This window comes from Paralichthys olivaceus, chromosome 11, assembly GCF_024713975.1.
Source record: "Paralichthys olivaceus isolate ysfri-2021 chromosome 11, ASM2471397v2, whole genome shotgun sequence".
Classification (NCBI taxonomy): domain Eukaryota; kingdom Metazoa; phylum Chordata; class Actinopteri; order Pleuronectiformes; family Paralichthyidae; genus Paralichthys; species Paralichthys olivaceus.
The window spans coordinates 16,128,571-16,200,659 of NC_091103.1; the positions used below are offsets into that span (position 1 = coordinate 16,128,571).

The window sequence follows — 72,089 nt, forward strand, 5'->3', positions numbered from 1 at the left end:
AAACCTTCAGGTGATGCTCTGATGTCTTTAGATACATCACCTGAGACATTAAATGGGGGAGAAAGCCAGTGTGCCATCAACCCCCTTGATCTAGTTTCAGCCGTCTTTATGTCTGCCAACACCTTCCTTCAGCAGGAGATGACTGAGCACATGGTTCAGTGCCAGTTTGCAGTGCCCCTGGTCCTTCCAAGTATAGATCCAGAAGAAGCTAGCCACTTCCTTCTATGGCCTTTGAGAGGTGTTGTGAGCCAATGGACATCTCAATTTCTGGAAAAAAATGGGAAGGTCCAAGAGGGGAATTTGGCAAGTACATATATGCCAATTGTTTCTTGCGTGAAACTTGGTCAATGTAACGTCTCCAAGTCAAAGGTGCTCAACCACATTATAAGTGGACCCAAATCTTGCAATGACACATTTCTACACAGGGGAATGGATGGAGGTCAGCTGCCTCGAAGACTCTCCAATGGCCTGGTAGAGGTTGGATGGTATCTACCCACAGGGGACACTGCTAGAGATGGTTTCCCTGTCCCTGTGGCCATCTCTAACCTACGAGGTGATGCCAGCAATCATGAGAAATGCCTCACCCTGCTATGTCAAGCTTCTTCTGCTACGATTGTTTTCTGTGGGAATCTTAGAGAGAAAGAAAGACAACTTCTTGCTTCCTGCAAAGATATGGCAAGCAAGCTCATACTGATTGACGTTTCAGACACTGAGAAAAATGAGCACAGTGTTGTGGGGTTTGTTGGAGTTAATCTTGAACAAGCCATGGGGCTACCTGAAGGTTCAGTGCTGCAAGGGGAAGGTTTGAGTGAGGAGGAACTGGCTAATAGGCTCAATGACACCTTGAAAGATCTGTTACCAGATAAACTGAAACTTGTTACACTAGAGGCAGCAGCAAATTTAGCTGTGGAGCTAGGCCTTAATGTGGACGAAGGGACAGTCTGTAAAAAGGCAATGGCCAAAGTGGAGAAAGTATTGAGAGGTTTGGATGAAGGAGCTGCTCAATTCAGGGAGAAACAGCTTCCCTTACAGGGGCCTTGGTGGAGTAAACTGGCAGAAATTGAAAAGAAGGAGAGTAAACAAAGAAAAGAAGGAAAACAAAATGACCCCCAACTACAAAAAGAAAAGAGAGACATCTTGGCTGAGTTGAGAAGCTACAAAATGACCCCAGCAATGAGGACATTCACTAATGCACTTTTCACAACAGATAAAGTGGAGCGGACTTATTTCTTAAATTGGATGAAACTGAGGCTTCAGTCAAAGCAAACGGAAAAGCAAAACATTCAACAAGATCCATCCACAAAACTACAGCCAGATCAGAAAAATGGCATCCTTGAATATTCTGATTACCTCACACAGGGAGCCAATGGCGATGTAGAGGACAGCGACAGTTTCGATACAGATTCAACATTTGAAGAGGACAGGGAAGAGCAGCTGGTAAATGTTGAACTGCAAGTTTCTGACCAACCATGTGACAATGGGAAAGACTTGTCTTCATATGAAGATATAGAACCACACTCAGAGTCCAGACATCAGCCAGTCATAGAGGAGCAGTTATATTTGATGTCAAATGGGAAAGAAATTCAAGGTGGAGAAATACTCTCAATGTCACATAGTTTTGATGAACAACTTCATTTGGAGTCTCAAGAAAATGGAACCTTAAATGGCCTTGGGTCACCACAATATGAACCAGAATCGACACTACCAACACCAGATTCAAATTCTTCTACCAAACAAGAAATGTTCCCAGATGTTTCCGCTGAACCTCAGGTAGCCTGGTGTTTACAGACTTTGGAACCTGATCCATTCTCGTTGGGGCTTGAGCACTTTTTGCGTGAGATGGGCCTAATTTTTGAGCTAACACACATTAGCCCCAGCAATAGGAGCCAGAAAGTGTCGCGTCTTCCTAGCTTAGCTGTAGACCTGCTTTTTTATGGCATTCCACTTGAACTAATGGATGGAGATGCTTCAAACATTCCTATCCGCTGGCTGGGCAGTGTCTTTGCAGAGCTCAAACGACGCCTCCCTCAAAAACAATGTAAGACCCGAGTGCTGACTAATCTGGGAGTACATCATGCAAAGAATGCTGAGGTTCTTTCTGCATTATTTGGGGTGAAATTCCCTGACGGAGGCAAAAAATCAACGAGAGGGGTGTACATGGGTGCTCTTTATCTCCCTGATACCCTTAGAATGGAGATGGGGTGTGATTTTCTTTTGTTAATTGATGTAGAGGGTCTCTGCCCAGTCTCTCAAGACAACACAACAAAGATCCATGACAATGAAATGGCCACTGTTGCCATTGGATTGAGCAATGTTTTAATCCAAAATATTGCTTCAGATGCAAGTTCTGAGTTGGAAACAGACATTGCTTTCATTGTCAATGCCCTTCTACGCATAAAAGAATGTGGCTCCATGCCCAATTGCCAACTCCTAGTCCAAAATGAAAGAATAAACACACTATTACAGGCATCACAGTTAAAGCGTGTTTCTGAGATGCTTCAGACTGAGACTGGTTACAGAGGAACTAACAATGCTGAACAGCCAAATACAAAGACCATAAGCAGTATCACCTATGTCAAAGGGCCATGGTCCAATGTGTCTCTCTCTGAACCAGTCAATGCACAGTACAGTGAGGCTGTGTTAACACTTAAGAAAAACCTCTTTGGGGCATTGATGAAATCTTCCACCACAGGTCTGTCAGAATTCATGCTTCATTTGTCTGCAATCTGGGATGCGGTAAAAGAAGAATCGTTCACCATCGGTTTGCAAAATACTGAAATAGCTTTAGCATTCTCTATATTGTGCACAGAGCTTTCCCAGTGGGAGACTAGTTTACTGGAGCACATGGAAAGCTGGTTTATGGGGGCGGGAAAGAAAATCTTTGCCACAAAAGAAAATGCTCTAGATGCTGAAATCCAAAATGACCTTCTGAATGAGTTGAAGGATGAAGGCAGAGAGGAGGTCAAATCAGAAGTGGACAAACTCAGGTCAAAAGTTGAGGCTTATTTGATGAAAGATGATGTTTTGAAAGAGAGAGCTGAAACGTTCAGGCCGATCCTAATGAGCAATATGGGTGACCTCCAGGATAAAGTAACTGAAGACATAACACAAAGGTTGGCGACGGTCGGTGAGAGCCATTGCTCTTCCATACAGGTGAAGAAATTTGAGACCTTGCTGGAAAAAGAACAAGAGTCCAAGGTACATGCACTGGTAGAGAACAGCATTTCAACCAAACTCCTCCTTCAAGATGAAAAACTAGAAGAGGAGTTTGAGGGTGTGTGGAGTAATTTACTGTCTAGCTTTGACTTCAGGCCTTCAGAGACAGATGATATAACTGCTAGAGTGACAGAGATTCTAAGACTGAATCTGATCAGCCAGGGTCTCCTGAAACACATTAAAAAAATTGAAGTCATTGGCCAGAACAAGACAGCCAGCTTCCAAGTTTGTGATGAGCACTTTGGATACCGCAGCAGATTAAAGCACATGTTTGAGGACAACAACAGACAACAGAGGTTAAAAGCTCAACAGGTAGCAAGCAGTGTGATAGAAGAATACAATCACTTTGTAGCAGAAAAATCTCTCTTACCAGCAGACTTTTCTGACAGATACATCACAGAAATGTTAGGGAATGTTGAAAAATCTTTGAAGGAAAAATCGATGGAAATCAAATCAGCCTTTGAAGTGGATCTGAAAGTGTATCTCTGTAGTTTAGCATGCCAAGACTTCCAGAAAGTGCACGACCGCTTTGCAAAAGACACAGAGCTTTTGACATTTATCACTGCGACAAAGAGTTCATACCTTTCAAAGTTTATCTACCGCTTCAGGAAGAGAGATCAGTGTCAGAGGGTGGCCGAAGCATTCACCTCCATGGTCCTCAAACCCACAGTATTGGACTATATCTACAGACCACTGGGGATGCGCACTGTAGAAGAAATTCAAGCCAAAGAACAGCAGTATCAGTCCTCATGTGCGTTCAGCCAACACTTGCTGGAAGAGCTGATAAATAAAGACCACTTTGAAAGCTTTCTGGAGTACCTGCTTTCCTATGACAGCTTCAGACTGAGCAAGATCCAGGAGACAGTGGTGGCTCATCTCTCTGAATCACCCAACTTGGATAAATGGAGGCAAAAGAGACTTGGAGACATTGTGGGAAAGATTGCAGCAGCAGTGAGCGAAACAGCAGAAGGTACAAATGGAGTCCTGAGTGATACAAAGCCACTGCTGGAGAGAGTGTGCCTCATTTTAGAGAGTGACGGAAATGTGGATGTCACCAGGGCCTCTCTGGATGGACCCCTCTTCAGTATTACCACAGAATGGGATCGTTTTGTCACATGTTTAATGGAGTTACTGGCTGCGATGCGGTTGGAACTTGCCCAGGAGTTCTCCCAAACTGTGGATGTCACCCAACTTCTTAATTGCCTTCCTATTCAGCCACATTACTCTCTGTTGGACAGAGTGAGAGGCTGTGGAAAGCAATGTCCTTTCTGCAGAGCCCCCTGCGAGGTGCAGGGAAAGGGACATGAGGTTCACAGTGCTCTGCTCCACAGACCTAAAGAATTGCTACCTTATGACTTGTGCTCTGTGTCTTGTTGTCCTGAAAGCATGATTCTGAGTAACCTAGGCCAGAACAAGGACACACAGAATCCATCTGTGGCATGCAAGGACCTCCTCTCCCTCCGTCCAGACTGGAACAACTACCCTGAGGACCCAGACAGTCAGATGCCCTCTGCTTACTGGAGGTACTATGTGTTTTTGTTTTTTTAGACATCATTATAATTATTGTAAATACTGTAGTAAATTATCTCACATCATCCTTATTTTATATACCAGTATATATGTGTCAGATAAGCTAAATATGCTTTCATTTGCAGGTATGTGTTGGTGAGGTACAAAGACAAGTTTGCAAAGGAATATGAGAGGGAGCCAGCAAATATCCCTGAGGAGTGGATGAAGATCACTAAGGAGGAAGCTTTAGACAGTCTGAAGGAAGCATTCCTCACTAAACAGAACTGATATGCGACCTGCCTTCTGTTTTGTGCCATATTGACTCTAAGATGACATTTTGTCGATTAAGTTCAGATTTGATCTTTGTTTAGGAGTCTTTCAGTTGTCAGAGATGTTAATGGTGGTGGTGATGGACAAAAAATCTATCACATGAACCATTTTTTCACTTGTTTGTCGTTTAACTTTTTCATTGTATTAAGAACACAGTACTGTTTCTGTAAAGATCCTTATAAAATGTATTCTGAAAGTTGATGCATTATTATCTCACTCTACTTCCTCATGATCGGACAGTAGGACAATTTAAATATTAAAATTGTTTAAACCTTTATTTAAAAAGAAATATGAAGTTATGATGCTATATCTTCACCCTGATGATTTTTTTATAGTATTAAAATGTCAACAGAAACAAATGACTATTTGCAGCATTTTTTTTTCTGTCTTTGCTTCATTGAAATACAATGCCAACACAAGTAATGTCTACTAAAATTAGCCCCACAGTTCATACCACATTGGGTTGTAATAGAATTTAATTTTCCTGCAGATTACCATTTTAAATATTATATTCTGTATTTAAAATCCAGATTTCTTGCCTACAAAGCTGAGATCATTATAGCATTAGAGGATAAACCAGGAGTGCACAATGTGGGATAATGTGCATCCCACAGATTCACAGAGAGTTTCATCCACCAAATGTTCTTGAAATATTTCATCTTATTTAGTTGTGGCATACAATGTTTTACAAATGTTATATCTCTGCATCACATTATAACATTAACACACTGTGATGTCTGCTATCCACCATGGAACTGTGCAATGAAAACTCTAAAGAGTGAAATCCACAAGAGGGCAATGAAGGATGGAGAAATTTCCGAAATGTAATAGCAGGGATCATTGGTTTGTATCTGCATGCTGAACCTTACTTGTTATCCCTAACTATGATTTATTAATCCTTCCATGCATTCATTCATTTATCTGTCCATCCATACTTGCAGATGGCTTTTGTTTAATACAATGACTGGCTGCTTTTAAAGCTATGCATCACCAAGCCATCATGCATCATCATCATTTAATTCATAGCACAGTTAGCCTTCATTGTTGTATTTGTGGTTATGCACAAAATATTACAGATATTTATATTATCCATGTAATTATTTACATATTTAAATGCTAATTAAATAAATATCTATTATTCTCTTTGGCAGATATTTACATTAAAGATACTGACAGTGACTCATCAGCTCGACTGACAGATCTCTTCAGACAGGTCTGTCTGACAGCTGAGGTCACCTCTGGTTTTTAGCTTTGATTTTGTGCGACCATGTGACCACAATGATCTCAGGCTATGTGTGAAGGCTACTTATCCCAAGTTAACTCTCCTCCACACTGTATCACATGCAAGAGAATGTCCTTATTGCACTCTGTCTCAACACAACACATGTTTGAATAAATTACAAGATATATATTTTTTATATTTTGTGTTGCAAAGTGAAATAACATAAGTGCCTTTTATCTCTATCTTTCTCTCTGCAGTTCTTTTACAACGCATCATTTATCCCTGTGTGAATGACATGAATACAATCACAAACAATATTTATTTGAATTCCTGCTAACAAATCCTAATTTCTAAGTTTTTTTTCTTTTTGTTTTTTAATATTCTGTCTGCTGGAGACACCTATGAATGTAGAGTTACACTTTATTCATTTTAAAATTAGCTTTGTTGACAGGACATCACTGCATTTAAGGCCCAGTTTGCAAGATTTAGGTGAAAGGGATCTATTGGCACAAATTGAATAATGATGTTTTCACTAGTGTGTTTCACCTAAATTGTATGAATTGTAGTTTCTTTACCCTAGAATGGGCCCTTTGTATTTCAATACTTTATGCTCTCTCTCTAGGGAGGCAGACATGTTTTTTACAGTAGCCCAGACTGCACAAACTAAACACCTTTTGAGTTTTTATGACAACTGAAGGCTGCCACAGCTTCTCTGTCATGTTTGGAAGGGGAGGGTGAGTGGAGGGATATTCAGCTGCAACATGCAGTTTCACCACTAGATATCACTAAATTCTACACACTGTACCTTTAAGACATAATTTATTACACTGAAAAACACAAGTCTGTGAAACACTCTCTCTTATGCACACACACACACAAATATCCCAATGCTGACCTCCAATTGGACTTTAAATTAACCAACAATGATTGGAATATATTGGCAACAGTGGAAATATACACCAGGGTACCAAAGGTTAATACACAGCACAGCAGCAAACCATGAGCCGCAGGTTTACAGACCAGCATGACAACAGGTTTATTCTATCACACCGGGAAAAATCGATTAAGCAGACGGCTCTGCGTGTTGCCTGGACAAATCCAGAAAAGGCCAAAATCAATAAGAAGTCGGGGGTGTCGAGGTGGTGGTGATTCCAGGTTGAAACCAGAAGGGAGAGTTGCAGTCTTACGCTCTTCTCTGTGCATCTATAAAAGCAGCCACCCACACAAAACTCCATATAGACTGTGTCTGCCCCCCCATGACCCATAATAATTAAATAAAAAGTAAACACAAAAGGGATTCAGTTTCAGAGTAGGTCACTATAACTGAATCAAATAGTTGGAAAATTAAATCTCTATTAAGGGATTTTATAGTTAATCACCATCATTCTATATTTTACTGAAACCTGAGTACCTGCCAAGGAGTAGGGGTCAAAGTGATTTTCGATAATCTTATTAATCAACCATTGACAAAAACTAAGATACAACTTTTGTAAAGGCCCTATTCTCTATTTGTCACACTCAAGCTGAATAGTTCACAAATTAGTTCTACTGCTTATTGTCTATCCATCTGTTCCTTACACTTAATTTTGATTGAATTTTCAACTTTTTATCTGAGTTTGTGCTCAGCACAGATTTATTACAGTAATTACTGTGGGTGACTTAACTCAATTGACTTCTTTCAACATTTAAATGAACCCACTCAAATCAAACTTTTTTTTATCTTGTTTTGAAATATGACATTTTATCCCTTTCCTCTCAGCACCTTCAGGACAAGTATCAGCTCCCTAAAACTGTATATCTATAAAATGCTACAAAAGACTTTTCACTTTGAATTACTTATTTTTTAACCAAAAAGGATGTCATTTACCAATACAACATGGCAAAATGGTTCAATATGATATTGAACAGTTAAAAATCTAATTTTGAAGCCAGTACCTCAAAGTGGAAGCATATAATGGTGTTTTCAAGGTTGTAATGGCTGTGGGATGAAAAAAATTCCGTTTTAAATGGCTTCACAGTGTATTATAGATATATTATACAAAAAATACACACCCTTGGCAAATTCTACGCCGTATGCATTAACACAAACAAAATGATCCCAAAATAAATTATTGCGAAAGCCAAAATGTCCCCACGTTGGCATGAAATACTGAATGAAAAAAATACTGGGTTACGAATATTCTGGGGTAAAAAAATCCATTACAGTCAATCTTTAGCAGGTAATGTTTACAAAATGAAAGTGAAGTAAAAGTTGTTGTATTGTGAAAGACACTAGATACTCTTATACAGTGAATCACAGGTGGTTCACACAGTGGTACAATTCACATACATACTTTATATGTCTGTATAAGTGTCAGCTTCACATTTCAGGTAAAACAGTTTTAGAAGTCATCAATAATGAGGCTTATATCTGCTTAAGGAAAGGTCAAACCTGCAGGCAAATTAAGGGGCCTAGCAACAGCTCGCATAAACTGTGTGTGTCTGTCCATACTGAACATGGTTTTATGTACTGAATCAAAGATTAAACTTGATTATTGCACACATCTTTCACAGTTAAGTGGTGAAGTCTGGCCTTCAAATACTGTTATTACAGTAATCTAAGATGATCTAATTTTTGGCTGCAGTAGTTCATTTCTGTTTTCAGCTTCAAGCTAAAATGTCAGTTTTACTGGTCAAATATGAGGCAAAAGGCTTTTTAGAGTAAGTGGAACAAATGTGAGAGAAAAAAATCTGCAAACAAAAACTACACAAGCAAGAGGAAAACTAAATCTTCAACAGATTGAGTAGATGAAATAGCACTTATTCAGCCTCCAAGAAAAAGGTTTGAAAATTCATTGAAAACTGCTTCAATTTAAAACTCACATGTAGCCAATGTTCTTTGCCAGAAAAGTTATTAAATGTTATTTCTCCAAAGCTAGTTAACTTCTAAGGTGACTTGCTTTGGTTAATCTAGTGCAATAACACAACAATACGAAGAATTTATGTCAATATAGTTATGTTTTGGAAGTATTTTGTCATAAATCAACAACTGACCTGATGGTGGCGATAGCTGAGGAGTCAGTGAATTACCCAAAAAACTTCATGGGGTGAATGTGAGAACCAATTGCAATGGCAGTTCAACCAATATAAAGATAAAGAACAACTTTGACTTTCTTGTGGCACTAGAGGAAAAGTTAGAAGACCCCTATGATGATTTCAAACCACAAGTCAAAGCCAAATTGCAGGGTATTTCACAGACTGAACAACCAACTGCAGTGAGAAATGTAAAATTTAATATTGACTATATATTTACTGGTAAGTGCTAGTTTTTAGAGCACAATTCCACCACCAACATCAAGTGTCCATCAAGCTTTATTCTTTAAAAGTCACTTGAATTTCAAAAACATCCTCTTCTGTTTCGAGGCAGCCTGTCATCAACAGCAGTGACATTGAAAGCAGCAAAGATTTGCAGGACAAGATCTTTTCATTTTACTCTTTTTTTATTTTAAATCAGTTGTCACTTTTCATTTTGCAGTCTGCAATATGTTTCAGCCACCATTGTCTTCAGTTAAAGTTAGTCATCCAGTAAATACTGCTGTTTATACATCACTGGCAGCTCAGAGTATACTATAGACCACAGAGCAACTTATCTCTATCTAATCTATAACTCTCAGGTACTGTAGTCCATCACTCTGACACCTCAAATTAGTTCAAAAGTAACATCAATATCAGCACATGTTTTTCAAAAGGTATATATAGCCGTAACAGACTTGTCACTCCTGACTCTTCGCAAGCAGCCAGCCAGACAGCTGCTGTGATAAATGGCTTCAACCTTTTTGGTCTGGTGAGTGGGAGTGGACAAAAATGATTACATAACAGCTTTTGCCAACCTGAGGATACAGCTGCAAGTTTTAAGTACCTGCCCGTTGATTCTCATAGCAAGTGAAACGAGTGGACAATAACAGCTGCCTTGAAAGTGGAAATTACTCATTCCACAACAGGTTTTGTGGAAAGTTCTCAGCAGAAATGTAAAGTGGTGAGTTTATTTTGGAAATGGGACACAAATTCAACCAGGTGTAAGTGCAGTGAAGGTTTAATTGAATATACAGGCCCACAGTGAGTGGCAGTTTTGCCAGATGTATGATAATTAGCGTATTTGTATAGCATTTGCCCATCTGGCAGCACAGATGATTCGGCTGGATAAAATGGCATGAATCCAAGAAAGCAGGCAGAAAAGAAATACATCAATAAATCCAGACTCTGACAACCTGTACGCAGACAATAAAACTCAGGAACATAAACTAAACATAAACTAGGGAACAAGAACAGGACTGAACCGAATCTAAACTGACCAGATAAACTGAAAGGCAGAACTGGAAGCACAGAGATTAAATACACAAGATAAGAGGTAATTCAATATACTGTAGGTAACAAACATTAGAGTGAGACAGGCAGATAATCACAGCAGCAGGAAACAGGACAAAGACAGAGATTACAAAAGAAGAAGAAACACAGAAGGACGGATCTGATGTAAAACAAGTCCAAAACATATAGTGCATAAAGATGGATTACACATCTGCACTATTACCAGTGATGTCATTTGGAGCCAAAAACTGCACATTAGTGATCAGGGGATGGAGTTTAGTTTGAGGTTTAGTTTAGTAGTTCGAAGCAGAGGTTGAGAGGAGGCAGGGTTTATGACCAAAACTGTAGACAGCCATTAAGGGGCATTCATGATGCTTTGGCTTTACTTTATAAACAGTCTTTGGTCCAAACTAAAAGGTCCCTATGAAATCTAAACAAGTACTAAAAGATACAAATCTTTATGTGGTTTGTTTAGTAAAGGGGCAAAATTTACATAAACACACGGTTCTTGTGGTTCAATCCCTTTAAAAAGCAAAATCAATGTACACATATTGTGTTGTTGAACATTGTCGGACATGGGCTCTTTCCATAAGTTCTAGCATTAAGACACACATTTTAAATGTCAGGACAATACTAAAACGTCTGCAATGTCTGCAATGTCACATGATTATAAAAGTTGGAAAATGACAGAAACATGTGGTGCCTGCCCATGGCATGGGAAGTAACAGCTCCATTCAACATGGCCTATGTGATAAGATTTCTTTGTTGGGTCCATGTGTCTGGTAAATGAGAGATGCCCCAGCCTGCCATTGTTATACCAGGCAAGAATAACATCAGCAAATAGTGCCTCATCTAACACAAACATGTGAAACCATTTTAGGTCTCAAACACAATCTAACTATGTCCTGCTTACTTTGGTGGGAAGTCAACACTCATCAGTCATCAGTTGGCTCCAGCACTGACTCCAGCCTTCTGTGAAAACTGTACAATCATTTTCTGTCATTGGTGGAAGTGCTTGTTTTACTCTGTCTGCCTATTGAAATATTTACCCACATACAGACGTTGCGGATGTGCCACCTACTGGGCACCTGGAATCCGCAAGCTATTTTACTCTTAGTGGAAGTACTTAGCGTGTCTATTATCTGGACTGAAAATATAATTTATGTTGAAAACTCGACTCGACTCAGAGAACTCCACCAAGGCAAAACTACATTTAAATTCACAAAATCTGTCCACAACATACACAAGTATAATAATAAAGTGCCCTTTCATGTAATATTGGTTTATGTCATTTGTAAATCCACCCATAAAAATACATAGCCATAAACAGCCATTAAATAAAAATATATTTTTGCAACTCAAGCATTTCCTACTCACTAAAAATAGCAACATTTATTAAAACATGCTTTGGAAGTTTGTGTGTGCTGCTGACAGTAAGAGAAGGAAATGGATCATCTAGGCTGAAAATGGATTTCAGCACTTTGTGATTGACAAATACATTTACTGGGGACACAACAGTGAACCGCCTTAAGCAGCACTCTGTATCTCCACTCAGATTTCCATGGCTGTGTGATTCAAACGAAGGTCAAACAAAAGCTCTTTAAGTTTAACTTTCCTTTTAAAACCACACAAAATCTGAATAAAGTGAGGTTTCATATCAGTATATGTATGTATGTGTAGGCATACAGCTGTTTTAGCTTGTTTATTTTGTATGTACATGGCTGCAGGTATTCATTTATTAGACTTTGTTCTGAGCAGGGAAAATACTGATCTGCACTGCCAGTCACTCAAACTCCATGTTAAGATGATATCAGCATTTGCAACTGGGCCTCTAGAGCAGTTTTGCCTTTCTTCTTTGTGAATGCACCCGGTGAGAGTTGCCCACATTTTAGGGATGAAATAAAATGAGCTGCCATTTATAGATGTGTTTTGCTGTGGCTCTATGAAAAGCTCCAGCACTGTAATTGCCTATCGCCTGTTATGTAGTGAGTGAGTACAATCTTTTGAATCTAAAAAATATATGTGTAGTTGCTTTTAGGGTTGCACAGTGTGACATTTACATTGCACGTGCTACAAAAATAACTGTCTGTGCAATGAACAAATTTACCACTGTAGCACCCCTGCAATACAGTTGTGTGTGTGTGTGCATGTTTTTGAAACACAGCTGCTTGTGTCTGTGGATTGAGATACTGGGGTTTGTGTGAGATATAATTATCTCTTGCTATTCCACTTGGTAGTTGTAGTTTATTGTGCAAACAAGAACCATGTCTCAGTCTGTCCCGAGTCAAACACCAAATCCCAAAATTAGAAGAAGCACTGAGCAGGGTAGCTAGCTCAGACGGACTTTGCAAGCAGAATTTTCATTGTTTATATCAAAACCCCACAACAACCTAGTCTGCAAGGTTGGTCTCCTTTCAGAGTGCAAGTAGGGGATGCATGAACACACACACGCTGTCAAAAAAATCCAAAATGTCTTTACTGTCCTGGGTAGGCAGAACATGGTATATGAGTAGTTTCTGTGTGTGTTCCTGTGATGGGTAAACTGTTACCGGTGGACAGGCAGACCTCAGCATAACATCTGCCCTGACTGTGTACCTGTCATGCACATGGGAGCATACGGCTCAGAATTGGGCTCTGTGGTATTGAATCTCAGTATTACTTCTCTTTTTTCTTCACCCAAATTTAAAGGTTCAGTGTGTAGGAATTATTGAAATCTAGTGGTGAAGTTGCATGTTGCAGCTGAATACTCCTCACACCACCCCTTCCAAACATGAAAGAGAATGCGTGGTAAACTTCAGTTGTCATAAAAACTCAAAATTTGTTTTAGTTTGTCCAGTCTGGGATAAAGTAAAAAAAACTTGCCGACCTTCGTAGAGAGGACCTTCTCCAGATGTAAATATAAAGTATTAAATTATAAAGGTTCCGTTCTAGGGTGAAGAATTTCTGCTTATAGATCCTTTTCACGTAAAACTTACACACTGGACCATTAACCTCTGGACCCAGACATGCATTGCAGAACAACATCCCATTATTCTCAGCCTTGCATGTCTGTTGGATCAGTTTAAATCTCAGGTCAAATCATCATTATTTCAGAAGCTCGTACAAGCTTTTCCTTTGTGTTCTACATTCTCTCACATATCTGTGGTCATTACAAAGATTTCCTTATTGCACTGATGCATTCATAGTAAAGAATTTATGATAGATTACTTTTAATGGTAACGCAGGTTATAGATGGAGAAACGTTGTCTCCTGTTTTCCTTTTTTCAGCTCTTAACCTTATTTACTCTGTGATTCATTACTGGCTGTGGCTTTTATTTTCTCAAAGTACATAACAAGGCACAGTAGCATTTGCTTACTCACTGTATTCAGGCCCTGGCTATTGCTGCAGGCCAAAATACATCAGAACATCTCTTTACAAACAAAACCTATGTACCACTGATGGACTTAGGTAGAGATGATGATTTACAATAGAAAGCATACAGTAGCCCTAAAGCTTTGGTGGCCAAGAGGGTGGCTACTCCGAGGTGCAGCCCAGGGCTCCAGATGTTCCTTTTCCACTAGTAGCACTGGTGCTCCTTACTGAAGATTTTAGGCGCACCACTTGCAACAACATGCAGTGCAAAACATTCATATTTCTTTTCCCATCTTAACTGTTTTACAATAGATGTTTGGTAATAAATAGACAATTTTCAAAATAGAGTAATGTGCTGTTTTATTTTAAAGTCCCAAAATGAAATAATGCTTTAAGAGGTGCTTTTTAAAAAATTAAACTAAATAAGAAAATGATTAATGTAAACATTAGGTATGTGGTTAGCTTATTACTGTCATTACAGCACAACAAGTAAACATGAGTATGCCTCTCCTTCCCCTCTCTTCAGAGCACTCTTCTGAGGACGACCATGAGAGCTACAAATAGCCAAATAGCAAGCCTGGCAGGCGTCCAGGACCCTCATCCCCACCCATAGTGGGTCAAAGACATTACCACCTCTGGGGTATTTGGCTGGGGGGAGGTCATAGCTGAGCAGCCTGTCAGTCCCAGAAACTAATTTCTGTCTCTGTCTGAGCTGAGAGCTCCAGGGGAAGAGTTTTTATCACAATTGTGATTATAGCTGATTCCCTTTACAGTTCAGATTTAATTCTTTAATATACAAATGATGATCCATTGGTCTTTGTCTAATGTTGTAGGATGAGCAGAAGGCAGAGGATAAGCTTGCAAAGAAAAGAGCAGTCTTCTGGCTGAAGCAGCAGAAAAGGGAGGTTTGACTCTGTAAACTAGAAGCACAATCTGGGCTGAAACAAGATGAAGCAAGGTAACTCTTACCAACATTAACATCAGTGTTCAAATGTTGTTCTACCGAAAAGATGCTGACGAGCAGGTGTTTGATTTCTACACCAGAAGGAAGGCCGAGGAGGAAGAAGAAGAGGAGACGAGGTGGGAGCTGATAAAGCTGGAGTATCTGTGGAGAAAACAGCAGGAGCTGGGACTTGAGAAGCTGAAAACACTGTAACGGAAGCAAAAACAGAATCTGTGTTCAGAGAGGAATCCTCCAGCGACAAGTGCTCTTCCTAATGTCAGACACAACACATAATCAGTTTGACATTTAGCTGAAGCTCCATTTTTCTGTTGTACACATGACCAACTTGGCTGCAATGATTTTCTATTTTACTTCAACAATACACACATTTCCCACTCTTTGGATTAAATAGTGGATTTAAATAATAGGTTTAAATATTGAATTCAGGGTTCTCTGAAGAATTTTATAGTGAAGGTGGGTTGTATCATGTGAAACACAGACTGCAACTGGCTTCAACACTAAAACTGATACTCTTTTATTGAATAAAAAATAAATTTCAGAGGATAAAAGATACTTTACACAGTACTTTGACTAAACAATGTACACAAATTAACACGTTCTTCACATCCATTTTATTTGTTTAGATTATTTAGATAATTCCTATTGAATCTTCACTTTAAACATTTACATTTAGCTCCACCGCATCTCCCATTACTTCCATGGCTGAATATACTGGAACACACACAGATTATCAGATGATATCACATATGTTACCGTTACAGCAGACCCCTGATGGTGTTTTTTCAGTTAGCCATCGATCAGTGATGAAAAGACCATATGTCACCTTCATTGTTTTACTTGCTGTATTTTTCAGAACACAATAAACAGAAAGCAATAACCTGCCAAAAGGATTGATGTGTGATGTTACAGTTAATTCTAATAATTATATGACTGTGTTATGTGTCATATAATAATTTTGGTGGTGCCATTCCTCCTCCAAGTCCCAAACTGTTAAAGGAGCCCAGAGCCAGGTCAAACAGTCCAGTATTTCCTCGTCATTCCTGCCAATACTGTGTCAGTGAGCGTGGACGCCTGGTTCAGGTGATGATTCTCTGAAGGGTCATGACTTTAAGAAAACCCTTTCACTTTGTCACAACATTTCTTCATCATCTTCACATATTGTTATTATAAACATATTGATTACAGATGTAGTAGTAATATATCCGAACACTTCCTCCACCTCTGTACGATGGGTGTAGCAGTGGTTGATAGCTGCTGATCATATACAACATCGTTGCGACCTGAGAGGTGGATGTGTGTCTCAGGAAAGACACTTGATGCCCTAGTGAGTCAAAATCAATATGAGGATTTAAGTTCACTGTAATACACACACACACACACACACAGTCATTTGCATGCATATACAGACTCAAGCAAGTCAAAAAATTAATTACAGTGATAACGGTGACACACCAATAACAAGGTTTAATAAATGTGTACTGAGCTTCAGTGACTGACCGACTGACTAAAAGCTGATGCATGCATCAATAACTGTAATTATGATTCAGTCCAGGAGAACAGTCATTATTTTAGAACATAGTGTATAAATATACACACATATCAAATATCTGACATTAAGATGTTGGGAAAAAAACAAGGACAAAACATTTGACCATTATATGCTTATGACACAACCAAACCTGCATTTATGTCCTCTGCCTAAGACCTGCCGCTGAAAATCTCTTAAACCCTTCTGCCTTTTCAACTCCCTTTTGTTTACAAGCCTTTCACACCAGCCAGAGACACCAATCAACATTCGGTTTTCTCACAGGCTCTTACAAAAAAAGATTTGCCGCATAGAATTGCTCTGGCACTCCATGCTTTCCAGTATCAGCCTTTCATGGGCTCATCACAGTTGTGCATCCGATTTAGTGGTCCTTCTTGTAGACTATTCAACTGGTCACCCCCACCAACTGATGTGGTGTGAAAAGAGTTGTGGAGCAAATGTCTGTGCTGTGGGCAGAGAGAGTGACGAAGGAGATGATAGAAGGACAACAACTGGGGGATAATCAAAATCTTTTCACACTGCTGACTGACATATCTCTCGAGGGTTTTTGTAAAATCAGGGTCATTATCATTATGAGATAATTAAACTGGTATTCATTGTTCAATTATGGAGTGGAAGTAAGTGTATTTACTGTCTTCCTCAGTTTAACCCATTTCGGTGGGCATCTGCAATTTTTTTTTTTTTACTGTGCTATACTGGAACGTTTGAGAGTTTCTTTGGACCCCAGCGCAGAGACAGATTCACAAGGCAATAGTCTGAGTGAAGGTTAAACCGGAGTTTATTTGCATGACAACAAGAAGACACGAGGATGTGATAAGGTGAAGAGCGAATGGTTGTTACTGCAGGTAACTGCTGGTCTGTCCTCCTCGACCCACCTCCCAGAACGCAGCTGCCATGACACATGAAGGCTGGAGGATGGGCTCAGGCAGCTTGCTGGGGGACTTGGGGGCCTTTTGATGGGAAAGGGCGTTGGGTTTCAGATTGCAGGAACCGAGTCTGTAGGTTAGAGTGAAGTTAAAGAAAAGAGCCCACCTTGCTTGTCGAGGGTTTAACCTTTTTGCAAACTGGCGATAAGCCAGGTTATTATGATCCATCCACACGATGAAAGGAAACTCCGCCCCCTCCAACCAGTGCTGCCACTCCTCTATAGCCAACACCACCGCCAGGAGCTCACGGTTACCAACATCGTAATTACGCTCAGCCTGTGAGAGACGATGGGGAAAAAAAAAAAAGGTACCAGGGTGTAATTTCTTATCCTCTGGAGAATGCTAGGTGAAGATACCCCCACGCAGTGCCCATGAGGTGAACTGGCACCTCTCCAGTTGCCAGTCCACCTTAAATACTTTTTTAGTCCATGCTGGACTTGAACTGGCCACCCTCTGGTTCCCAAGCCAAATCTCTATGGACTGAGCTAATGCTGCCCCAGACGAAATGGCGGGAGAAGTTGGCAAAGCCGAAGAAGCTGTAGTTGTTTCCTGGTCTCGGGGACAGGCCACTCACTCACAGCCTGTACCTTGGCGGGATCTGCCCTGATACGTCCGTTCTCAACAATGTAGCCCAGGAAGGAAACAGACTGAGTGTGGAAACTGCATTTTTCTGCCTTCACAAAGAGTTTTTTCTCCAAAAGTCTCTGAAGGACTAATCTCACATGCTGCTGGTGTTCTTGCAGACATCCGGAGAAGATTAGGATGTCGTCCAGGTACACAAACACAATGCGATTCAGCATATCCCTGAGTACGTCATTAACCAGATTCTGAAACACAGCGGGGGGCATTGGTGAGGCCGAACAGCATCACCCAGCACTTGAAGTGTCCTAAGGGGGTGTTAAAAGCAGCCTTCCACTCATTGCCTTCTTTAATAAGGACCAAGTGATTACTGAGGGCTAGTTTTGAGAATATGGAGGCTTGATGGAGAGGACTAAAATCTGAATCAATAAGGGGTAGAGGATACTTATTTTTTACAGTGATGTAATTAAGGGAACGGAAATCAATGCAGGGTCTCAGGGAACCATCCTTTTTTTAAACAAAAAGAAACCTGCACCTACCAGGGAAGATGATGGTCTTATGAGCCCTCCAGTCAGGGCTTCCTGGATGTATTGGCCCATCGTTTCTCTTTCGGGTTTGGACATATTGTACAGCCTGTTGGAGGGAAGTGTGGCATCGGTGAGGAGTTTTATGGCACAATTTAAAGGTCGTGTAAGGGCATTGTCCTTGCTCAATACCTCTGCCAGGTCATGGTAGGCTAGGGGAACTTGGGACAGGACAGGGGGGTCCGCAAAGGAAGAATGATGGGGACCAACAACCGGACAGGCCGACCTCAGGCAGTTGGAGTGGCAGTAAATGCTCCAGCTAGTAACACTGCTCCGCCTCCAGTCGAAGTGGGGGTTGTGCAGTTATAGCCAAGGCTGACCCAGAACTAAGGGTGAGTGAGGTGAGGGGATGACTAGAAATTGAATTCTCTCACTGTGATTGCCAGATGTAATAAGGGTATTGGGGACGCTTTGGTGGGTGACTAGTGCCAGGCTGTCCCCTCTGCCTGATGAGCCTTATCTTTTGGCCGGCTGGTGCACTGGGCGAGGGTGTGGCAAGGCTGGCCGCAGACAGAGCCTCTCTCTAAACCTTCGTTGTCGCTCTGCTGCAGAGTTTCTTTGGACCCCATTGCAGGAATCAAGACACGGGAAAGTGACTCTAAACACACTATCTAGAGCAGCCACGAATGAGATACTACCACAGTGGTATCGTGGACGGACTAGCGAAGACTGGGAGCACGGCCCGGGTAGATATCCTGTTGCTGATCAGAGGATGAGCTACAGTTGCGGTGGTGCAGTGTCCCTTGCACGCCTTGCCAAGTCATCAGAGGAATGGCAAACACCTGCTGAGGGAAGAAAAACACTGGAAGGCACAGAGAGGCTGTGACACATTATCTGGATATTCTCATCCACCTCTTCTTCTCCCAGGAGACAAAACAGTAGATATGAGTCGGGCCCCTTTTCACTGGTTTCTCATTTTCTCTGTCATTCCTTGGAGAATCTTCAGGCAAACAAGGATTTCTTACAGCAAAAAAAAACATGTCCTCTCTCTAGAGGGCAGGTAATAGATTGTCGCACAAGGTACACGCATGCAAAATTGTGTTTTTGTGTATATGTGAAGTGTGAAAGTGTGTGGATGCAAAATATACTAAATAAAGGGAGAATAGGTAGGAGGAGGCACAGCTTGTGAGTATTTGCCGTGGTTATGTGGGTCCCTCTTCTTTCTCCCTCCCTCTGTCACTCTGACTCTCAGAGCTGAGTGAGACAACACTGTGCCTGCCTGACTCCTCAAATCACTGTGGCGCTGTAAAAGCTGCAAGGAAGCATGTCTAACTAGAAATTTAAGATCTGCAACTAGAAAGAAACAGGGTGAAGAAACGGAGAAGAAAAACAACTCATATTGCTGAACTGCAGAAACGCCACACAGGGATTTTCTCAGTGTCTCCGTTCTTGAACATCTGCACAGGTAAGATACAATTCACTGCATGCATTGACAATAATGATTTAGGATTTTTATTTAAATAAGGACACACACAAAATAACATAGCACCATCATTCTTCCACACATGTTCAATTGTTTGTCCAATAATTTTGATTGCATTGTTTGTGATTTGCATTATTATCTAATTAGATTTTAGATTTTTAGTATTGTCTTTTAAAAAGCTGTATTGTATAATCAATATGTTATTTGTTTTGAGGCTGGACAAAATAATGAAGTGCCTAATGGAAATTGACTTCAATCTCAAAGTTACTTACGATCACTGCCAAACAAAAACTATCCCAGATTCATTCATTTCAAAGGTTTAATCGTCACCACTTGTGTCTGAGCTTTCAGAGCATTAGCACGACAGCAGAGCACCAAAGCATCTTTCTTCAAACAGCAGGTGCAGACAGGAGGTACGATCACTCCTAATAGCCACAGATTTAATACTATTTATAGGAATTACAGTTATAATATGCAAGATATAGCACAATTGAGTTTTTGTGCTCAATACAATATGATTACAGGAACTTTCATTTAAACTATATGCAACATGTTTTATGTTTATGTTTCTGTAGCCAGTAGGGTAGTTGAGTAATTTGCAACATATCCATGTGCATGCGTGGGGGATGTATATACATATACATATACATATATACATACATACATTAGAAATATGAAGCATTTAAGCAATATTCATGCAAAGCAACAAACATTTTTTGACTGCAAATCATATAGTTGCACATTGTATTCATGTGAATAAATTGATACATATTCATATTTAATATTTAAATGGTATAAAAAATTCATTCTTGACCAATGGGCAACACTTCATTCTTCTAGCCGGCATTCAGCCCAACACAACTAATCTTAAACCCTCAATGCTATTTTTGATTCCCAGAACTTTTAGAAATGTGTGTATATGTATATATATATATATATATATATATATATGTTTGGTCATCTTACATTATATCTTTAGTTGTTCCTTGGCAGATGTTAATTATAGAGGTTTTGACCTCTCCTAATGAGAGGGTCAGCAGCAGATAATAACATTCGGCCAGCAGTTGATCACTCTCACTGCATTGTAAAACTTCAGTGTGACTGTAAAACACCTAAAACTGTCCAGTATCTGGTTCAGACTTTCATAACAATGCAATTCAAACACAACATTTCATTTATGAAGATTGACTGATAGAAATGAGATATCTTTATTTGTAGCACAAACTATTTTTAACTGTAGTATTTGCACTGAAACACATTTTGTGTGGCTATAATGAACAGGAGCAGACCTCCTGCGTTTCTAAGTTAAATATCGAACCATTAACCATTACCTCATCAGAATTGCGTATCATCAACCTAATTTGGCCCCTAACTCTTTGATGTCTCTGCACTCCCACAATGATGGAAGTGCAAGATTGATAGAAAGTGCTCAGGTTGGGAAATGTCAGTGGAGGTGGAGAGAGTGAAAATGTAAGGATAGAGCAGAGGAGAGAGAGCAGGCTGAACAGAGTGAGAGTCACCATGAGCCGTCCTTCCTGTTTTGCATGTTGAGGGTTCTCAATTCTCCTCACGTCTCATAAATTAGCTGCCTTCAGTTCCTACAAAGGCCGCAGTAACAACGTTACTAGGCAAGGGTGGGTTTCTTCCAGGCATTGAGATGAAGTGGCAGCTTGGAACCAGATGGGATCAGAAAACCTATTCCTGCTGTTGATTGTGGACACGTGCAGAGCAAATTAGAAATTTAAGTCTCAATAACATCTGCATCTGACAGGAGCTAGATCCGACATGAAGAGAGCTGCTCGGCAAAAAATGTCGACTGCCTGGATTAAAATTGGACATGGAACATTTCCAATATGCCCTTCAAGCTTATTGCATGGATGTGTGAAACAAATTGAATATCTGCAGTGGAACCACCTGTTAAAGATTTTATCAACTATTTGAGTCATTCGTTCAAACAGTGATGGAATTGAAAATCTCAGCTGTGCTGTAACCACCTTTATTGAAAAAGCTTGTTTGCAGCAGCTGCTCAGTGGGCTTTAAAGGTCCAGTGTGTAAGATTTAGGTGAAAGGGATCTATTGGCAGAAATTTAATGAAGAATAATCCTCATGACGTTTTCACTAGTTCGTTTCATCTAAATTGTATGAATTGTAGTTTTCTTTACCCCAGAACAGAGCCTTTATATTTAAATAATCACATCAAACCACTCAGTGACACATCCTGCACTTCAATTATCTGCATTAAGGTTCTATCACTTAGATTGATCAGGCCTCTAATCGTCCTCAATGCATCTAGGGTGTTCACATGTCGCACTTTTGATCTGATCGTGAGATGATCACCAGATCAAATGAGATTCATGGATCATAGTGAAATGTCTCAATATGATTTGATGGATTCGATCCAATGGACACCCGCTATCATGCTAAACCAAGATGGTGAATGCTGTATTTTATCATTGCTATCATGCTAACATAAGCATTGAGCTTAAAGTACCACTGTACCCAAATAAGCAGAATGATCTGTAGACTCTGATGTTTTTGTTTGTATTTCTTCTGTTGTTTGCACAAATTTTACCACTCTGGCATTTGTATGAATTCAGCTCCCAGAAAACATACGAAGCAGATTCACGAAGCCACAGGATGAGTCATTATTTTTGTTCAAGCTGAGCCATTCCCATCTTAAAATCATTTTTTTGATGCCCCAGGCAAATTTGAACCCTCCACAATTTTATCAACAAATCAAACATTAGGAAGAAGATCTCAAGAGATCAGTTTAACAAATAATTTCAGCAGCATTTTCTACCTCTGTCCTGTCTAATATCAGTCATACCACTTCTCTAAACACATTGCCTCACTTTGAAATATAACTGTAAGTGTTCTTCAATGGACAACCACAAGTGTCAAAACCATAATTGAAACTATTAAATTTATTTATAAATGTTGATAAATGAATGTATCAATTATGAATCAATAAAGCTTGTTACATCCCCTGGCTAATTTGCATAGTTTGACCTTGTTTTACCAGCTCAAGCCCAAAGTGTCATGGAGAGACGAACGAATTAATTCAAAACTGAGGAAAACGGAAATGCAAATGTGAAGGGACTTTTAAATGACAATGTTAACAATCTGCCACTGCAAGTATTACTGCATTTTAAGTAGATATTTACATTCCATTATATTGTATTTTTAATGGTGTTTTTGTAAAACCCTCATAATTTGAACTATTTCTTAATGCATTAGTATTTCATCTGTAAAGTATTTATTCATGCTATGCCTCTTTCTATTGGCTATTAAAATATCAAAAACAGGTCACAACAGAGGGTTTGGGGTAGCAGGTTGTTCATGTGCTGCTGGAAAACAACAGCATGTAACAGCAGAGAGTCAGCTTCAAAACAGCTCGGAGTTTATTTGTGAACAAGAAAGTCTCTTTGAATTCACAGAACCAGATTTCGCAATTTTGATGGACTTCTCAATCAATATGTACTTTAACAAGAGACAAATCTAACCCACTAACAGAATAAATTGTATAATGGAAAAAATAAACCGTAGGGTTATACACATTTTTTCATTTTCAAAAGAAAGGTACATTGACGGACGTCAAAAATCATTGTAAGTGCAGGCAGGGATTTAGCAGGAGCTGAGGTAGTTTGTTTTTTTCAGTATTGACCAGTAAAGTTAATAATCTAGTGGGTGAAATTATAGAGCAAGATGTTTTTTTATTTGTTTTTTGTTACTGAGAAAAAGTTAGGATTTCATATTCTTACAAACCAAAGCAGTGGAGGTTTTACAGTTGAGCATGATAGTTTTTTTTATAAATGTGAGTTGCTGAAGTGGCCAGAAATGAGATTTAACAGCTATTTGAAGAATGTGCATAATGTTCTATGGTATGATAAATCACAAGGTATTTGCCTGCCTTCAAATCCTTCATCCATTATGTTAGATTGCTCTCTGGAAAAATGAGTGAATCTCTGTAGCATTCCTCATGAGGGGTCATTTACGTAATCTCAAAATTCAACACATTTTTATTCTCACACAGTCTGCTGCAGGTTTAATGTCATTAAAAAACAAAGGTACAGATAAGTTTCAGTATCTTGAAACAAATCAGTGAAATCATCTCTGAACAAAGCATTACAATATGAAATAAGAAATATGATTCTATGAAATGCTTGTGAGGATTAGGGGAACACACACATTCTCCCTCATTCATGTAAATTCATATCATAATCCTGTACTGTCAGAGATTCATTATCACACAACACTTTACACAATAAGATTGAAAGATACGATATTGTAGAGAAACCCAACAGATCCCACCACAGCAAACATTTGGTGAATTGAGAAGAAAAAACCTCAAGCAGAAGCAGACTGGGTGTAGGCAGCCATCTGTCACGAACTAGCTGGTGTGAGAGGAGAGAAATAAGGGAGTGAAAGAGGAGAGGTCGGAAAATAAGAGAGAGAAGAGAGAGACATGGTTTTTATAATAAAAATAATCAAAGTAATATTTACAGATGTAATGATATAACTCTGGAGAGAGAGAGAGAGAGATATATGCACTTGGGTACAGTGCGAACAAGCTAATTTGTCATATTTTGAAATGAGACAGTGTGCAAAAATATAGTATATAATAAAGTATAAGTTGAAAATTAATGAATTTATTAAATTGCTGCATGGCAACATTAAACTGCCTTTTGGTATAAAGAGATTGAACTCCCCTTTTCTTGCGCAAATCCCACAGTTTCAGCCACATGCACTGTCACTTATTTTTCCAGAGACCCTTTAAAATGCCAGTTATTTACATCTTGTGAAATACCCGCCAACAGGTCCTGAAACATCAGTCGTTTGCTGTGAATGATTTTTATTATGCATTTTATGTGTCATCAAAAAACTCTAGGTAAGAAACACATTCTCAGTTTTTCAATTGAACAAGTTAATCACATCCCTGTGTCAAATGATGCAGTGAACGTTTTTATTTTCTGGATTAGAAACAGTCAATTATTTTTCTCTGTCACTCACATCCACAGTGATCTCTGTAACCCTGTGATTAAGATAATTCCCTAAGAACGTGTGCAGGCATGTACTGATTATACATGCTCTGCCAGTAAAATCCCTAATATGAGGTTAATCAATTACTTAGTGTATGTTGGTTTATTATTGATGATGCTATCTTTCTATCTTTTGGTCAGTCTGCAGAGACATGGATATTTTCATGGATTTTAGTGTAACACGTAACACCAGCCATGAAACAGGACAAGAAGGCACTAAAGGCCAAGGACTCAACCACAGCGACCCCCTGGACATGTTCGTGGGCATGGAGGTTCTTCTGCGTTTCAAACCCCTCTTCTTACCTCTCTACTGCCTCGTAGTGGCCGTGGCCGGGGTGGGAAACTCCATCCTGTTGGCCTGCATCTTAGCTGACAAGAAACTCCACAATGCCACCAACTTTTTCATCGGGAACTTGGCAGCGGGAGACCTGCTGATGTGTTTGAGCTGCGTTCCATTGACTGTGTCTTACGCCTTCGACAGCCATGGCTGGGCATTTGGGAGGCCCCTGTGCCACCTGGTCCCCTTGCTGCAATGTGCCACGGTGTTCGCCTCAGTGCTTTCACTCACTGCCATCGCGGTTGACCGCTATGTTGTTGTAGGTAAGATCAATGGAAGTAATTAAGTACATTTACATTTACCACCATAAACACTTTTTAAGGAAGTTTACTTGACCTTTTTTCATTGTATGCTACTTTATCTGTCCCATGCATGTCAAAGGGAAATATCAATCTCAACACTTCACTACATTCATTTGACAGCCTCAGTTACAAATTACTTTTACGCAATAGAGTATATATCAAACAATATTCATCAAGTTGTGAACTTTCCCCTTCAAAACGGTCATGTGGTTTTCATTTCAGTGAATGTTTAAATGAAAATGATTTGTTTCCTTTCTGCATCAGCTCACCCGATTCGGAGGAGGATTTCTGTGTGGGGTTGTGGTGCAGTGACTCTGGGTGTATGGCTCTTATCTCTGGCTCTGGCTGCACCTCCTTCTCTTTATACACGCTATGTGGACCTGCGGCCGAGTGGTATCGACTTGGTGGTGTGTGAAGAATTCTGGCCAAATAGTGGCAATCTGCGGCTACTCTATTCCTGCTTCATCCTCATAGCCTCCTATATGATCCCCCTGCTGTCCGTCAGTATGTCCTACTGTGCCATCACTGTTAGCCTGAAACGCTATTCAATACCCGGGGAGCTATCCAACAGTCAGCAGCGCTGGAGCCAAAGGAGGAAGAAGACCTTCTCTCTTCTGGTGGCCTCAGTTTTGGCCTTTGCCCTGTGTTGGCTACCACTGCAGGTGAGTCTACGACCATCTTAGCTGGACTATCCTCCTTTTTTACTCCTTATATGAAATGTTCAGTTTAGCAGATTTTAAGCATGATCTTGATTTGGCAGAGGCTTAGGCAAGTTCAAAAGTATCTGCTTAGAAATAATAGACTCAACAGCAGTGGAGTGATAAAAAAGGGGTGAAGCTTTCAATGTGGAGGAGATGATTAGATTTGACACATCACTGAGCACAGAAGCTCATCACCAGGTAATTGTGTCCACAAAACAAATGCAGCATCCACAATGAGCCTTGCAAAACACAAACAGATTAGGATCACTTAATGGAAGAAGAAGGCAGTGTTTATATTGTGGTGTTCTTGCACAGACCTAGGGCCTGTTTCACAAGTGTTTTGAAGACACTGCTGATAAATGGTTCACAAATTATTGCAGCTTCATGTTCTAAAAGTCTCTGCCCATGAATTGTTTGCAAGTAAGTGGTGAAATGTGCCGAAATGAGGGAGAGTAATGTTCAGATGTAAATTTGTTACGAAGTGGGCTCTTGGAATATCAGGTCTTATGATATGATGCTTTTTCAGTTTTTCTTTCCTCTAGTGTGCTATATAGGTTTTTTTGTGAACGTAAATGTCTGTAAAGTTAAAAAGCTCAAAGTCTGTGGTAAAGGGACTTCATCATACTGCAGAAAGATAAAATAAGATGGGAATGATAAAAAAATACTTTATTAATCCATGTGCTGGCTTGCTCCAAGATGACAGTAACTGCACAATATAAAAAAGAATAGAATACAGTGAAAACAAAAATAACAAATTATGTCTAAACTTTTAAGTGAAAGAATAGAAGTTTAATGTGAATGAAATATAAAAATAAAGTGTATATCGAGTAATGCAGAACCAGTGCATAATATCAGTAGAATTCAAAATAAAATAGGCTTAAACTAAGTAATTAACATGAGACAGGGACGAATAACTATACAAAGCGGCAGAAAGTAGAAATGATAGGAGGGAGTAATATCAGTAATCTGACTGATACTTCCTCACCATTATGATGTTGATGATTTGCAAAATAGCTCGCCTACCACGTGAAGCGAGAGCGAAGGGCGACATTTCCCTCACATGGTGGAAGTGGTTGACCAATCACAATACAGAGAGCCAGCTGGTCAATCAGAGCAGACTGGGTGTTGTCTTAAAAAGACTAAAGTGTTTCAGACAGATGCTGTAAAGAGGAGCTGCAGCAGTGGACAGTATGAGGCCTGTGGTGTGTTTTATCAATATTAGAGCATGTAAACATTTTCAAGCAATAACCCAAATTAAGATTATGAACCTGAAAACAAGCATGGTGTGTCTCCTTTAAAGCCTAAGTTTGCCAGTTGGTTAAATTAACCAGTATCAGCATTCTACCTAGCACACCAATACTGTATGCATGATTATCTAACCACTGTCCCTTTATTGTTGCACTAATATCCAGGGGCAGCCAAGTCATTTTCACAAACTTACAGTTGGTGTATTTTTAAGAATTCCCTACAGTCTCAATCATAAGTGTTGCCCTCTCACTGTGTAGGTCCTGAACCTGTTGCTGGACCTGGACCCAGACTTCCACTTCATAGGGAAGCGCTACATAAACGTCCTACAGGTCTGCTGCCATTTAGTAGCTATGAGCTCTGCGTGCTACAATCCGTTCATCTACGCTTCACTGCACAGCAAGGTCCGCATGCACCTGAAAGGCTACCTCTGTCCTTGCCGCAAGCGTCAGAGGGCAGTGGTGGAGAGGGTGACGTCAAGGAGCTGATTTCAGCTTGTGTCTGCTGCTACTGCTGCTGCTAATACTACTGCTGCTGCTGCTGCTAATACTAGTGCTGCTGCTGCTGCTGCTAATACTACTAGTACTACTCACAAGCTAACACCTGCAGCTATAAATGGATGTAAATGAAATATGAAGCTTCTCCACATGCATATATTAAATCATTTTTCTCCATGCATGACTTTACTTCATCTTGTGACTTCAAGACGTTTAGTCCTCTCTTGTAAAGTGTTCCGAGAGATCATTCTAAATAAGGTTACTTATTACAACCAGGAAAAACATTATTATAATAAAGATTAAGTTATCCATTCGGATCCCTGTTTTTTTATTGGACGGCTGAGCTGCTGGTGTCAACATTAGATGCTGCAGCAGCGGCATAAACATACTCTTTGGCTCTGACTTGTGCCGGATGCTGAGACCAGAAGTGGTTACTGAGGTCACAGAGGCTGGTTTTATTTGAACAGTAAACGCTTGACTTCAGGGGAGATGACCGATGACTGATGAACTAGTAGCTCTTCAGACATGGATTTGGAACGGGAAGATGATAAGTGCTAAAGACAAAATCAGATTTATTTTGTCCATGGTACTAAATGTCTGTGCTCATCAACTTACTCTTATATCCTATTTCATTAGTCCAATCATTTTATACATTATGTCTAACATAATATTACATATCATCTACATTATATTAGATTTGTTGTATCAAAACACGAATGTTTTACCTGCTATTTTACTTTTATTATGTTGTATTTATTCACTGCTATTTGGCTCCAATGTCCGAGTTTGAGTGTCATCTGTGTTCATAGATAAATAGCTGTTTGCATGTATATAGCTGTACAGTTGTGTGGATCTATAGGCCTGTATGCAACAGTATATGAAGCTGAAATCTTAAAAGCCTTGTTTGTGAAATGTAATCAGTTCTAAATTTATAATGGCTGAATGGCAGTGAGGCTGATTAAACAGAGTCTCATTGCTTTGGCTCTGTCTGGAAAACAAGATTTACACAATGATCAATTCAATATTCAGACCATGAACAATAAACCAACCATCAGTGTCTGTGTTCTGACGCCACTCCTGTTGCGCTTCCATCAACTATGATTAAGCATTTTTTGTTTATCAAAGTCTGGCAATCAAGTCAATTTCAAAACATATCTCCTGTGAAAAAGGTTCACCATGAGAAGTGACTATTTTGATCTAAATCACATTTAGGCCTCATTGATTCTTAGTTAGAGAGCTACAGTTTCCACTATTATTAGTTTTATTCCTTTTTCAATAATTAAATGAAAGGTTGCACATTGTCTACAAACCTGATCAACCCTTTCAAAAATACCACAACACTGTTTGTTCCATCAGGGGTGTCACAGGAAGCTTTAACCAAAATAACCAAAATCAATTGGTCAGCCTACTGACAGGAACCAAATGATCCAATGTAGCCTTAGCTGAAGCTTAAAAGACCCAGTTTCAAGCCAATGCACCCGAGGCCAACTGTTACCTTTTAACAATCACATTACTTTGTTGCTCAGCAGACGAGTTTCCCTGGCCCTTCACTCTAAGTGAACACTGAGACTGCAGTCAACTCCACTCAGTCTGATTCTTTCCCTGGTGGTGATTCTGAGAGGGACTGCAGGAGTTACTACTCCGTTCTTCAGAGGGGAGGTTTCTCAACTGCCCTCATACCAGGCACAGTGTCCGTTGCTTGGCTATCATCTATCTACTATCTATCTAGTAACACTCGGATCATTTGCTGAGTGTCATTTGTGGTCACATTTTGTTGCTGGGTGCTGCATTTTTCCAGCTGAGTCCCACTCATTTCAAACTAGGGCCACTTAATGAGGAAAAAATCTGATATTTCTAGAATAAAAATGTGTAATTTTAGGTTACTTGCCATTTTAACTTGATCAGTTATGATGATGATGCTATGATGTAGAAAAATTCCAATCAAACAACAGGATAAAAAATATTTAGGATGCATTGTTGATATTTTGTCCTTTTTAATGATAGAGATCAAATTCTGACTTTCTGTTGCCACTGTTGTTTTGATAGGACTGAGAGCTGCACCAGTTTATTCCATTCATGTGATTGATTTTCATGAATATACAAACTTTTATGTTTAACCTGACAAAAGGTTGAGTGGATTCTGGCTGGTATAAACAAACTAAGCTCCCTAACGAGAGGAATTACAATGACTTTCCCCATATATTGTGGTTATGTTTGTTTTACATAAACATGCGCGAGTGTTCAAGCACAGTGATGCATTTAAAAAGAGATAAAAGTGATCAGTAGGCTTTAAATTTAACCAGGTGTAAAAATATGTTGTACTTGCTGGTTCATTCATTTGTCTGTAAATTAAAAATGTGGGAAAATATTCTGTGTCTCTTTTTTGTAACTTTGTAATTCAACTTATTACACATCTGAAATTACTTTATGTTCCTGAGAGGACAACAATCGAATTATATTGTATTTGATTTTGGTTGTTTCCAGGTGGGCAGTGTGAATATGTTTTGAACTCCTTGGCTCCTTTATCAGATGCACTGGTACAGAATTGTGTAATCAAGCGCAACAGCTCTGACACGTAAATCATGTTTATTGGTATGTTTGACACGTTTAGGTAAAACCCTATATGTTACACAAAGGTGCTAATTACCCCCTGTGTTGTTTTGATGTTTGTTTGTTTTAACAATGCAAGAAATTCACAGATTTCCTCAGGAATAATTCATAGAAAAAAATAGACATAGAGGGGACTCTTTTATGAGTGTGTTTACTTTGGTGCATATCCTGACCTAGTGGATTTAAATGTGGTAAGAAGGATTTTTTCAGCTGCCAGACTGTAAAAAACAGAAAAGGAGCTTGAAAAACATGTATCTATAACCAATGTGTAGAAAACATCATGTGGATTCAGTGGGGAATAGACAGTTTATGTGAATCTTTAATAGTTGGTCCAAACAAACATGATGGAGTGTTGGGCCTCGATAGATTGTAAATGCTCTTTATCGGTGTAGAGTGTACCATTCTAGTTATGTCTATTACTAAGGTCGTATTTAGTGGCTGTATTATATTGCAATGTGTTTCTAATATTTCCCCCTCATGTTTGGGGTTGGTTACTTAATTAGAAACACCTAGCAGTATAATGTTACAGTTCATCACCTCAGCAAACATAACCTCAATAGAAATAAAGAATGACCTATCTGACAGTCAAAACTGAATGTTATTGTCTTCATAAAGGGAGAATCTATATGTGTATGGAATTGGATTAGATTTTACAAGTGTATCTGATGTTTGGTGCTGTGCAGGAGGTGTGTGCTGATGTGTTATCAAATGTTTATAACAGCGACTGGCTGCTGTTGGCAGCGAGGATGATGAGTGCTGAGTTTGAAAACTGGAAAACCAAACAACCTTTAAAAAGAACACCATTTTTTTAGAGCTCAAAGAAAACTGCACGTAGAGGTGGTATTGACTATTGCATATTGAACCCTACAGAAGTCGTAAACACACGAGAACCACTCTGATCAGCCACTCTGGGAAATGAATTGCCATCTGCTCATTCAATATTGTAATTTTTTTATATTATTATTATAAATCTGATGAATCTTTTACTATACCCTTACCAACAGAAACACAAACTCAGTGTGTTGCATTGTGAAAATTGAATATCCTGCCTATTGTGTTCCAAAGGAAATCTCTAATCTAACTAATCTGTGTTTGAGGTTGTGAAATGTGTTTTGTCTTGGTAAAATGGAGTTTGATTATAATGGCATGCTGTTTCATTAAAGACACAATAACAGTGTGAATCAGGAGAGTGGCGTTTCATAGAGGTTTTAACTGATTAGCAGTGATTGCTTATTACTTACAGCGGAGGAGATGAAACATTACTTTTTCTATTGGTTTGTATGTGACACAGCACTCAGCACTAATGTAACATTGTCTAAAAATAGCTTGTGTATATGATGCATTTAAACCAAGTCTGCATTATGAGGTTATGAGTCAGAGCAGCTAATCTATGAAACTATTGATTTCCCAGGGAGTCTGGCTACAGCCTGACTTTGCTCATTAAAAGCTCAGGCAAGAGAAAATGGATGTGTATTAACTTGGGTCTAATGCCACCAGATGATGGAGTGCAGCCTCATGAAATGTTTTTAAATGGCACTACACTTTAACATCTGCAAATATGGCATCAAGTCGCTCTTGCAAGAAGCGCTTCCTCCTAATGGAGCATACCCTGTGAGCTAGTTCAGGCAGCCAACTCGAGCTGCGCTGCTCCAATCATGTGACACACATCATGTGACATACCTCATTCTCCACAATCATCTATTATACACACCCACCTTATTAGGCAGCCTATTTAAGCAGAGAGACATTTCCCATGAACCCCTTTGCTCACACTGCTGCTGCAGTATCGCTACCAGTCCCTTCAGCCCCTCCACCACCCCAGCAACCACCTGTAGCCAACGTGAGTTGTTTGACTGAATTATGTTAATGCTTGACTGGTTAGAGTACTGAGGTCAAATAATAGAGTGAGAGGTCAAATAATAGAGTGAGGCCTACGTCTCACTTTCTTTAACAGTGAGACATTTTTTCAGCCTTTTCGGCCTTTTTTCAGCCCAAGCCAACAAGTCCGACTTTCAATACTTTCCATCTCAAAGCCATTTGCTCCAAATGAAGATATCATCATCATTTTGATCTTTTAAGGATTAGTTCAGGGACCATTTTCACCCAGTGACTAACATTTACAATGCTCTAGCGAGTATTTCTGGCAGCAGGTGCTTTACATGGGACTGGCTTCTGAAAAAATAGAATGGAACTCAGGAAGGCCATACCTCTGCCAAGACACAGCAGGGGCGGATCCGGGGTCACTGTGCCCTAGCTGGAATCTGATTGGTCCTTGGAGCGCCCCTGGTCACTTACTAAAAATACCAACAATAAATCTGACAGCTTGTGGAGAAATTCTTTCTAAGCCTTCTTTGAATTACTCAATGTGCTTGAAGTAACAACTTTCAAAATATAATCAATGATGTGTGGAATATAAATGGCCCCTTATGGACCCTGATTTAGAAAAATCCTGGATCCACCACTGCCCAAGATTTCTCTTAATTTCAATCAAGCCAATTCATTCAGTATAATTAAATATAATTAAATTTTTTCATCAAGGTCAGTGATTATTTTCTTGGAAACTGCAATGAAGTGAAAAAATGTTAAATTAAAAAAAATCCTGGAGCTGCTCTTTTGTCCAGCTCCGTGCCAGAATTGAAGGGGTGTCTCCTGGCCCATTGTCCATCCTTCCACAGCTTTCGCATAATCCTTCTGACAAACAAACCAAACAAACAAACAAATGGACATAGTTGAAAACATAACCTACTCTACAGAGGTATAACTACAGAGTCACATAAACTCTATCAGGCTTTTGCTCCACAGCTAATACTTGTTAGTTTTAGATCACTGCTTTTGATCTTTTCATGAGACTTGTTGATGATAAGACAAACAGAATAATAAACCAGGAGACAGGGCTGCTGTGCACCATCTAAACAAGAGGTTGGCTTTGTAGGCTTCAAGAGAATCCTACACAGCATCAGGGTTCATACTGTTCATACTGTTCAAAGGTTTGCACATTTAGGACTTTGCATTGACTTTCATACATCGTGGACAGCCTAACTACAACCTTATCAATAACACTAACCTACCCTAACCTAACCTGACCTAACCTGACCTACCCTACAGTATCCCTAATCCTAAACCCTAACTTACCCTAACCTAAACAAGTACACATGCACACACTCGACATGTTAATTTATTACAGACAACATAAGAAAATTAATTTTGTATTTCTGGCTTGTTGTTGGTATTTTCATCACCCATGCACCAGCTTGGCTCTCATCTGATCTTTCCTGAGCCCTTCACTCCCTGTTGAGATGTTTAAAATGTCAACTGCAACTCTGATCATCTCATAGTGTCTGCATGAACCAAACACAACCTAAAACCAGAGTACCTGATCAAACCACTGGTTTATTTGAGTTCACATTTAACACGTTTCAATGACAGACAGTCATGCTAATAAGTGCTTATTTTTATGGCATGCATCACAGTTAATGCATTATTTATACCAGGTTCTCACAATCACAGTGTCAACCTCCTTGTATAGATTGTAGGAAAAACACAAGGGCTCTTCAACTGCAGTCGTGTCCATCCGCCAACACAGAAGTGGCCGTCGCTGGAGAACTCTTGGGAGAGCAGAACCTGGGGCTACAATCCAATTACAGAGCTCTGAGATGCATGTTATTCAACCTCTGCGCAGGATATGAAGGAGGAAAAAAACAAATGTGGCAATGCGGTTCTATCAGTGGATATCTGATTGCACACAAAGGTTGATTGAAGATAATCCATCAATCCTTACAAGCTAAAACATGCGATACAGACATGACAAACAAACAGCTACAGTATTATGCATAATCATATACATGCTTAAACACAAACACATGTGCAAACTAATGCGCAGACGTACTTTTCCACTCATGTGCAGCTAATGTTTCATATTAAATTATTTGACCTTCCTCTGGTGTATGAAGATAAAGTACAACCCTCTGTCCGTGTCCTTCTGTGCCTCCTACAGCACAGTCTCACCTCCTCTCGAATCCCGTTACTGACCAGCGCGTACAGCACAGGGTCCACCACGCAGTTCAGACTGGACAGCGCCAGCATGCACGAGAAGAAGAAGTGCATGTCTTGCTCAAAATTGCAGTAGCTTCGTGTGTCGCTGTAAAAATAGACTAGCGACCGTGTGAGCAGGAGAATGTGATATGGAGCAAAGCAAATTGAGAAGATCCCGATCACCCCGAAGGACAGCATGCGGACCTTCCTCTTGGCCTGGGCACTCATGCCGGGACTCTGGCCCACAGTGGCCAGCACCTTCCAGTAGCTGACTGCCAGCACCAGCAGGGGCAGCAGGAAGCCAATGGCCACTCTGATCAGGTTGAACCAAGCAATGTTCTTCTCCATGGGGTAAGTCTCATAACAACGGTCATTGCCTTTCACATCATCGTGGGCATCTTTGAGGTTGTCATGGATCAGCACCATGATGTGCATCACCACCACTACAACATAAACAGTGACGCACATCACCCAGGCATAGCGCGATGTACGTTGGGTCTTGGAGCGGAGTGGATACGTGACAACAATGCAACGATCCACAGAGATACAGCAGAGCAGGAAGATGCTTATGTACATGTTGGAGTAGTAGAAGAAGCCTGCTATGCTGCAAGACACAACGCCCAGCTCCCAGTGGTGGTCTTGGTGGTAATAATTGATCCACAGGGGCATAGTGAAGATGAAAAGTAGGTCAGAGAGGGACAGGTTGAGCAGGAAGATGCCCAAAATGTTTTGCTGCCGAACTTGTTGCCAGATGGGGCTCAAAGTCAGCACGTTGAAGACCAAACCAAAAATAAAAACCAGGATGTAAACGGACATTAGGAGGTCACTGATGGGGCTCTTTTTGATATCAACACACACATTATCGGTTGTATTCTGTGTTGTATTCTGCGTTGTATTCTGCGGCATGACTGAGACATTCATTGCCCTTTGAGTCTTCTGTCTCGTTCCTGGTTAGAAATTCACCTGCAAGCATCAGAAAAAATAAAAACAAGTTTGAATGAGTAGAAGTGACATATAGGCAACATAAGCTTATTCTTACAATATCTAAAAATTCATACACCAGCTTGGACATTTTCTTTCCCCGCCATCCAATTTCATGGTTGAGAGAGAACGTCCTCTGATGTTTCTCAAAGTGACTTGCTTTGGCACTACAGTGTACGGTGTGTGAGCAAAAAGTTGAAGTTTCCTCCACGAGAAGATGCAGGCTTAGTCACGCTCGCTGATGATAAACAGTTTGCACCCACGGTTGTAAGAGAAAATGAGATTGCCAAGATCAACTCTTTATTGCCTCAAGTGCTCTGTATGGAGAAAGTATGTTGTGCATTTCCTGTTTTTTATGGGGACTGAGAGCATTAAGGAGTAAATGCTGTGTATCAGATGAGTTGGATGTTGAAACTCTGCTCCCAACTCCCTGAGCTGATCACTCTTCATTTTATGTAAATGTTGCTTCTTATGACAGGATGTCTGAATTGTTGTTGGTCTGACTCTGAGCAGCAGGCAGGGGCAGTGGCGACTGCACTGGCAAAGTAACCATTTGCATTTTACTGTAATCAGTACTTGATATGACTCAACTCCAGTCAGCCTCATCCATCCATCCATTCATACCTCCATTCTGCTGATCCTTTGATGGCTGTTGAGGGAGCTGGTGCCAATCCCTGCTGACAATGGGTGGGAGGCGGGGTAACATACAAAGACAAACAACCATTCACACTCACACTAACGACACCTTCAGTCAATTAAGAGTCTGCAATCAACCAAACTCCAATATGCATGTGTTTGGACTGTGTGAGGAAGCTGGAGAAAAATGCACACAGACACAGAGAGAACATGAAAACTCCACACAGAAAGACACCACCTGACAAGGAACTTTCCTACTTTGACAGTGCAAACCACTGTATCACCATGCAGCATCAGACTCAACCAGTCAATCTAAATGTATCCACATAGAGACCAACTGATGGTCCAGGTTAACGGACAGTACTCCCCACTATGCCGATAAAGGGATGGGTGAAGGGATTAAGTCCACAAAACACTTTTGTAGTTTCAGGTGTAAACAGTGTTGCAGCCAAATCCAATACAATTGAAATAAATGGCGACCACTTCTTCAAACCTAAAAAAAAAAAAAACTGAAAAAAACTGAAAATGCCTCCATACTGCTCCTGTGGTGTCATCCAAGTTTCCGACGACATTTCAATTCAACTCAAAACCATGTTTTTAGTATAAATGTCAGTCAAACACAGTTTTACTCCTGAAACTCCAAAAGCATTTTGAAGAGTCAAACATATCACCCACCCCTCCATTGGCATAGTGGTGAGTGGATAATGAGTTCATTTTCATTTTGGGGTGAACTGTCCATTTAATGCCTGATGAAACCATCAGCAATGAGTGGCCGAAGCGTCTCTCCCAGACAAAGGGGATTAAAATGTTTACTGTGGCTTGAAGGATGAGGAACTTCATCCATTACGTGGATTAAATAATTAATTCCTATCCAGATTTATGCTGCAGGCGCAGTCTGTCCCTGGTCCATTACAGAGCTGTGATCCCTACCTGTTCGGCAGACATGTCGCTTCCTGTTCAAAATGTTCTGGTGCTGAAATTGCACAGAAAGGCCAAAAAAAAAAAACACTGCCCACACAGATAAATGTCAACAGAAAATGGAAAACAATATAGTCACTGATTTCTCCTTAATGTAAATTCCTATATTTCCTATATTTCTGAAACGACCTAAAGTGGCCTCACGGACTCCAAGACCTTGTGCACGTTGGGCGAATACAGGACAATGCTCTTAAAGATGAGAAGCTGGACACAGTGGAGAAAACATTCAGGTGCTCATAGACTGCTGAAGGACACACTGGGTGAGCATAAATTTGCCATCAGAGTAAAAAATCCATCATTTTCCTGAACGTTATGCCTGCAGTGGTACAGTGGTCTTTGAGGAGTTGCATGTTCTCCCCGTAGGTGTGAATGTGCAAGTGGTGTTCCCCGCCTCTCGCCCAATGTTGGCCTGGGTTGGACCGGATAAGCCGATGGATGGATTTCATAATACTGCAAATGTATTATTATATCCAGGTTTGATGAGGAAATAACCACTTACTTACTGATGGGACTACTTTGTTATTCAGTTTTTCAAGTTGTTTTTTCTGTTCTTTCTCTATTATAATATGACTTTGATGTCATTGCACTGTTTCCTGTGTAAATGACTTTTTTCATACATCTCCCTTGTTCTTGAAGAACATTTTCTTTAAAAATTTTGATTTTATCCTGTTCTTTTTCTCCGTTTCTCTCTGTGAGATTAAACATTATCAAATTCAACATTTGCTCTGTATCTCTGTGGCATTTGGTCCGGACGCAGGCTCGGCATGGGTGTGTTTATAGGCTCTGGGAGCCTCTAATGTCATTAATGTCTTCACAGGGATAGGCTGTTCGGTCCAAATTCAATGAATGAGAAGACATTTCGACTCCACCATCTTATCAAATGATAATGCACGCCTGCATGTGTGGGGGGTTTTTGTTTGTGTGTGTGCATGTGGAAACGGTTTTGATGTAATGGATTATTCATAAAATTTTTAATCAAAGTGGTTTCGGAAAATACCATGGTTTTAGTTACGGAAAGTTTTAGTCATAAATATACCTTTGATAAAACTATTCCTCTGCTGCTGTTTAATCATCAGTCTGACTTTATGACTCACAAACTGTCTTTCGTACCATCAATCGGCCTCTAACTGTTTCTGGGCTTGTGTCATGCATTTGGTTTTGTTTTCTCACTTCTTTCTTTTTTCTCTTCTTCACATAGAAGTTTAAATCTGTCATGTATTTACCCATGAAAAGCATACGTGACCTTATACAGGCCTACTTCTGGTCCAAGCTTCAGCCCGTCCTTTTGTCCATCTGAGCCAGTATTTGTTAATATTATGAACTGAACAAAGCCTAGTTGTTATTACACAGCCTGTCACCAGTGAGGCTTTAAAAGAGCAAAACTTCAGCCGTTTCTTTTCAAGAGGAGAATGTGCTGTGTATCAAACCACCTTTTAAAGAAGAACTGGAAATGTGCTTTTCATTTAACGCTCTAAAGCTCCCTTGTCTGTATTTCAGAAGTGTCATAATCCAGCTGTACAGTAGATCCTCATGAATTTCAACTATTTCTTCTTGTCAAGCAGTTCCCTGATGCAATCTCCAGACTGTTGAGCTAACCACCACCCGAGAACCAACGTTTCTAATTATTTTGTGCAATATATGACAGAGCCTGAAGCATGTCATCTGCGAGTGAAATATCAAAGTAAATGAAATACTTTTAGCACCTTGCTAGAAAAGAATAAAAACAATAATGAGTCACGTTTTAACCTCTTTCTGTCACTGCTTTTTTAAAGTTTAGAATTCCCAGACACCTTACATCCAGAGCTGTAGAATCAAGAATGACCTCACCTGTTGTTTCTGGTAAGAGGTGTGTCTCCACTGTAAAAAATACGTCCAACCAGCTGAAAAGTTTCAGACAGATTCCACAGCTGTGTCAGGTTGGCAGAGTTAAGTCCAGGAGGGTCAAAGGACGAGCGTCAAGAGACTCTTCACAGCTGCTGACACGCAGCCAAGCCACAGCAGTAACACATGACGCCCTCAGATGATCACCACAGCATAACAGGAAATCATCAGCCAGTCTCTCTAACTATTTCGTTTTTGCTCTGTTGAGATGATTAGCTGTGGACAGGCACAGTTGAAATGTCAGCAAGTGGTGTGGAGAAGGGGTGAGAGGAAGTACAAAAAGGGAAAGACACATGTGGGAGGGAGGATTGGTTTATTGCACACGTGAACAACAGAGGAAGTGGGCTAAAGGGGTGGGGAGTAACAGTGATAAAATCTGATGGAACAGACCTACAGATGTTAAAGCAACTGAGAGATATTTGAAATTTTATTTTACTTTTTTATTTTGCTTACTTTTCACATAATAGCCAGTATTAATGTAAATCATGATGAGCCCATACTGACTTATTTGAAAATGCTCTTTGTTCATCATATTTCTGTTTTATAGCATTGAGTCTTTATGCTGATCAGCCTCAGCCTGACTCAGTGTATAAAAAAGTGCAAAACACTAAAAGAGGTCTTGAAGTGAGCTGAGACATGATTTGCAGGTTACAAGCTCTGTGCAAGGCACGGATAGGAACAATATGTTTTCTCAGACACATCATTTCATGTAGAACAACCCTGGATCAGCGCAGTATCCAAGACTCTTTCTTTGTTTATGACAGAAGAATCTGAGATGGGAGTCTGCAACCTCTCTGCTAAATGTGTTGGATAAATATTTAAAGCAGCTGTGGATGATTTGTATTTTCCATTCAGCATTGATGCATATCGGAGGTCAGCAGCACAAATAACAGCAAGAGGGAAAGAACATTTTTTATTTTTTAAGTCTCATAGAAGGATAATTTAAAAAGAGGCTTCTATCATCCATCTTTTTTTCTCTCTCTCATAATAGAGGCTAGGTGAGTGTTTTAGAGTCTGGCTCTGCAGCAGTAGATCATATTTGTGGTGACTGATGTAAAAAATGCAGAAAGAAGGATGTCGTAAAATTGGTTATTGTGGGTACCTGTCCTACTTGTGCTGATGGTTAAATTTAGCAGATGCAAAAAGATGAGAGTAAAGCATTGGTGACAGTGTTTTTATCATTTCCAAATGATTTCTGCAGTCTTCAGAAGCCAGACACTTTTGTTTTCTACATCAGCGTGTGAATCAAAGGGCTGAGCATTTTTTGCTCTTTAATGACAGTTTGATTGCCTCTGGCAGAAGCCCGAGGGCCAAACAAACATCATATAATGTATAGTTAGATTGACTGTTGAAGCCGTTTACACTGCAAAAAATGACAAAGTTAGAAAACTCAAAAATTCAACTGCAATAGATTTGAACTGATTCATTTAAGACAAAAATATGTTTTGAGTTTTCAAGAAAAGTTTTGCCAACTAATTATCTTTGATCAATTATCTTTTATTATGAAAGAAACTTCTTGTTTCAGTTCAACATACAAAGATTTCCAAATAGCAGGCTTTTTCAAAGGCTGTATTTTATATGGTGCTTTTCTATTCAATCAATCGAAGAACTTTTACAGTACTAACGTTCCAGTTGGAGGACGGCCTTGCTCAACCTCCTGGGCCAGTCGCCCACTATTTGAAATTCATTCTAAAAGGATTCATTACTTTGGTGGACTGAAAAGTCACATAACACTGTCTCCATGAAAAGTCTGATCACGTCAGAAAGCCTCAACAATTTCCAAAAAGTCAACTTTAGATTCCAGACAAATATTTTTTTCCCTTTCATCAAAAATCATTTAGAGTGAGCCATTTCAAGTGTTTGCTTTTACAGTGTATGCCCAGCTGAACTTTGAAACCAATGACCCCAGAGATAATATCAGGTTTCACAGTTTAACACACTCACACCTGAAGAGAGAAGTGTTTTACTGCAGATGACAACATAGGTGTGAACAGAACAGGAAGCAGCAGCACTGATGATGATCGATAAACCGTGCGGTGTTATGTTTAGAGTAAAGTCAGTTCAGTTTTCACAGCTACTTTGACAACCATAAAACATGATGCTTTCACTCTCATACTGAGTCTGTCCTTGGTTAATGTGTGTGGTCCTTTCGATCTGAAAATCCCCTTACAGGAAATTTTAAAACTTGCATATTTAAATTTTGTCAAGTTCAAGGAATGTGAAGTGTGGTGACATTTTCAAAATGACGTAGCGTTGTAAAACTTACCACTCCTCTTCATTTTTCTTTCCTTGACTTTCAGATGGTAAAATCTGTCATGTTTTTCTCTGTTGATCCATTGAAAGCTGTATCTGTTGAGTCACTAAAGCCCCTTTTCCACTGGTCTAAAAACCCACTAACATCTGGCTTTTGTCTGCAGTGTAAATGGATACCATCTGCATTCACTCCCGGGTCAAATGCAGTAGACACAGCTTTTAATTGGCTTCAGTCGGCAGTGATGAAAACGTGACACGTGGGTGAACACATTCATTTACTAAGACAGTGAGAGAGCCATACTGGCAATGGCAAATATGTCAATCAGCTTTTTGGGCAGAATTACCCACATAAAAAAAAAAAAACCTGCGTGAACCTGTTCATTTTGGTGTAAAAGACATTTATTTCAACTGAAGGCCGAATGTTCAAAAACCAAAAACAACCTGCTGACATATTTCTACAAAGTGACCTCTTGACGTCATTGTCTCTGTGAAACCACAGGGTGCTCGAGAAAATGACCAGTTAGCAAAAGGTCCAAACATCCATATAGCTGTGATAAAACAAGTCCATCATCTATACTGCTTATCCTTTTAAACGTTGCGGGGGGAGCTGGAGCCAATCCCAACTGACATTTGACGAGAGGCGGGGTACACCCTGGGCAGGTCTTCAGCGTATCGCAGGGCCAACATAGAGACAAAGGTTATTTTAGAGTCTCTGATGAACATGAACTCAATCTGCATGTGTTTTGACTGTTGCAGGAAGCAAGAGAAAACCCGTGCGCACACAGGCTGAACATTCAAACTCCACACAGAAAGACACCTGGTCGAACCAGGATTCGCTATGGGAACCATCTTGCTATGAGACAACAGTAATAATCTTATGATGTTATAATCTTTTTAACATTTAATCATCTTTAATAATAAACAACAAAACGCAAAGTTAAAAATGGCAAAGCCTCATTGCAAATATCATTTTATATAGAAAAAGACAAATATAATGATATGATGATGGGATTGGTAAATGTTGTATTTAATTTGGCTAACCTTTTACTGACTGACATTTTATTATGTCTTTTAATACAGATTTCATTAGTAATGCTACAAATAGATTTTAACAACCTGCTGAGTCTTTATTTTATAAATTTGGCAGGAAAGATATTTGTATGAGGGACGTAATAATTTATTCTTTACTTTATACAAAATAAACTTGCTTTTGTTATCAGCTATTATTAAAAGTATTTCAACCAACAGTATTTTATTTTGCAAAAAACACGTTCTGAGTGAGCCTTTAGCTTTTGCCTCGGTCAGACATCGGACTGTTCAGCATTTTTTTATAATTTGCTAATTGTTTCCCACTTTTGTGTTCATTTCTCTATAAAAAATGCATTTGGCATTCTGAGTTCGCCCTCACACTCTGAGGGCGAACTCAGCAGCTGGCGGAGCCTTTTAATGCACTTGATGGATAAAACGCAGGTCATTGCCTCTGCACAGTTACAGCAGCTAATGAGGAAAGTGCATTCATAATTTGTGATCATGTTACACAATTAGAGATTTCAGCGGTCCCTGCAACAAAACAACAGAATCATTTAGTGAGCAGATCGTAGAGATTATTATTCACGACACAATTTTCCTCAACAAGTTCAGAAGCATATACGGCCCTCTTTATGCTGTTTAGCTGTATGATGAGAACATCTGGGTAATAACCCTTTGAGCACACAACTAATTGGATTTTGATGAAAAGATTTTGAAGTTATAAATACTGATAAATTCTCAACAAGCACAAGACAAAACTCATTTTCTCTTGCAGGCTGTAATAAATTAACAAATCGTGTGTGTGTGTGTTTCTTCTTATCCGAAGCAAAGCTACAAATCCAAACACTAGACTCCATGGAAGCTGTGACGAAATGAGCACTGGGAGGTCTCAGAGGTTTAAGATGACAAAACACAGACTGAAAACACTCGGTGACAAAAGTAATCAGGAGTTCTTTCTGTCTGGAATAAAACAGATGAATTAGTTTATTGTTTTGGTCTCACAGGATCTCCTGGTGATCTTATAGATTTTTGTTATTTTCTTCATTATATAAAGACAATTGGACTTTACAGTTCTTCAAGAAGTTGAACTTCTGAGACTGGGCATTTAGGTGCAGATCCAATGAAATCTGGATCTGCAGAGTTTGGATATCATACGGGGACTGTTGGGCCTGTGTTATTTTACAGGTTTATGTGGAAACTAATGAAGAGTTTTTTATGGAGGGGTGGAAGAAAATTCTGGTGCAGATAATGGTGTGGATCCTGATCGTGGACTATGATTATTTCAAGACAGTTTGACACACAAAACACCTACTCGCTACGCCACCATTACTGACAATAACTCCTTAATTCATGATTCAGTCAGAATCAGAAATTTTCTTATGCACAAATACTTTGACACACTTCTCCATTATTCCATCTCCGTTAAAAACTGTTTCTTCAAATGAATGTAGTAAATACTGTTATTTTGTTGATGTTCTCAGTTACACGTGACATCTATACTTCCGTTCATCCTGGGGGAGGGATCCTCACATGAGGTTTCGACATGTTAAAACATTTTTTTGGGCAGTTTTTCTTTACCCTTATTGAGGGTTGAGGGCAGAGGATGTTGCACCTTGTTGAGTCCTATGAGACAAATTGTGATATGCGAATATGGGTTATACAAATCAAATTTAATTGATTGATTGATTGATTGATTGATTGAGATGCTGATCAGGAGGGATTTCTTAGGGAATTATTCATGGCTCTTGATGGAAAAACTATTGGGCCTTGATGGCGTTATATGCCATGGTGTTACGCACGATACCAGTAGCTATGGTAGTGTGGGTACAGTTAATTTCAAATTTAGGAGTGCCTTTTTTTTCCTGAGGTTATCACTCAAATCAGGCAGGATGCATTGCACTGTGGTGAACTCCAATTCAGCAAGTCATCCTCCTCCCCCAGCCAATAAGATCAACGCTTCTTTTTTTTGGAGCTGTTCAGAAGCTAACTGGTGGTGCCAGGCCAGACAGTCGTCTGCAGACGTGTAGATGACAAACCTGCATCCACACAGACAAAGAGAGAGAAAAAGAACATATCTGACAGTGTTTGGTAACGATGATGGGTGCAGTGTAGGCGGGACAAGGGTGCACTTTCCCAAGAGGAGCTGGCTGAAGTGCACTCATCACAGAATAGAAAGAACAAAAATCACTCTCTTGGCCTCCATAGCCAAAGGGTTCTCTTAAGTGCTACTTACCCGGTGAGCTGTAATGTAGAAATGTATTTCTCTTCTGACAGCTGTGTTTCTATATGTATGAACTTGACTGTCTGCATGAATCCATCGTATATTAAGCCCCTGTTGCATGCCCCCATTTGAGAACATGCTTGTTTGCATATTGCATTGCTTATGCATAGTAGCCCCAAATTACAAATATCAGACTGCCAGACTGTGAGTAGAGAAGTAAATTATTCCTGCAGTACAAGTGCTACTTATTCTTTTGTTATTCAAAGCATATCTTTTCTTTTGTAAGAGAGTGACGGTAATGGTCCTTACTACTTAAATATATCACGGACGAAAGCAGATTGTCTGTATTAGAGCCTGACCCACATCATCAGGTACCTTTCACAGATGTGCATTTATGTTTAAATGTTATATTCTCTTCAAGTTGAAAATATTTAGCTGTGTTTGCTATTAGATTTTAGTTATATTTCAAAAAGGTTTTTAGTTCAACTGTAAGATTGCAGCCCTCATAACATTTCTTTGTCATAAGGGTTTGATAATGACATCCTTTTTATATATATATATATATATATATATATATATATATATATATATATATATATATATCAGCTGATATATTGGTGTCAGATATTTCTATTCCCTACCATCACCCCACCACCACATATCCCAGTTCTGTGTGTGTTTTATCTTGAGACTGCTGAACATTACAATAAATAAAACCTCTGAGACGAATATTAAAATATTGTTCAATGTTTGTATTATGTGATACAAAGGGCTAGAATCATTCAAACATGTTAAACACAGTCTACACATATTTGACAACTACATCAAGTTCAGGTTACAAATGCGTATAATAGACCATCATAACTACAGTATGTTTTAAATTGTATCTTAATAACTCTACTTCACAGAAACATGCAACGTGACAGGGAATTGAACTACATAAAATCTTCTCTTCATGGACACTATATGTGAATCTTATGTACAGGCAACTTTAAGGATGTGTTGTTCACCACTGAAATACACAACTTCTTGACTTCAGAGATGGAGTGAAAGTGGGTGACTCAACACACGGGAAGCGGGTTTTACCTTTCAGGAGCCAGTGAGGCAAATTCTGTACAATATGTCAGCTGCAGATCAAAACATTTTATGTGACTTTCAGAAGCTGTCGAGTCATGGCAGGTAACAAACAGCCCCGATGCTTGAGTTCATTTAAACCCACAATGCCGGCTTTACCCACGTACATTTTCTTTTAGTCAATTGTGGTTCAAAACATAAAAGTGCTAATTACTGGAGGATTTGCCATCGTCGGATCAATACTTCCAGTTTTCATTACAGCACATGAATTTATGGTAAATGCATTTGTGAGTAAGGATGGGTTTGACACCACACCATCACATTAGTGATTATACCAGCACAGAGGAAGTCTTTTGTCACTTTAAAGTGCTCCGCCGCTGAAAATCGAATGAACCCATGTTTAATTAAGACATAAGAGGAAGTGAGATTCCAGTCAGTCTAATTGAATGATGCTAAAAACAAATGCAACTTCTTTTAGGCAGTTTCGTTGTTAATATAAACTCATATTCGTTTATAAAAATACCTTAAAAGAAACCCACACCAGATTCTTCTCTTGATCGCTCGTGGAAAGTGTTTTCTGCTTTACTACGAAATAAGCATTTTTCTGAGTGAATAAAAGAGCAGGTAGATTTTTGTTTTGAATTTGTGTGGCAAATCAGGATTTAACGATTTGACATGGATTTCATCTGCAAAGACTCCCCTGGTCATTGTGTTATAGAGTTGAGCAGTTTTCAATATGAAAGAGTCCAACATTTCAGAAGATTAAAGTGAACCAATCACAGCAGAGGTAACTGGTCAGAGGGAAGTTTAGGTGAACTCAGTCTGGAGGTGAGAAATTGGATTCATTGCTGTAAACTTGCTGGCACAGACTAAACAGCTGGAACCACATGTTTCTTTGCATTTTGATGTCTTAAGGTTGAGCATCTCCTTCTCCCTCTTCCTTCCTAAATGATCTTGAGTCGTCTGTGTCTCTTGTCAGAGGATGCTGACCCTCTCTGTGAGGCCTTGCACATCTGCATCCTCTCCGCCCTCCTCATCGTCAGAACCCGGCTCAGGAGGAGGGGGAACGAGGTGAGCCGGGTACGGCAGAGTGTGCTCATGGGCAAACATCTGCCAGCGGCTGTCATCGCTCTCGTGGGTGATGTAACGCTCGCCAAGTTTAGTCTCCAGTTCCCGCAGGTCCAGCCACGCCTGATAGTCCTGAGGAATGAGAGACAGGAATAAACACGGGGATGGAGTTTCAGTTTTCAGGAGCCTTGAAATTAGATCAAAGTGAAAGAGGTTTTTATGTGTTTATAGTGCAACAGTAATCTGTGTGTGTGTGGGGGGGGGGGGGCAAAACTGGTCTGAGACAATTAAAAACGTTTGGAAAGTTTTGATCTGCTCTCTGGGTATTAATGTCACATTGTAGAAAAAATATTTTGAGAATAAAGTCTCAAATATATGAGAGTAAAGTTGTAATTTTGTGAACAGTCATTTCACAAGGGAAATATTAGAAGATGATCCTAGCGCCTAAGTTACACTTTAGTTTAGTATAAGTTTTACAAATAACAAAAATAAGTTGTGGCACATCAGCACCACATTATCATAACAATCAGGACTTTAAAAAGATTGTGCAAGAAATAATGTTATGACTTTTTTTTTGTTAAATTACAACTTTATTCTTATTATATTACAACTTTATACTGGTACTATTACAACATTATTCTAGATATCAAAGATTTGTTTTCCCTTTAATATTGCCCTAATACTCTGTTGTAGTCAGGAAATTGTGAAAGAAACAAGTAAAAACTAAAATAAACAAATACCACATGAAAATATGGTTCGGATGTTCTCCCAAGAGCAGAGTCCACATTACACTTAAGAACAGATGCCTCTTCTGGAAACACATTATAGTGTCTTCATCCTCCATCTCCTGTGTCTGTCCTAAAACTGACCTAAATCCAGTGATAATAAGGTTTATTTATTCTGCAGCCATCTTTCTGCTCAGTTATGAGTGCAGACTCCTCTTCCTCATAGTTGTCATTTCTTGCTATGCACACACATTTGAAGGGGATCTGCAGTACTTAAAAAGCAAAAGGTGAATTTCTGTCTGTTGCTATGAGTAGCAACAGACAGTGTCTGGCAAGCTCTCAACCAAGTGTTTGAGTGTAGTAGTTTCATATGTTGTGTGGAATGTACCTGTAAGTATACATGACTGAGACTCTTGTCCACACTGTAGCGTTTCCTCATCTTAACCTGCAGCAGATTGTTGATCAGGTCGATTGCTGAGAACACAAAGATATGAACATCCATGAAGACAAACTGTCACATTACAGGAACAAGAGCATGATGATATAAATATCAAGGTTTAACATCTGAAATCTTCTCTGCCTGTAAATAGTTGAGGTATAAATACAATGCAATGATCATAATGATCATAATGGTTACCCTGTGTTGCAGTGTTTTCTCACAGATTAAGAACATTGACACAAAAAATCTTATATTTTTATCAAACTTGTAATGACATGTCCTGATGATTTGAGAAAAACCTTCCTCATAAGTTGCCACTTTATCAAGTACACCTAGCTAAAACTAATGCAGTCTACACCCTCCAAAATAAATGGAAGCCAAAGCAACACCTCTCTAAAGCAACCAGAAATACTGCCTTTTACTCTATATACATAGTTTTTTCAATTTGTATCTTTGACCACTGAAATCTGTGAGTCAAAGTGAACACATGTGCAAAATTTTAAAGGATTCTCTTGAGGTGGTCCTAAGACAATGGTCTTTTTGCCCAAAAATCTCCAAAATCAAATAATGTATTCTTTAAATCCAATGGAACGTTTGTACCAAATTTAAAGAAATCCATCGAGGCATTCTTGGATATTGTGTTTGCAAGAATGGGACGAACCGATGGAAAACATTATGCCTCCGGTCACTGGCTGTTTGAGGCATAAAAAACTATGTACCTATGTGAGTAGATTCATTGCAGGGTTGTTGCATATAGTGCATTTATCTTAATAAGCTACAGACTGAGCTTATATCCACATCCTTCTCTATGTGTGTCCAACAACCACCCTCCCCTCTCATCCCTCCCTCTGTTTACCATCACTAGAGATCTGCTTCCAGGGGTTGGGTGGATACATGAAGGCTGCGTTGTGGATCTGGTCTTTGATTTCTTCATCCTCATTAAACGGGAATGTTCCGCTCAGGCTGACATACATAATGACACCCACTGACCACATGTCCAGTGAGCGGTTGTAGCCCTGGTTCAGCAGCACCTCAGGGGCCAGGTATGCCGGGGTGCCAACCACTGAGCGACGAAAAGACTTCTCACCGATAATGCGGGCAAAGCCAAAGTCACAAAGCTTCACCTAAAAGACAATGGCGAGTGATAGAGAGCAGGAGGGGGTTTTCAGGCTTTGACTTTTCAGCATGCAGAAATCACTGAGCTTTGAGTGTGGGTTTGTTTGCGTGTGTACCTGGGGGAAGGGATCAGCAGAGGCAAGTAGCACATTCTCTGGTTTCAGATCACAGTGAACGATGTTTTTAAAGTGCAGATGTCTCAGAGCTGCGAGAATCTACAGTTACGACCACAAACACAGGATGATCACTTCAACAGTGTGCCCAAACATCAGACGACATGTTCACACAAATTGTGCAAGTAGGTCAATGCAGCATACAGCAGCATTTTCAGTATTTTCACTCTATAATTCAACACTAGTGGTAGTGCACAACTGTAATTCTACACACAACAAATCCCCTCTTTGCTGTGACTTCCACACCTGTGTGATGAGAAACTTGGTGAGCCTCTCAGGCAGTCTGCCCTTCTCACTGGAGAGGATCATCTCCAGCATGTCACCGTGGAGCTTCTCCATCACCACAAACACTTTCTCTGGGGTCTCGAACATGCACTCCAGGTTCACGATGCCAAGGTGACGTAAACTCTGAGGGATGTGAGAGGAGGAAATAAGAAGGTGATGAAAACAGGGTGTATTTTGGAAGGAAAAAGGATCAAAGGGGGGTTGTAATAGCGAGCAAAAGAGGGCTGAGCAGTGGATGAGAAGTGACAGAAGTACGAACTGAAAGGAAAAAAAAGTGAGCTAGACACACCACAGACAGATTTCAGCACACGACAGAAAACCACAGAGGAATGTGACTCACAGACAAAGGGGAACAGAAAACTGGTTGGTTTATGCTAAATCCCAACTGTCATCATTACTCAGAAGGGCATCATTTCACTGGTGTATTTCACTGGAATCCTGCGTTTTTTAATCTGAAAAAATAAATAACCATGGAGGTGAAGGGGCAGTAAAGAGACAGATGGCTCTGCGTGTGTCTCCATCTGCTGGTGAACAACCTACTCTACATGAGCAGAAACCAGAGAAACCCAACCGACAGGGCAAGGAAGTGTAACTGAATTTCATGAAGTTCATCTCAAGTCATGTTGACTTTCCGTCATCTTAACAACTGAGATCAGTATCTAAACTTTAGAGCCTATATTTGATTGAACAGTGTGCTATTTGTTTGTTTGTTGTGTCACTAAAAAATTAAATATAAATATCAAACAAAAATAAATTACAAAAGTCTATGGAAAATCGAAAATGATTTCTTGAAGCATAGGACGCAACTGCAGAGGCAGTTATCAGATAACTCTGTCCTTTGGGATATTGGTAGATGGGAATCTGGCAAAAATCCCAGGCTAATGTGTCGAAACTGAATGTCTTCCTGCATTGATAATATTGTGTTTTTCAAACACTCACATGTACTGTGAGTGTGGGGGGACGTTTCCTTGTAACCACAGAACCACTTTTTTCAGTTCATTTAATTTCTGTTGGTTACATAAATGACTGAGAGTCACAGCCCAGTGACGTCAATAAAGCCTTATCTTTGTCTCTATGAACAGTACAGTAGTAAATAACAGCATCTTTCACATGCATGTGCACAACCTAATTTACATAACTAATTTCCTATATACAGCGAAGATTTCAGGACATGTTCCAGTTGAGACTGTGTATTAAAAAAAAGAATTGATGCCAAACAGCTCAAATAACTCTGGGGAAGATGCAAATAGGTTTTTGGACAAAGACCTTGACTGTGTTGGCATTAGTATGTGTGTACAAAAACCTGGGTGCGTTTACCTGCAGTATGGCCACCTCATTCCTCAGCTGGCTCTCCTGCTTGGTGGGAAAGCGAAGTTTGTCGATGACTTTAACCGCTACGTCCCGCCCCGTCTTCCTATGTTTTCCTGATGATGACAGAAAGGGTTGGTAAAACGTTATGAACTGATCCTCACATGTAGACATGAATTGGGCTAAGTTATACACAGTTTGGGATGTACTTAAAATTGTTTTCATGTACTGTGACACTGTAGGACTCATTATAGAGTAAATGGATCAAATCAAAATTGATATTTTTATCAATGTCAAAACCTGGTGCCTGCATTACCTATAATACAACTCCACTTCCATTAGTTCAGTCAGAAATTCAGAAGTGTGAAGTGAAGATTAGAGCAGATCTGACAGTCTCCATACCTCCATACACTACTCCAAATTGCCCAGATCCCAGCACCTCATCAGCAAAAATCTGGTACACTGTTCCAATATCCTGTAGGAATATGTTGAGTTCAGTCATTATCATTCTCTGTGTGTAAATGTATTTCAAGATTAAAGGAAATTGATAACAATGCAAAAAATAAAGTCATACCACATTTTCTTGGATTTGACTGTTGGACACTGATATGCTGATAGAGGCTTGTCCTATAAAAAACAGGGACAAAGCAGAGGTTATACAGTTTTATGACGATTCATTAATTAAGTAGCGCTCCTACTACTACTTAATACTTCAAATATACTGATGCAAATCAAGTTTTTTACATTTGGCAATTTGTTGATTAAGAGTGCCATAGTTACATAGCAAAATTACACTCATGTTTTAGAATATTTAATAGTAAATAAACCCCTAGACCGATTTCTTTCAATTGTATTTCCTGTATTAAACCAATGCTTACAGGTATTTAGATGTGTTGTTGATTGATTCAAGTCCAAATCTTGACATTTTAGTGCAAATAGTTGAAATGTACAATGTACAATGTGTTTGTCTTCTAAATATGTATTGCAACTGCCCTCTACTGGTTGAAACCCAGCTATTGCAATTGTATTTTGCTATTGGCTGATCTGGAGGCAATTAAAGAAATACTTCATGTCAGATGAATTAATAAAGTAAATAACAGCTTCCTCCATGATTTAGCGTTTCCTGAGGAACACATTTTGAGATCTGTGCAGAGGCTTTTACAAGGAACAGTGTCTCTCTCCTGATGACTGAATTACCTATGATCAGCAGTCAACACAGAAACTGCACAAAGAACTGTAAAGGCATTTTTTAACACATAGGTTATTGGCCAACACTTAGGGGTGAGCTGACATACCCACATATACCTATCTAAAATATACCACCTACATTCGGCTCAACTTACTATGAGGTGTGTTCCCCTCAGCTGGCGGCGCATCCTGAAAGATGACAGGCATGAGGGCCTGGCGAATGGCGCTCTCCCACGCCTTGGCCACCTCAAGACCAATGCCGCTATTGGGCGCCACCTGGCTAGGTGAGGGAGGGGTTTCGGGAAGAGTCTGGGGAGTGCTGGGTGTCACGGAGGGGAGGGTGTTGGGGTCCTCCCCTACGAAGTAGCACATAGTGCCTGTGATGAGCTCAAAGCAGTGGGGATTCGTGCCTTGGGGCACAAGGGTGAAGTTACCAGCAGGACGAACCTCCAGGATCTCAGACAGAGGAATCTCCTGCAAGAGGATGGACAAAAGATGGAGTCATAAAAAAATGCCCACTTCATATCAATGATTAGTGTGTAGTAAACTCTACTTACCTTGTAGTATTTGTTGGAAGTGTTGTTCTGGAACAGTATGACGCACTTACAGTCCAGACGCCAGTAGTGCCTCTTTCTCTGTTGGAGGTTGGAGGAGGGTGGGATGAGATTGGAGAACAAAGACAAGACATTGAAGAAAGAGTGGGACAGGGAGAGGATGGAGGGTGAGGGGTGGGGCATCGATCAGGGGTCAAGGTTCGCGGGTCAACATGGATGCATTTCAAGTTTGGAGGTGATGTCCAGAGGAAGAAAAGAGAGGCCAGAAGCGAAGAAGGATGAGCAGGACGGTGAGCTGCGAGACGAGAAGGTGGAAACAAAGAGAAAGACAGAAAGAGACAAAAGTGAAAGAAAGGAAAGAGAGAGCAAGTTCATGAAAAGTCTACAGAGGAAGAGAATTTTCTTTGAGGTCAAATAAATAGTGTTATTCTACATAAATGCATTCTCACAAACAAGCACGGATAGAAAAGGAAAAGGAAGTAATAAAGTCCATAAAGGCATATGATTAGAGGGGAAATGATTGCCACAGAAAAGAGTGAACAGAGAAAACAGACCAACAACAAAACTTTCTTTTACCAGTGTGTCCTTATTGCTGTAGTGAACCATCCATCCTTCTTTGATCGCTGTACTGGATCGACGGGTCGTCTGTCTCACTGACTGTACCACCCTCATTAACGGGATGTAAACACTAGGAGAGGCAAAGTGTGAGTTTGAGTTTCTGGCATTCCTCTAAGAACTTGAAGATTTTCTTTAAACGTCAGCATTTTCTTTATACCTCTGATCGCCACTGGTTCCGTCCTGGTTGTTCTCAGGAGAAAAGGACCCCGGGATGCTGCAGGACTCATCTGAGTCATCCATTGATGACTTGTCCGAGGTGTCGTAGTCACTGGTGTAGTCCATGGGCACCTCAGGATCGGCACTGGGACTCAACATATCTGAGGCAGAGAAAAAAAAAGAGAGAGGAGGTTGAAAGGAACTTCATTCAAAGTTACAGTGTGCTAAAAATGCTATTAGTAAGCAGAGTACTGGCTGCATGAGTACAGAGCAGGAATGATACTCACCGCAGTTACTTCTGTTGTCTGAGAAGATAAAAACATCAGTGCCAGTGAGTTTCGGTCTTGTTAGGTTTGATATATCTCATACAGTTATTTAAGTTCTCACAATGGAATCGTGCAGATGAGTAGTCAATGCTTTCATCAAATCAGTGCAAGGTTAAAAGAGTCATAAACAAACTTGACGGATTGATATCTTTCCTCACCTCCGATAGTTTCTCCGAGGCAGTCATTTGGAACCTTGTATGCGCAACGTTTATGGCAGTTGAACTTGCAGTCTGAGAAAAATAAAACACAAATCATTCTGATCAGATTCCATGTAATCTGATGAGTTTTAGCTCATATTCTGCATCACACTGGACATCCTCAAATGGGATTCTGTTGCCTGTGCTCACCTTTGCACTGTAAGCCCTGCCTGAACAGTCCTCGGAGAAGCCTCTTGCAGTACTGGCACACGGTCGGACGTGTGTAGGAGTGGACGGCAAACGTGTGGGGAACCTTCACCTTGCTCATTAGGATCTTGTCCAGGTGAACAGGCCGGCCCGTGTAGAAGCGTCGGGCTTCGCTAGGAGTCCGTGGCTGAGCATAATGGAGAGGAAATAAGGTTAAACATGAAACAGATTGTCTGAGAAAATAAATAAAACACACTTTGGTAAATAACAAATTATACTCGGCCAAAGGGGTTATGTTTTCCCAGCTGTTGGTTATTTTGTTTGTTTGTAAACAAGATTACACAAAATCAACTGAATGTATTTTCACAAAACTTGGTGGAGGGAATATCTATTTTGTTCTGGTCTGTTTTAGAGAGCAGCATGAAAAAGCACCATGAAACGATGCTGTCAAATAAATGTTGCCCAGGTGAGTGTCTTTTTCACTTTACTGGTCTAAAACTGACAGGAGCAGTGTGCATGAGTCCTCTCGTACCATCTGTGTGTGTGAGCGGATGAGAGTGACGTCCTCTGTGCAGGTGGAGGCCGTCCCCACACTGTACACAGACTCTGTGGTTGAGAGCCGCAGGGACTGGCTGCTGCTCAGGGAGGTGGTGGAGAGACGGCGTTTGCGAGCTCCGCTGCAGTTGTTTGGGATGCTGAAGGCACAGCGTTTGTGGTAGTTCAGTCCACATCCTGCAGGGGACAGCGTGCATCACAGAACCAGCAGAGCGGGGCGCAGGAGAAGATGGAGTGTATTAGGTGAGTGTCACAATTCATTTCTCAGAAAAAAATGATGGACAGTGTTAAAGGCCTCACCGTCACATTTGAGCCCTTGTCTGACCAGACCGAACAGCATCTCTCCACAGTGATCGCAGAAGGCCGGGGCCCGGTAAGAGTGCACATTGAGCGCGTGGGGCCGAATTTGGAAATCTTCAAATGTGGCTGCCGCTGAAAAAGATAACAGAGATAGAGTGTGGTCACAGTGGGGTTCAAGATACGATCACATTACAGTAACTGAGCAGGATAAAATTTGATTAGATGGAAACAGGATGGAAAAAAAGATGCACAATCTTCTTTACAGTTTGAAACAATGAAGTAAAATAATCTGATAAGAACTGATTTCAGTGTAGAGGAGAGGAGAGGGGAGGACAAGAGAGGAGAGGAGAGGGCAGGAGATTACAGGAGAGGACAGGAGAGGACAGGAGACGACAGGAGACGTCAGGAGAGGACAGGAGACGACAGGACAGGACAGGACAGGGCAGGACAGGACAGGACAGGAAGAGGTTATTTACCAGAGAGCACCACCTCCACCAGATCTCCCTCCTGAATGTCACCAGCAGCTTTAACCATTTGCAGGATGTTGTTGGTGGTTGTATCATGTTTGAACAGCAAGATCTTGTCGTAAATGCCATAGAATCCACATTCTGGGAACTAGAGCATAGAAAGAAAACATGACAGACATGGATGTTAGTAAAACAGACAGAATTTTGATCAATATTATCATTTACTGTTATTATTATCAGTTATCATTTGGGGTTTTGTATCAGCAAAAAACAACAAAATCTGATTTATGAATGTAGTTCACATTAAAACTAAAAGGGAAGGAACCATCCAGCGGAAGTGGCAGAAAACAAACCATCGGATGAAACAGAACAGATTCAACATTCACAAAACATTTAAGGATAGAACATGACTCAAGATGTTTTGCTTTTCACCCTGTCAATTCAAACATTCATTCAAAAGTTCACTAACTTTTAATTTTTTATGTTATTTTTCTAAAAATATTTTTTAATTGATTTGTCAAAGTTGATAGTTTACAGTTAACATTTCTCCTTAAATAACTTAAAATTAGGCTCATCGGCAGAGGAACTTCTCAAACTTTTATATTTATATTTTATATTTATGAAATGAAATATAAACTTAAATATAAATTGCAAAAGAATTGCAAGAGAAGGGGAAATATATAAATGTACAAACACAACACAGGAATGTCTGTATGTCCTGAACTTATTCTATCATACATTGCTTTGCAAGGCACCTTAAATTACTAGCAGACAGCGCTCACACACACAAACACGCACACATTGCAACCGTTGATAAATAAGTGACAAAGGGGGAATTTCTCAAATTAACTTGGTCAATGTGGAAACTTAGACAAAGGGGGAAACATTATCCTATCTTCCCATCGGCCATAAACTACTTAGACTGACAAACACAGAAACACACACACGCTCTTCCAGGAATATGAGAGATGGAAGTGTCAGTCAGAAGCCAGCAGAGCGAGGGGAAACCCTGCTCTCCTAAATAGTTAATAATGTCGGGTTCACTTCAGTGGCCACAGGAAACAATATATACACAGCTTTAAAATTAATTTTGTTTAGTGGGAACATATGAGACAACAGATGCACACGTGCACACAATCCTCCTCCTCTCTCTTGTTGTTGTACCAGAGTAGAGATATACTATTTATCTTCTAACTTACAGGAAGGGGAACCCTGGTCTTCACTTTGGAATGACACAATGACACACACACACACACACACACACACACACACACACACACACACACACACACACACACACACACACACACACACACACACACACACACACACACACACACACCCCTCCTCACTTACCAACAGACACACCCTCCTTAGGAGGAGCATCACACCCCCGTTTCCCATCTATTCTAGTAAACACACACACACACACCCACACACACACACACCCCTCTCAGTTTCCCAACAGGCACTCCACATCACCACATCTAAAATCCCAGCCTGGCTTGTACAGCTGCCAAACTACACAGTGAGTCCACCACGCCCCATCAGTCGGCCACTGCTACTGACCACACAATCAACAGCAAGACACAAAAAGCCCACAGTTTTTTTCACAAAAATATGTACAAAATCCTCAAGGTACAGAGTTTGACATCAATTTACAATAAAGACACAGGACTTTAGCACATGAAGGAGGAATACAAACTCTTTGGGAAAGAGGTATGTAAGATGTATAAGCATCTATGATAAAAAGCCAACCAAATATGACAAAGTACAGAACAAAACAAAGATGAGAATATTGACCTTAATTATAATGGAAAGGAAATATACCTTCTCTTACAGTACTAAACAAACATTAAACTTCCAAAAACTGGGGGTTAGTTTTAGTATTAGACTAACCACAGAAATCTGACTACTATTAAAGTTGATGCAGTAAGTTGTGAGCAAGCATGTAGCCTCTTAATACATCAGCAAGTACAGCACAACAATGACAATTGTTCGGGTTTTTGACCACTAGACAAACTTAAGCCAGAATGTTTTTGGCTGTCTTACCACTTAACTCCTGAGGAAAAAATTCTGGCTCTTTCGCTAATAATTCTTCACTATATTCTTTAGCTATAGTTTGATCTTATGTTTTGGGCTGGACTATAGACTGTAAATAAAGATGGACGACCTGACTGCTACTGAAAAGTGAAGCCAAAGCGTCTTGCTACGGTATAGGTCACTGAAGTCTAATACATTTGATGCTATAAAACTGAGGCAAAAAATCATGACTGACAGCTGAGCCTGGCTGCGTGGACTCTGAATTAATTAATTAACAGGGTAAGAAGGCTAGCTATAACAAATCATTTATTTGTGATGTCCATTCAAATTACATATATTTTTTCTTCCTATGGTCAAAAAAGAGAAACTAGCAACTCAAGTTGAGCTGCCTGAACTGGCTCACAGCCTACACTTCATTAGCGGTTGTCACAGAATCTTAAGAATTCAGCAAATTCACGTCCAAAAATCCATTACTCTGAATCATTCATAAAACAAACTATCAACAGTCTGTTTCTCTTGTAGCACCTCCTGTGAATCTAGTTCAGCCGAGGCCTCTGGATTATTCAGAATAAGCCCAATTTAAGATTCTGCGTCGAATACGCAGTCCAGCGTAGCCTACGTCTAGACATGTACTCTACACAGACCCCTGCGTTGTACCCTGATGTGCACCTCCCAAAAAATCTTACTACGCGTCGAGGCAACTCAGACCTCAGGAGCTATGATTGGACTCTTTGGTAGCATTTCATATCCAGCAGACAGTATATCTGGAATCTCCTGCTTTTGCCTCACTTGGGAAGTCTTTCTTTTCTTCGTTGCAGTTCTTCAAAAAACGTTTTTGTGCTTCAATATCTATCAGCTCCAACACGATAACACTCGCCATTGTTCTGAGATCAACACAGACCCCAGAGACTTTGTAAAAATAATGTGAAACTGGAAACCGGAGGAAACTCAACACAGTAGCCTAGAAACTCTACTGCCACTAGCAATTCACCGGTATAATTGCAGAGCGATGCACACACACCTACACACAACTATGAATGCTCAAGACGGCGTCGGCCCAGTTGGTATGCAGTGTATCTGCATGGAGAGGGATGCTCATGTTGAATTTTTGCAATTTCTTTCTGTGCTGTGAGCAACACAAAAGAAATTCTGATCATATCATACAGTGGTGGAGGCAGACACCTCTGAGATGGATATCTCAAAAGCCTGCCAGATAAAACCAAAACTGTCTGCATGTCTAAATACCAAAAGAGAGCAAGAGGAAATCGGTTTTATGTAAATTAAGTGAACAGGCCTGTTAACCCCAGCAAATCACTACAAATATTTCTGTCTGTGGTTAAACTAGACAACACAGACACTAATAAGTCAAGGCTCCAAACTTTTCCTGACACCAGACTTAAAAACCCATAAGTTCTGTGACAGCAGTGAATCATGTAATGCATCAGTACCTGGGGCTGCTGCAAATAAGACCGACTGCTGCCATTTGCAATTACCAACACCCACAGAGCCCAGATCAGAGGAGACTGCCAGCTCGGCCCAAATCCACAGAAAACCCTCAGCCTAAGTCATTTGTAAACCCCATGGTGCTATTTGATTCCAGCCTCCCTGCCATTAACCCCACACTGTTACAGCCCCTTCTTGCAAATCATTGTCCTACGCCGACTCTCCAAAACGTACACAATGCACTGACCACAACTGCAGCTGTCACATCTGTGCCGACTACGAGTCTTTACAGCTCCTCTGAAAATCACAATATCCCAAATCCCCCCAAAACCACAGCTCCCTCTGAGAAAAATATGATTTTCTTCTTTTCTTACAGTTTTCAGTGAGAGTACAGTTTGGAACAAGCACTGACGCCCAACACATTACGTCTGTCTGTTTGTCAACTTGGTGAAATGCAATTACATAATCATATCTGTGTGTTTATGTGCACACTGGATACGAGGGTAGAGGTCAGGGGTTTACTGTTGCAGCCGACTGTGTGTGGGAGTACAGTGTGCAGACAATGAGCTGGTCATATTATCATATGTACTGTGGTATAGAGTAGTGTGGTTTGCCTGGAGACAGGGCTGTGTCCCTGGCTGCTTTCTTTGGGTTACCAGGGATCAGGTTACTCGGCGTCGCCTGCACTATTCCTGCAGCTCTTTGGGCCAATGAAGCCATTATGACTGAAATGAATTATGGACTCAAGGTTTGCTTTAACCCAGCCCCTCCATTTGTTTCCCATCACTCATTTCCACCTGATTTCTGTCTTATACTTTTCTTCTGGGCTGTCCAGCCTTTTATTCTTATTTGGTCTCGTATTCTGTCATCTTGTCTGAGTTTAACCTTCCAATAACACTGTCCACTATGTGGTCCACTCCCTTGCTCCCAAGCTGATTTAATGTAAAGTACAACCAGTAGAGCGTCCTGACCAATGCAACAGGCCAGAGAAAATGATACATACAGCATCTTGATTTTCTGTTCCCTGTTGTCCGTCCTATGTGTAATGTGACATTTAGTTTGCCTGTTCTGTTCTGGGCATGATGCAATTACTTTAAGTGGAAGGAGAATGAGTCGAGAGCAAATTAATTAAACAGTATAAATAGAGAAAGACAACTTTAAAGAGTCTGTATCTCCATTTCCCCATCCGTCTGCATTCATGTACATCTGTGTATTATTCTCTAATTCATTTTGAATATGGATGTATTAGCCTCAGCAATATTATACCTCAACAGAGGTTTATTGAGTCTAATCATTTGGCACATTTTATATCAACCTATTGGATGGGTTAGTATTTTCATAAACCATTTAGGAAAATTAGACAGAGGCACACATTGATGCAGACATGTTGCCTAGTGTTTGATACCTGTCTGCAATGAGCCATCAAACTCACATGCATTTTGAATTCTTATTCAAACAGTGATAAATTTAGTGATAAATAACCATGTCTCTAACTTTTCCACAGATGCAGCATCACTTCGCCGACATGCTAAACAATGGCAATGGCTTTCTGTATGTGCCGTTGCTGCTGTCAGTAAGTAAGAGCAAACAACTTTGTCCAGATTACTTTATGACTCATAATGAAAAACAAACACTATCACAAAAGAATCTCAACATTCGGAATAACAAACAAAAGAAACGATACCGTTGACGTTTTGTGAACACATCTTTCTCGTCATATCAGCGTGATGTCATGGCATAGGGCTTTTGTGAGAGAAATTCTAGCTCAGAAACATTGTATTTAAACACACAAGACACATGTGATATCACGGCGCTGGCAGCAATTTTACATTCTCTGTGTACGCCTGGTCGTATGACTCAGGTCACGAGCACGGAGGTAGTGATTGGGGTGTTTTGTCTGAGGTGCGGCAAGTGCAGACAAACTGGAACATTTCTTGTAGAACTGCAATTATGATGATCTCTGGTTTTATTTGCTCAAAGACAAATCAAGATAAAACTAAAATATCTTGGTTGTGCAAGAAAAACAACAGCAGCAACATTTCAGCGACAGGTTAGCATCCCCTCATCAAAGCACTGATGCATGTATGCAAAATACAACCAGCACTGATGTCCAGCAAAGTCGGTTTCAACCTCCAGGGCTCGTCGAGCGGTTGTAGACCTGAGCTTAATATAGACTGTTTTTATATAAAGATGTTGTGTGAAGAATACAAAGACTTTTATGTCCTGCTGAGAAAGCCAGCTTGCTTCTGCTTTTCAACCCCCCCCCCCCCCCATCATTTCCCCTCCGGCAGCTCAGCCACATTCGACCAAGCTGCACAAACACACACACACTCAGAAAAACAAACAAAGTCATCACCAGGTTTACACATCAGTAAGTTTAGGATACTTCTCAATGAAGCAGTAAAGATCAAGGCTGCATTTTGTTTCTTCTAATAAAATAAAGAGGTGTAATTTGCATCATTGGTTGACATTTCATTTGTTTATGACTTCAGTTTGTGGATGCAAAATGGCAAAATGAAAGCCACTGTAAATAGAAAAAATCCCAGATAGCCCAGCACAACACTTGGGATGTAATTTATACTCTAACCAACAGCCCAGTCAGCTATCAGTGGCTGTTGCTGGTGGTTTCTTCAACATCAGCATGTTGACATGTTTTTCGGCACATTAAGGGAAACTCCACGCAAACTCCATGAACTCACTAAGAAAATACTTTTCTGTTGGCCTTAAGGAAGAGGCCTCCACTCCATAAATATCTTGTTTGATATTTAAGATTCTGTACATATATTATATATATATATATAAAAACATAATTTTTACTAACTAAGAAGTAACATTAGCTGCATTGTATCAGTAGTTACTTTTGCAGTGTTATGATTAGCATTAGCAAAATAGTGAGTGTTAATGTTGTCAGTTACCTCAACAACACAGGAAACTGTGAGCATGTGGTTTATAGATCTACAAAGGTGTAAAGTATACAAGGGGTATAAACACTGGCATGTTAAAGTCATATAAGGTATTTGCCATGGCCACAGAAAATACACAAATCGTGATGATGATATCATGTTTGAAATACTGCAATTACAGGTATATATGAAGTTACTATTTATAATGAAGAATATTATAGCTATTATAATTTAAATTTTTATTCAAAAATTGAACATTTTTATCCCAGCAGATTAAATTGGTATGGCACTCACAGCTCAAGTGGCACATTCTGTAAGGTTTTACTGAATTGTTAGTTTTATCAGTAGGTCAGTAGAAGTTAAGAATCTAAATAATCGTCCATGGTACCTTAAAAAAAGAGGTGGGAGACTGAGATATCACAGAATAATAGGATCTGGATTTGTGTTTACACAGCACCTTACGACTCAGAAACACTCCAAATGAGAACAGCACATGGCCAACGACTGAGCATCAGCACGGATAAAATACAAGACATGCTGTGTATGACACCTCACAGTGTAGCTGTGTAAACACAGTGACCTCTACAGCCTTACATGGGTCTCCATGCTGATGTGTTTCTGCAACAGAGGCCGGTTATCACAACAGGAACCTGATCGAGCCATTTTATAGTGAAGAGGAAATGTGCTGCATCCCTTCAAACAACAGACATTGTTTGAACATCCACGTCTTACTGTGCAACAAATCATACACCCTCCTGCTCACGTGCTTATGCGCACATTCACCTTCTCATGTTCACAGTTTCATGGATCATTCATTGTATTTATGCTTTTGTATTTGCATGAACCATCCTTCTCCTTAAGACACAAACCCTAATTGTTGGACCATAACTGCCTCAATCCTTGTTAACATGTCAGGCACGGGACTCAGAGAGAACCACCCTACCTTTCTGCAAGTGATAAGGTGTTTAATGAGGGGTTGCTGTGGAAACCGACACGTAAAGACGTCAACGGTGTGCCCTCATTTGCTCCTGACAACAACTTGGCCGCAACGCAGGAATTTTCCCTTTGTGCTGACAGCGTTAGCAATGGAACAAATGTGTTGCAGACCCGGTACTTTATTTTTATCACCAATGAGGTCACACAGTGACGGAGAGATGGAGCAGGCGGCAAAAATGACAGCAATCCCTGCCCTCCCTGTGCCCTCAGTCACTGGCAGAACCTGAGGTGTTAAGTTGGAGCGCTCACATCAATAATCACAGTGAGTGAGAGAGGGAGTGACCGTAACCGTAGTAGGAGGATCTTGAGTTAAGTAATGTGCGTGACGTCAGCAAAATGCTGGGCTTGGCAGACACAAAGAAGAAAGACGAAAATCAATAGAGAAAGTGTGTGCACAAGGAACTAGAGCAGCAAAGCTACATGACGAGGATGCTTTCATGACGCCACAAAACTCATAACTTATCTAAACACCTGATCTCTTTGATTATGTGACTTTGTTTGAGCAGCAAATGCAGCAATAACACCCCTCTGATCACAGGTGCATGTCCTTCCTTCTAAAGGAAGTTATTTCAACTCACAAATAACCACATAACAGAGAAATTATGGCTGTGTGACTGTGGTACGAGGTTTCCAAGGTTGTGTCGTTCATCAACAGAAATAATGAGATTCCACTCAGTGCCATCAGGATCTATGCAAGGAGACATTAGAGGCCACATGCAAAAGCTTCGTTCTTCCTGGATGTCAATTGTTTCCTGCTAAAAGACGATGCTGAGGTTGGACATGAGACACAGGAGGGATGTTTTAAAAAAGTAAACCAGTGGGGCATTCAAAAATTAAACAAGTTTCATTTGATAGCTGAGGCTAAAAAACGCAGCTACATAGTAGTTTTCGTCACCTCTTTTGGTTTTTGGAGTGTTTGAGGCCAATGACTACTCGTGTAAAATCAGCAAGGTTCTATAGAAGCATTGCATATCACCCAATTAGGCCTGCAGCATTATTTTCAATAAATATGAATATTAAAAAAAGCTAAATAAAATTGTGTATACATTTTGGAAGCTCTACAGTAGTACAGACAAAAACAGGTTGGTAGATTCAACACTTATGATTTCAGCACATTCTGTCAGCCTGTCCGAACTGAATGTTGCAAAGAAATCACACCTTATGTTCTAAGCAACACGCAAAACAACTGTACTGTGCTGAATTCTTAAACTTTCTGTTTTCCCCTGACTCATGTTTGTAGTGTGTGTGTGTGTGTGTGTGTGTGTGTGTGTGTGTGTGTGAGACATAATCAGGTTTACAGTCCTGACCTGCTAGTTTCTACATACCAGAGATAATTGTGTAAGCTTGACAGACTGAAGGAAGTAATGTAAATCTAAATTCTGGTCTTACACACACACACAGAATCACACACATCCACACTTATTGTATGTTCTATATAAGAAGGTAGAAGGAGGGTATAGAGATATTTATATATGTGCGTATATATATATGCATATGTACACACATGCTCACTGACTAAAAAAGACCAAGTTCACAGAAATGAATGTACTGTGGCTAAAGAAGTTTGTGTGTGTGTTTGTGTGTGTGCGTGCGTGCGCGTGTGCAGTCTCTGTACATGGAAAAAGCTTCGTCTCAAGCAGAAGCGCAGGGACAAAGCTTTTCATTCTGCTCCAAGCATCAAGGAGGATGAGGAGGTAACTTGAGAGCCGTGACCAGGCATGAGAGAGGGGTCTGGGATAAAGGAGACACGCACTGCTGTTCTGAACCAGCCTTTGTTGGTTAGAGCTCCTGTCTCCATCAACCCCCACCATCCTCCTACTTCTCCTCCTCCGCCTCCTCCTTCCCTTGACTTGGTTCTGGGCAGGTAAGCCGATAGGAACCTTGGATTCAGTCCATTCTGTGTACAACGAACAACTCACTGATTCATGACATGAAGCAGAGACAGAAAAAAGGCCCTCACATGAGAGGAGAAGGAAAGTCTGAGCGACGAGTAAAGACGACTGATGGAAACAAGATGAAGAATGAATTTATGATATTCAGCAATTTGAATAGTAGGGACTCTTTAATTATAATTTCATAGAAACTAACTATTATATACATTTGCTCTAAATAAGTGTAATAAATAATTCTTTCCAAAAAACATAACTTTTTATGCTGAAACTATTAGTACTAAATTAGTTTCTTAAAACAGCTAGACAACATTATAAATAATCAAAGTATGGTGAATCATGCTGTTAATATGAATAGAGTTCCCAGGTCATGATTTGAGCTCAGGATGTTGGAAATACATGGATGTTGAATTTCTTGTGCAGATGTTGTTTACTCATGTTGGAAGAAAGTGCAGTTGCTAAATGCATAGTTCCTGAAGAGTTATTAGATGTGTTTCCTTCTGAATATTATTATTATTCTTACTATTATTTTATCCAAATATAAAAAACATCAGTTAATTTCCAAAAAGGTCATATATCAGTGTTTCAAGACTGTAATGTGTCTTTATCCATAGTGACTAATACAATTTTCTAGCTGCTTTCAAATTAATGGCACCAATTGTATCTTTGTTTTATATATATCTGTGTGGGGTTTTGCTTGTTACACAAAACAGCAACACATGGTGCATCTGAAATACAGGATATAAAAGGAGAAGGAGGGAAAGCAGGTCCCTCGTTTCAATAATTCCCATCATTGTTCACACAAGACTGAGCACAGCAGTGGACATCTCTCTCATCCTCTTCCCTCTCCTCACTTCATCCTTTTTTCAATCCATTAAATTCATTAATCATCTATATTTTCTCCGGCTCCTGATAGACCCTAAAGAAAAACACACACGCATGCACACTGACCCATTAGAAGAGTGTTTGCACATTCTCCTTGTGCCAAGTGCCATGAACACACAAGCACATAAAGCTGCATGGTGACAGCCACAATAGGCACATTACTGCACTCTGAGTCATCCCCTCCACCTCCAAGCTGCTGCCCCCATCTCCTGCATACTGCGTTTCTTTCCCTCTTTTCAGTCCTCTCCCTTCCATGATGTGTGGCCTGGCATTAGATCCTCATTTAAAGAAAGGGAGGGACAAGACACTGGTGGCTGTACACCTATAATTTATTATATGGCAAAGCCTAGGTTACAGTTATGGAGTTCAACTGCTGTAGCTGGAACTCTTACTGAACCCTGTTCGGTACAAAATTAAGAGAAGGCAAAGATTCCTCTAAACTATAATGAATCCTTGTAGATGCTGCAGATTTTTTCAGTGGCCTGTATTACTGCAGCCACATCTATATAATAATCAAATTAATTGTTCTCTTAAATCGAAGCGGTTGTGGTAATTATTTGTATTGATTCAGCTATTTCAGAGGACATGTCATTTTAATAAGAGAAGGTCAGAGACAAGTGTGCATGAATATCGTACTGTTCATGAATCACAAAGTACTTTGAGCATTAAGGCTCATGACAGTGGTGACGATGTAAGTTGTGCATAAAATGATCACTCGGATATTCTCAACTAGAATGGCCTCAGGATCCATGAATTATTCTCTGGAAAAATCAATAAGGTTGAAAAAAATCTTGGATCCACGTCAAAATTTGATAGTTTCTTCCTATTGGGCAATGCCCCACCCCTTTCCAAAATGCCATGGAAATCGGTTGAGTAGTTGTGTAATCCTGCTAAATGACAAACAAACAAGTGCAGAATAAAACTTAACCTCCTAGGCGGTGGAGGTAATTATGTCATTGTAGTCATGGCACACTGCAACATATTTTTGTTGAATATTCTAGAAATGTATTAAACTTAAGTTAAGTACTAAAGGCCGAACTGATGGCCTCACGTTATTTTCCACTTGTCTCTTCCACTCAGCGACCTTCACTATTGATGTCATGTGTTTATCTACTGAGGTAAGACTTCAGTTTGGACCATTTGTCCTCACAACTGAGATGCAGACACACACACACACACCTCACGGTGTGTCTGGTTCACACCAGCACACAGTGCACTTTCAGCCTGGACCAACTAAACTAACCCTGTCAGCCCTCACACTGACCCGATTGTCTGCTGTCTGTCTCTCTCACACACACAGTGTTCACATGCTCAATATTAGAACAGAAACTACTTTCATGTCCTGTGGCGATGAAGCTCTGCCGGTTCTTTCTATGAGATCATTCAAGGTGTCTGACAGTGCTTAAATATCTAAAATAAAGTGTGGCACTTAACAAAGTCCCATCTCAATGTCTCAGCTGTTTCAGTCCCTTACACCACAGGTTGAACTAACTTATTTTTGTGTCCGTGTGGTGCTGTATGTATTTGAGTGTGTTTCTCTCCCCCTGACCTCCCCTCACCTTGTTTCTGTGACATGAGAGAAAATTCTCCCAACCCGGCTGGTACAAGCTCTCCACATGGTTACATGTCACCAAATGCTGCTCAGCAGTTCCCAATTGGATTATTGCACAAAACCGTTTTCTTTTTTAACAATGCTAATCGTTGGATTAGTATCATAAGGTCTCTTTTGCTAAGAACAAGAGAAAGAATGCAGCAGTATTAGAGGCTGTGTGCGCTGCAGAAACACACCAAACAAGAATTCCACTTTATTAGTTAACTTGAGCCTCATTTTTGACATAATTTCCACTGGATGTAAAAAAAAAACAAACTCTACCCTCAAAAAAACATGTAGATCAGGAGCCACAAGCTTTCAGGCGATCAGTTTTCTAAACTGTTGTTTAAACAGTTTTTTGCTGATGAAATTGAAATGTGAGCTCTCTCACAATGAGCTGTGAGAGTTACAGAATATTTGTCATCTTCTTTTTTATCTTTTTCATTTCATCCTATCTTGGAAACAGAAGCAGATTTCTTTAACAAGTGTGTAATCATTAGACTGATCCTTTATTTCCTTCATCAGGGTCAACAGTTTCCAGCTAAAACGGTTAGTATCAGTGTTCTAAATCTGAATTATTACAATAATGAATTACTGCGCTTAACTTAGAATTTAAAAGATGATTTAGTTTTTAGTTTTGAACAAATTCTAACAATAATCCTGAAAGCCATGATAGTTTTGGTCATTATATGATAATATTACATTTTCTTCTCTTGCCCTCGTGTTCCCAGATTTCCAAAATTAAATTGATGTGGGTGTTGGGATTATTAATAGTAATTATGGTTAAAATGATCGGATCAATCTAAAGTCCTGAATGAATTATGAAGTATCTCGAAGCTACTCCTACACTGGAGACTTTTGGGTCGTGTTACTTTCTGGCTGCTTTGTTTTTCTGTTTTGTCATTTTCTTGTCTCTTTGTGATAAACTCCCATCCCTTGGTCATAGATTTGTATCTTTTGTGGCTGTTATGTGTCTTTTTGTTTCTTCTTGGCTCCTGTCTGGATGTTTTGTGTCTGTTTGTATTCATTTTCTTTGTCTTTGTCATGATTGAGCCCCTGGTGGACTTTTGGTAAATCCGTTCAGTATCACAGATTTGTGTTTACTTTGCATCTCTATGTGGTTATTTTCTGTGTCTTTGTGGTAGCTTTGTGTCTCTCTGTGACTTCACAACAAAAAATATTGACAGCCACTTCAAACAGAGACTCTGTGCCAGGGGCCACTGGATCTGTCCCCTGCAGGCTCCTGACCATAATAAATTGGAATTATCCTCCGATACACCTGGCAATGCATCAGATTAGATCTTTTTGTGCATTGTATCCTATATTTTATTCACCTCTTTGTTCTTTCATGATAACACTTCAAATGTCCATCTACTATGCCACCTCTGCGTCTGATAGATATCCTGTCACTTTGCTATCAGGCAGCGGTTTGTGCTTTGAATAATCAAATGGCCTTGTGTGGCCTAAGCTTCCCTTGTAGCACAGTGCCAGCAGCCAGGAGACACCAGGCACGGTCAGTCATGCAAAGCTGTTCCGCTACCATGCAAATCAGCACACATGCCTGCGCGCACACACACGCACACACACGCGCCCACACGCACACGCACGCGCACGCACGCGCACGCACACACACACACACACAGAGAGGGACTTTCGGGAGCAGAACTGATACATGTTGTTGTGAGTCTCCCTTCTTAGAAATAACCAGTTTCCTTTTCAGAAGTAAAGTTTAATTAGATTAAATATTTATAGTTTCAGGTGGGAGTCCAGAGTCTGCTGCGTTTGGACAGAGCTATCTGTTATCTTCACTCTGTCATCAAATGTCATGTTCTTTCCCTTGTATGTGCACCTGTCACTTTCTTGCTAATTGAGTGGCATTTATTCATTGACCAACAAAGCTCTTCGGGTGATAAGCGCGGCGTGTTTGCACGGTGGCTCTGACACATACAGTACAGCCGGCTTTTCAATAATCCGAGCAGCTGCAGGAGAAAAACATCCCCGTCAGATCAGTTCAGGGGATGAAAGTGTAGCTGTAGCATCCGCACCTATTAATGATTTCAAACATGGAACTGGGTTGATTTCAGATATACAATACAACCTTCGCTCACACTGGGTGTGATCAGGGCCCACTGTTTGCTTTACAGTTAGTGTGTGTGTGTGTGTGTGTGTTGAGAATACATGTGCAGAAGAGTGAGGTAAACAGGAGGTGGTGTGTATGATCCCATTCCCAGGGCCAAACTGCTTCTCCTGAGAGAGAGATAAAGAAACAGCCCCCTTCCACAGCGGAGGTGGAAACAATGGCCTGGGCAGGGGCTCTCCTTCATAGCTCTGTGTGTGTGTGTGTGTGTGTGTGTGCTTGCATTGTGTCCAGGTATTATTCATGTTGTGGGGACAAAAAGCAAGTCCACGTAAAGCAAATTATTACATTTTAAGATGAAGACGTGCTAAGGTTTATGTTTAGTTAATGTTTATGTTTGGGTTTAGGTTTAAGCTAGGGTTAGGTTATGGCAGGTTTAGTTTAGGTTAAGGTTATGGAGGCACAACTCTGTGTATGGGTGTCTGTGTGTGCGTGTGTGTGTGTGTCTTCATGCCTATTTGACACTTTATTAATTTTAGGTGCAAGTTGATCATTAACTGGCGCAGCATGTTAAACTAATATCCTCGGTGAAAGACTAAAGTGTTACATTCTATAAATGAATAAACAGCCGTGTGCTTCCTGTGTATCCACCACTGGATATGACACAGCAGCTCACTGTTTGTTAAAACTGTGTTGCAACTCATTAGTCTGCAGTCATGTCTGATAATCTAGCAACGTGACCAAAGACGACACTATTGGGACTCAACAGGTTCTCACTTGTCTTTGCAGACACACTCGCACAAACACTCCCAGTGACGTCAGCCCACGACGCTGTGCATCCCAGTCATGACGAAATATGATGAGTTGTTGGCATTGAAACAGAAGAAGACACACCTTTTTGGAAAACTAGGCGAAGGGAAGCACAAAGTAAAACCTGACCATTCAACATGTTAGCTGTGCTCCTCTGTAGCTGCTCGACTGTCACTGTAGTCTCATCTTCATGGAAACACATGAATCTTTATAGCGGAGGTAACCACTTGACAAATGCCAGTAAAGGATTTTTGACTCATTTCGAAAGTATACCTCCTGGCTCGTTGTTTACTTCAGATTAGGGTTTATATTCAATCATTGATTATAGTCATATTTCATCACTCAGTTGATAATGTGAAGAAAAAGTGCCACCCCGACAGGGACGAGGGGGATAGAAGAGGTGGATGAGTGCAAAGAGAGGGAAGTATATTAACAAGAGGAAGAGGAGGCCAAGCGTGAGAAGAAGGTGACGATAAGGCAGGCTGCAGGAACTGGAGATAAGCGGATAAGGAGAGAGGGGAGGACAGGATCTAGAGAGGGAACAGCACGAGAGAAGGAAGAGATGGAAGTTGTTCTCATGACGATGCTGAGAGGAAACAGATGTCATCATGGAGGAGAGGAGAGGAGAGGAGAGGAAAAGAAAGGAACATAACCAAATGCAAAAAAGGAAAGGAAAGGAACGTAAAGAAAAGGAAAGTAACCGGAAGGAACAGGAAGGAAAGGAAAGGAAAGGAACAGAACAGAACAGAACAGAACAGAACAGAACAGAACAGAACAGAACAGAACGGAAAGGAAAGGAAAGGAATGGCAAGGAAAGGAAAGGAATGGAACGGAAAGGAAAGGAAAAGAGCGGAGTGGAACTGAACCAAACGGAATGGAAAGGAAAGACATTCTCAAAGCCAAAACTTGAAATGAAAATGAACACTATAGGTGGGGTGTAAAATGAGGAAAGGAAATAATGACAGAGGGAAAACAGAAGGGGGTCAGTAAAACGGTGAACACATCAGAGATGCATCACACTCATGGTTTTTAGGCCAAACAATTAGTTCTTGTTCCACAGGAGGAGGAGAGGGGGTTTGTGCTACAGATGGAGACGGCCGGCTATATTAGATTTTGGCAAACGTGACTGCGAGGTACAGAGCCAAGCCAGGCTTTATTGAGGCGTGGGAAGAGTGGGGTCCAGATACTGGTGGGTTTACTGGCCTGAGAGCCTGAGTGGGGGTGGTTTAATGCTCAGGTCACAAGACTATAGGCCGAACCTGTAGAATGGCCATTAACTCCTGGATGGCGTTGGAAGGTTGAGTGTGCTCCTCCACAGAGAAGTGAATGGAAAAACGTGTCAATGGAACACAAGGAGGGAGCCTGTGAATAAACAGGGCCGGTGACTCACCCTTTCCGGGATGGGAGAGATGACCGTGGGCGGGGGTGTGGGGTACTTCAGTACCCCTCTAAACACACCAGTGTGGGCATTCATGCGTGCACACAGTCCAACGCATGTCGCACTCAGTTGACCAAACCAGGACAAGCTGTCTATTGTCCAGCTCTCCCACCTAAAGCTCCGAGCAGGGCAGGAGTTTTGTGTTTAGGGGATTTTGGAGGATTTGTGAATGTGTGTGTGTGTGTGAGCGCTAACAGGACTTGAAAAAGATCAGGTTATGAGCATGTTTTTGTTTGTGGGAATGAAGGTATTCTCCTCTAAGAGACAAATTATGTATTATCTTGCGCTACCACTTCAGTTAAACTACAAAGTGTTAATGTGTTCAAAGTAATTCAACTCATAACACCGGCTGCTCAGGAGTTAGAGCGGGTCATCCACTAACCAGAGGTCAGCATTTCGATCCCTGGCTCCTTTATTCCACATTCCATAGTGTCCTTGGGTAAGACACTGAATGCCAAAATTGATGTGTGATAAAGAAAGTCTTGTATATAGATACATGACTAGAGAAGTGCATAATTTCCCCAGAATTCAATTTTTCTCTTTAATTTAAAGCAGTGCAATGTCTCTCCTGTCGCTAAGAG

At 40.3% G+C, this 72,089-nt stretch overlaps 4 protein-coding genes across 6 annotated transcripts in view; 2 read left to right on the forward strand and 2 right to left on the reverse strand.

Moving 5' to 3' along the window:
- gvin1l2 (GTPase, very large interferon inducible 1-like 2) overlaps nt 1–5,429 on the forward strand; it is a 9,580-nt gene extending 4,151 nt beyond the window's left edge. For both annotated transcript variants that reach the window (XM_020087976.2, XM_020087978.2), the window contains exons 3-4: nt 1–4,739; nt 4,872–5,429. The exon at nt 1–4,739 is cut by the window's left edge and continues 206 nt beyond it. In XM_020087976.2, coding sequence (XP_019943535.2) covers nt 1–4,739; nt 4,872–5,013 — 4,881 coding nt within the window. In that variant the 3' untranslated portion in view covers nt 5,014–5,429. The remainder of the gene's footprint in view (nt 4,740–4,871) is intronic.
- Nucleotides 5,430–19,289: 13,860 nt separating this feature from the next.
- On the forward strand, nt 19,290–33,608 carry LOC109630181 (prolactin-releasing peptide receptor). Of its 2 annotated transcripts, XM_069534302.1 has the most exons (5): nt 19,291–19,977; nt 25,176–25,634; nt 25,938–26,335; nt 27,880–27,951; nt 29,646–33,608. In XM_069534302.1, the coding sequence occupies exons 2-5, from the start codon at nt 25,187–25,189 to the stop codon at nt 29,670–29,672; spliced, it is 945 nt and encodes a 314-aa protein (XP_069390403.1). In that variant the 5' UTR covers nt 19,291–19,977; nt 25,176–25,186; the 3' UTR covers nt 29,673–33,608. The 2 variants fall into 2 exon arrangements, with proteins under 2 accessions (XP_069390402.1, XP_069390403.1); XM_069534301.1 differs by having other exon boundaries at nt 19,290–19,977; nt 27,880–33,608.
- Nucleotides 33,609–34,096: 488 nt separating this feature from the next.
- gpr184 (G protein-coupled receptor 184) lies at nt 34,097–39,549 on the reverse strand. The gene is made up of 2 exons (XM_020088190.2): nt 39,181–39,549; nt 34,097–35,721 (listed from the first exon to the last, which is right to left on the reverse strand). Exon 2 carries the CDS (start codon nt 35,677–35,679, stop codon nt 34,639–34,641), a length of 1,041 nt encoding a protein of 346 aa, XP_019943749.1. The 5' UTR covers nt 35,680–35,721; nt 39,181–39,549; the 3' UTR covers nt 34,097–34,638.
- A 5,925-nt stretch (nt 39,550–45,474) lies between these two features.
- Nucleotides 45,475–72,089, reverse strand: part of prkd2 (protein kinase D2) — a 31,690-nt gene continuing 5,075 nt past the window's right edge. Inside the window, exons 2-19 of the mRNA XM_020088246.2 lie at nt 55,443–55,581; nt 54,967–55,098; nt 54,644–54,843; nt 54,115–54,298; nt 53,926–53,997; nt 53,729–53,746; nt 53,443–53,602; nt 53,244–53,355; nt 52,671–52,748; nt 52,269–52,587; nt 51,500–51,552; nt 51,328–51,400; nt 50,935–51,041; nt 49,579–49,740; nt 49,276–49,374; nt 48,900–49,167; nt 47,993–48,078; nt 45,475–47,011 (exon numbers count right to left, since the gene is read on the reverse strand). Of these exons, the coding sequence (XP_019943805.1) occupies nt 46,787–47,011; nt 47,993–48,078; nt 48,900–49,167; nt 49,276–49,374; nt 49,579–49,740; nt 50,935–51,041; nt 51,328–51,400; nt 51,500–51,552; nt 52,269–52,587; nt 52,671–52,748; nt 53,244–53,355; nt 53,443–53,602; nt 53,729–53,746; nt 53,926–53,997; nt 54,115–54,298; nt 54,644–54,843; nt 54,967–55,098; nt 55,443–55,581 (2,487 nt within the window). The 3' untranslated portion in view covers nt 45,475–46,786. The remainder of the gene's footprint in view (nt 47,012–47,992; nt 48,079–48,899; nt 49,168–49,275; nt 49,375–49,578; nt 49,741–50,934; nt 51,042–51,327; nt 51,401–51,499; nt 51,553–52,268; nt 52,588–52,670; nt 52,749–53,243; nt 53,356–53,442; nt 53,603–53,728; nt 53,747–53,925; nt 53,998–54,114; nt 54,299–54,643; nt 54,844–54,966; nt 55,099–55,442; nt 55,582–72,089) is intronic.

What these genes read in the sequence shown, in the direction of transcription:
- LOC109630181 (XM_069534301.1), top strand. Translation starts at nt 25,187, where the DNA reads ATGGATATTTTCATGGATTTTAGTGTAACACGTAACACCAGCCATGAA. An exon ending in TGACCGCTATGTTGTTGTAG is followed by an intron (nt 25,635 to 25,937) that starts GTAAGATCAATG and finishes TTTCTGCATCAG; the next exon opens with CTCACCCGATTCGGAGGAGG. An exon ending in TGTGTTGGCTACCACTGCAG is followed by an intron (nt 26,336 to 27,879) that starts GTGAGTCTACGA and finishes CTCACTGTGTAG; the next exon opens with GTCCTGAACCTGTTGCTGGA.
- gpr184 (XM_020088190.2), bottom strand. Translation starts at nt 35,679, where the DNA reads ATGAATGTCTCAGTCATGCCGCAGAATACAACGCAGAATACAACACAG.